At 40.5% G+C, this 72,089-nt stretch overlaps 2 protein-coding genes across 2 annotated transcripts; one reads left to right on the forward strand and one right to left on the reverse strand.

Moving 5' to 3' along the window:
• The first annotated feature begins 18,705 nt into the window (after positions 1 to 18,705).
• On the forward strand, positions 18,706 to 20,715 carry LOC122041662 (purple acid phosphatase 17-like). Its single transcript, XM_042601425.1, has 6 exons — positions 18,706 to 19,024; positions 19,425 to 19,581; positions 19,652 to 19,759; positions 19,833 to 19,960; positions 20,035 to 20,231; positions 20,319 to 20,715. Exons 1-6 carry the CDS (start codon positions 18,827 to 18,829, stop codon positions 20,527 to 20,529), a joined length of 999 nt encoding a protein of 332 aa, XP_042457359.1. The 5' UTR covers positions 18,706 to 18,826; the 3' UTR covers positions 20,530 to 20,715.
• Positions 20,716 to 21,197: 482 nt separating this feature from the next.
• On the reverse strand, positions 21,198 to 24,676 carry LOC122041663 (receptor protein kinase TMK1-like). Its single transcript, XM_042601426.1, has 2 exons — positions 21,959 to 24,676; positions 21,198 to 21,891 (listed from the first exon to the last, which is right to left on the reverse strand). The coding sequence occupies exons 1-2, from the start codon at positions 24,417 to 24,419 to the stop codon at positions 21,362 to 21,364; spliced, it is 2,991 nt and encodes a 996-aa protein (XP_042457360.1). The 5' UTR covers positions 24,420 to 24,676; the 3' UTR covers positions 21,198 to 21,361.
• Positions 24,677 to 72,089: the final 47,413 nt, after the last annotated feature.

The raw sequence follows: 72,089 nt of genomic DNA on the forward strand, positions 1-72,089 counted from the left end.
CGGTCGGTGCGGCTCTCGATCTTTAACGACAGAGCTCGTTGGTCTTCTAAGCCTAATTTGGACAACGTTTACCTGGCCGAACGGCACAAGGTCTTCGGAATTGAGCCTTTGGCTCGTACAGTATACCTCCGGCTGAGCAGCTCGGGGCCTTCGTCCTTGAGCGTTTTGCTCGAATAATTTACCTCCGGCCGAACGGCACGGGGCCTTCGACACTCGAGCCTTTGGCTCGGATAATTTACCACCGGCCAAACGGCACAGGCCCTTCGGATAACCAACCGTTCGGCTATGAACACAGAATGCCTTGGGAATAATTTGTTTCCTGCGATAAAAGAAGTACAGCTATTTTGAATTTACACAAAATAGAGCAAAAGCGCACCTATCACCCAGCTCTATATGGCTGAAGGTGATTTGCACTCCATGGCCGATCCAGTATCCGACCTTCCGCATCCTTGAGGTAATAAGTGTAACAACCCAATTTTCCCTATTTCAAGTTCTAAAAGTCCATAAAAATATTTGGAAATGGTTTTAAAATATTCTAGAGATTTTTAGAAATTTTTAGAGTATTTTTACGTAATTTTTGGAAGTCGTTTAGTATGTTTACAAAAAGAAAAAAATTTTGTCAAAACCGAAGTTCGAACCCACGACCTCGGGTCGGACCGACCCAACCGTACACGGCCCAACCAACTGAGCTATGCTCGTTTTGTTAACCAAGTACGAAGCGAGATGTATATAAGTTGTAGTTAATAACAGAAATGCCCTAAGTATTATAAGATGGGTTATTTCCTTCTCCCGAACCCTAACCTCTCGATCCCTCTCCTCCTCTCTCGCGACAGCGGCGGCGCGATTCTTCCCCTCTCGCGGTGGAAACGAGGAAAGCCGGCTTAGGGCTTAACTCCGGCGGCCGACGAGCTTCTTCCTCCGAGGGTTCGGCACACATCCGAGAGAACTCTCGGCAAGGTGAACGCACGGACGAGAAGGGACCGAGATCTTCAAGCTCCATCCGAACCCCTAAATTTCTCCTTCTCGGTTGTAAGTCCAAGCAATCAAGGGTAAGTACTACTCACCTGCGGTAGGAGTTGCTCCGATCTTTCGGTTTTCGTTTCCTTGTTTTCCTGAGTTTCTTGAATCCGAAACATGCTATAAGGATTTTGGCTTTTGGGTATTCTGCCGTGAGCTTCACAGGGAAATCAAGGTTTCGTTTAGGTTAGTTGAGCATGTAGTATGATTCTAGTGCCAAGTAGAATTGTATGCATTCTATCCTTAATTATTGCTAGGGATTTTGGCCGTGCACAGTGGAGTTTCGGTTGATTCCTTGCTGCCCTGTTTAGGATCATACCGAACAGATCATTATAGTTATCCCATGTCGCTGCCATGAGTTCACTTAAGGATGCATTGTCTTGGCTTGCTGTTGAATGCTTTGAGTTGTATGTTGTACATGAATTTCCTTGCTTTAAGGTCATGTTGTACATAGTTAAAGTTGATTAGAGATTTGTTTTTACAGCATGTTTAAGAAGTTGAGTAGCATTCTATGTCTGTTTGTTTTTACAGCACGATTAGGATCACTAAAGGTAGCATCCTTTGTCTATTTTACAGCATGCTTAAGAAACCCTAAGGTAGTATTCTTTGTCTATGTTTTATAACATGATTAGAATCCCTAAAGTAGCATTTTTGCCCTATTTTACAGCATGTTTAGAAAGTCCAGATTTGCTTTCCTTTGCTATATTTTATAACAAGCTTAGGGAGTTCAGATTTGTTTTCCTTTGTGTTATTTTTATACAGCATGCTTGGTTAGTTGTAATCCTATACTTGTTAGATATATATCTAAAGGATTCTAATAAGCTCTAATAAAGGATTATGAGAAGTATGAGTAAAGAAAAAGACCAAGGTCTAATTAAAAAGAGATAACAAGTAAATTAAAGTAAGAGGCTAGTACCCGACATCCAAGAGCTTGTCGTTAAACAAATCCAGGTGACCATTTCCGAGGTCTTGGCCCTGGTAGACCGAGGTCTGCTCTTTTAGGATTGGTGGCTCGCAACCCCAACCTATTAGGGAACGCGCATGAGTTGGTACTAGGCCTGGGCCCAAGAAAAGAAAACCCAAGAAAAGAAAACCCAAGAAAAGAAAAGAAAAGTTAAGTAAGAAGGAAGAAAGAAAAGAAAAGTTAAGTAAGAAGGAAGAAAGAAAGAAGAAGAAAGTAAAAGATAGAAATTAAAAGATTAATTTCTAACACAAGGATACAAGAAATGAAATAAGTTCCAAGCTTAGAATAAATAAGAATGGTTAGTTTTCTTTGATTCTAAGTTTACATTGTTAGTTTCTTGTTATCCTTCTTGATACTGAGTATGATTTGTATTCTGTTCATTTTCTGTATACCATGAGCACATGCAGATAGCTTTATTATTTCAGTTTCAGCACTTATGCATTTCATTTATGCATTTCGAGTTTTGTGAGATAGATTAGTACTTACTAAGCGTTTTCGCTTATAGATCTTGTCTTCTTTCCTCCTACTGCAGATAATGGAAAAGCTAAGATATGAAGGGAGGCGACAGGGTGGTGGTGATGATGGATGTGTGTGGTGACTGAACTATGGAGAGGTCCAGAGGGGACTAGCAAGACTTATTTATTTAGAGTTTATGTCTAGTTTATTTTCCTTATTTCTATTATGAAATTATGAGTTTATGATTGAGTTTGATGTGCATTGTAGCTTATTATGCTTCATTCTGGGAGCTTGAGTTTAGTTCATGTTGCTAGATTAGTTTTTGATTATGATATGATTTATTACTGCGTGGTTGTGAATAAAATGTGTTCCAGCCGCCTGTGCGTATATATTGTTTGTATTATGGATTTGGTCACCGGTACAGGGGAGATTCTGTCGAAATTTTTCGGTAGGAATTCCTCTGGGCCGTGATAAATCTAAGTGTCGCTAATAATAGCATAAGTGACAATAGTAAGTAGAGTAGTAGTTAGGTAACGGTCGCCCTTAGAGAGTAGTAGTAAGAAGGGTGGTTGTTACAGTTGGTATCAGAGCAGTGTTCCATTCTCCAGCATCACACACATCAGCATCATCCTCGCCATCTCCAAGTAAGAAAGTATTTAAATTCTTTCTTTATTCTGCTTTCTTTATTATTAACTGCAGTATAGAGTACTTGTTTTTTTTAGTACTTAAGTAAGATCAAAGATTTAGTTTCCCTTTTCTTTATTCATATCTATGTATGATTAGAAGGGTTAAAGTAAGATATCAAGCCTTTACCTTGAATAAATAGATGGCAAGAAGAGGACGCCCCCGTACTCACACTGAGGAACCATCTCAGGAGAACGAAGTGCCTAGAGCAACCGAGCCCAACCTTTACGAAGTGGTTGCTCAGCTCCGAGGCAAGTAGCGAGCAACGACAAGTGATTGCCGATCGATGGCAAACCGACAGCGGTTCCTCCCCTCCTCCGCTTGTCACTGCGAGACCCGATGGTGGCGAGACTCCACTACTCGAGGAACCGTCACGGCACCCGAGACCGAGCTTACCTTATCGGTGGCTAAAGGCTGAAACGAGAGCTTCTCGAGCACGGTGAGCCACAGGATGCCGGGCTTGGTTTAAAACACTAGAGAGCACTATGGAGCTTCTTGACTGCGAAGTCGAGAAGGTCAAGTGCGCCTCTTCCTGCTCTGGAGATGCTCGTATATGGTGGGAGAGGATAAAGACCAAGAGAGCGGTGATCGGATGAGGCAGATTTCCAGTCGAGTTCTATGAAGAGTTCTTCCACTGCAGATTACCAACAAGCACTACGAGGAGTTTAGAGTTCAAACAAGGTGACTTGTCGGTGGAAGAAGCGACCAAGAAGTTCAGAGTTAGCTCGTCTCGTCGAGCTAGTGAGTACAGAGAAAGAGCGAGTCGGTGATGCTCGAATCTGAGACCACGATAGCAGATGTGAGCGGTGGAGCTCATCGGCCCCAGTCGAAGAATTGATCAAGAGCATTAATTGCTGAACATTACATGAACAACATCAAAGCACAGCGAACACAACATCAGGAAGACAAACCAGCAAGTAGTTCCTCCCCCTCCGGAAGGGCAAAGGTAAAAGGAAGCAGTGGAACACAGGAGGTGGCGAAGGGAGGACCAGCAAACAAGCAGACCAAGTTCCCTCCCTGTCCCAAATGTGGGAGAACACACCCAGGAGCCTGCCTTTTGGGTAAAATCGATGTTACTCCTGTGGTCGGAGGGACACATGGCTAAAGAGTGTCCTAACAAATTCAAAGCACCTCAACCACGGCCATTGCAATATGGAGGCCAGCCTGCACTGCACCACATGGGAGCGGCATTGGAAGGACCCTACATCGATCAAGGAAGGTTAGAAGCCCCACGGTTCCGGCCTTTGATGGTGCGAGTATTCTCCTCACCAAAGAAGAAGTCGCTAGTGCCTCCACGGTCGTAAGGTCAAGTAGTTATTTTCCAACACATAGCTACTGTGTACTATTTGACACTTGGGCGACCCATTCTTTTGTATCGATACCTTTTGCGGTGGTTTACGGTGCCTACGTAGTATGAACTCCAAGTTCACGACAACCCTATCTTACGGGAAGTCATGGAATCAATCGATTAACCGGTCTTGGTTAGAATGCAGAGAGTTATATGTAAATCTAATAGTCCTCGCCTGCGAGATTTGATATTATTTTTGGTATGGATTTCCTCGGCAAGTACAGTGCCTCAGTGGACTGAAGAAAGTAATTTTTAGTCCAAGGTGAGCCAACTTTTGAGTTCACGGAGTGCCAAGGAGGAAGACCCGAAGCTCCTCTCATCCCTAGCAGCACACCGGATGTTAGCTAAAGGGTGTGCAGGTTTTCTTGCATACATAGTAAAGGCGGAAGAGGAGAAGGGACTCAAGCAGGAGGAGGTCCGGGTAGTATGCGAGTATCCGAGTATTTCCGGAAGAGCTACGGACTACCTCCCAACAGAGAGGTGGAATTTGAGATTGGTTCCTGGAACCGGTCCAATTTAAAGCTCCGTATCGCATGTCTCCAGCAGAGTGAAGGAGTTACAAGAGCAACTACAGGAGTTATTGGACAAAGGCTTCATTCGCCTAGTCACTCACCTTGGGGAGTCCTGTGTTGTTTGTCAAGAAGAAAGATGGGACAATGCGGATGTGCATAGACTACGAGCTTTGAATCAAGTGACAATCAAGAACAAGTACCCCTTCCGGGATCGATGACTTATTTGATCGGTAGAGGAGCGACGGTGTTCTCAAAGATAGACTTGCGCTCTGGGTACCATCGGTGAAAGTGAAAGAAAGAGATATACCGAGCGGCATTCAGACCAGATATGGACACTACGAGTTTGTAGTTATGCCATTTGGGTGACCAATGCACTGCGGTCTTCATGGACCTAATGAACAGTGTTCAGAGAATATCTTGACAAATTTGTCATTGTATTCATCGATGACATTCTCGTCTATTCAAGGACCCGGAGGAGCATGACACGCACTTGAGGATAGTATTGCGGACTCTTGAAAGCGACTTTATGCTAAATTCTCAAAGTGCGAGTTACGGTTAATCGGTGGCGTTTTAGGTCACATTATCTCTAAAGAAGGTATTCAGTGGATCCGCAAAGTGAAGCGGTCAACAACTGGAGTAGACCCAAGAGCGTCAGAGAGATCGAAGCTTCCTTGGTCTAGCGGGGTACACAGGAAGTTCGTGGAGGATTTTTCCAGGATAGCTTCTCGACCCTCACCAGAAAGAACAAGAGATTTGAATGGTCGGATAAATGTGAGCGAGCTCCAAGAGCTAAAGAAGAGATTGATCGGTGCTCCCATTCTGCCACAGAGCGACAAGAGTTTCGACATCTGTGATGCTTCTCACCATGGTTTAGGGTGTGTGCTTATGCAAAATGACAAGGTCATTGCCTATGCTTCTTCAACTGTCTCGAAGCATGAGGTGAATTATCCTACTCATGACTTAGAGCTTGCTGCAGTTGTCTTTGCCTTGAAAATCTGGAGACACTACCCTTATGGGTAAAAGTGTGGAATCCTTACCGATCACAAAAGCCTTAAGTACCTACTCACCCAAAAGGAGCTTAACTTGAGATAGCGAAGGTGGTTGGAGTTGATCAAAGATTATGATTTAGTGATTGACTATCATCCTGGGAAGGCCAATGTTGTGAAAAAAGTGGGCTGTGGTGATGTCAAAAAAAAAGGGCTGGTAGCAGAGTGTTTTTTGTTGGATTTCCTTCGGAACCTCGCTACTCTCTCTTGCTTGCATCCCTTTCTCGATGAAGTTCTGCACGATAAGCAAAGTAAAGATCCGGACATCCGGAAGATCAAGCAAGGGATACAGAAAGAAGACAACTCAGAGTTTAGAGTGACAGATAGCGGAATTCTTTATCAGGGGAGTCGCATTTGCGTGCCCAATGATGAGGAACTGAGGAAGAAGATCTTAGAGGAAGCTCACAGTACACCATATTCCATGCATCCTGGTTCTTCCAAGATGTACCAAGATGTGAAACAGAGGTTTTGGTGGTCAGGACTCAAAAGAGATGTAGCTAAGTATGTCAGTACCTGCTTGACATGCCAGAGAGTCAAAGCAGAACACCAGAGACCAGGAGGAGTTCTTCAGCCTCTTCCAATACCAGAATGGAAATGGGAAGACATTTCCATGGACTTCATAACAGGTCTTCCAAGAACCACCAATGGATATGATGCGATATGGGTAATAGTAGACCGATTGACCAAGTCTGCTCACTTCCTAGCCATCAAGGTGTCCCACTCCATAGAGCAGTTGGCCCAGCTATATGTTAAAGAGGTAATCAGACTTCATGGAGTTCCTAAATCTATCGTTTCTGATAGAGATGGGCGTTCACCTCACACTTTTGGGAGTGCGTTCAGAATGCACTAGGCACCAAACTCAAGTTGATGACTTCCCATCCATGGTGATGGGCGGATAGGCGAGTGAATCGATTTTAGAGGACATACTCGAGCTTGTCGCTAGATTTCAAAGGAAGTTGGTGCAAGTATTTGTGCTTAGCTGAATTAACACAACAATAATTATCAGGCCACCATCAAGATGGCACCATATGAAGCACTATATGGCGGAAATGCAAATCACCCATATCTTTGGCAAGCGGAGAGAGAAAGAGATAGAAGCGAGTTGGGCATTCTGAGAGGTGATAGATGAGACTACTCAAGCAATCCAAAATCGACAGAGATTGAGGCGCGGGCAGACGGAGAAAAGTTATCTTGACACACGCCGAGGCCATTGGAATTCCAAGTAGGAGATTCGGTTTTCCTCAAGGTCGCTCCTATGAAGGGAGTGATGAGATTTGGCAAGAAGGGCAAATTAAGTCCTCGTTATGTAGGACCTTACCTGATCATAGAGAGGATTGGGAAAGTAGCTTATAGGCTGGACTTACCACAAGACATGTCAGCAATACACAATGTGTTTCATGTCTCTATGCTAAAGAAGTGTCTCCATGACCCGAGCCAAGTGATTCAGCCTCAGTCGGTGCAGATCCAAGAGGATCTTAGTTATGAGAGCAGACCTACACAGATAGTGGACAGAGCAGTCAAGAGATTGAGAAATAAAGAAGTACCACTAGTGAAGGTCGTCTGGCAGAACCAGAAGCACGAGGAAATCACTTGGGAGCGGGAGGACAGTATGAGACAGAAGTATCCAGAGCTATTCTAAGTTCGAGGACGAACTTTTATAAGGTATGGGGATTGTAACAACCCAATTTTCCTATTTCAAGTTCTAAAGTCCATAAAATATTTGGAAATGCTTTTAAAATATTCTAGAGATTTTTAGAAATTTTTAGAGTATTTTTACGTAATTTTTGGAAGTCGTTTAGTATGTTTACAAAAAGAAAAAAATTTGTCAAAACCGAAGTTCGAACCCACGACCTCGGGTCGGACCGACCCAACCGGACACGGCCCAACCAACTGAGCTATGCTCGTTTTGTTAACCAAGTACGAAGCGAGATGTATATAAGTTGTAGTTAATAACAGAAATGCCCTAAGTATTATAAGATGGGTTATTTCCTTCTCCCGAACCCTAACCTCTCGATCCCTCTCCTCCTCTCTCGCGACAGCGGCGGCGCGATTCTTCCCCTCTCGCGGTGGAAACGAGGAAAGCCGGCTTAGGGCTTAACTCCGGCGGCCGACGAGCTTCTTCCTCCGAGGGTTCGGCACACATCCGAGAGAACTCTCGGCAAGGTGAACGCACGGACGAGAAGGGACCGATATCTTCAAGCTCCATCCGAACCCCTAAATTTCTCCTTCTCGGTTGTAAGTCCAAGCAATCAAGGGTAAGTACTACTCACCTGCGGTAGGAGTTGCTCCGATCTTTCGGTTTTCGTTTCCTTGTTTTCCTGAGTTTCTTGAATCCGAAACATGCTATAAGGATTTTGGCTTTTGGGTATTCTGCCGTGAGCTTCACAGGGAAATCAAGGTTTCGTTTAGGTTAGTTGAGCATGTAGTATGATTCTAGTGCCAAGTAGAATTGTATGCATTCTATCCTTAATTATTGCTAGGGATTTTGGCCGTGCACAGTGGAGTTTCGATTGATTCCTTGCTGCCCTGTTTAGGATCATACCGAACAGATCATTATAGTTATCCCATGCCGCTGCCATGAGTTCACTTAAGGATGCATTGTCTTGGCTTGTTGTTGAATGCTTTGAGTTGTATGTTGTACATGAATTTCCTTGCTTTAAGGTCATGTTGTACATAGTTAAAGTTGATTAGAGATTTGTTTTCACAGCATGTTTAAGAAGTTGAGTAGCATTCTATGTCTGTTTGTTTTTACAGCACGATTAGGATCACTAAAGGTAGCATCCTTTGTCTATTTTACAGCATGCTTAAGAAACCCTAAAGTAGTATTCTTTGTCTATGTTTTATAACATGATTAGAATCCCTAAAGTAGCATTTTTGCCCTATTTTACAGCATGTTTAGAAAGTCCAGATTTGCTTTCCTTTGCTCTATTTTATAACAGGCTTAGGGAGTTCAGATTTGTTTTCCTTTGTGTTATTTTTATACAGCATGCTTGGTTAGTTGTAATCCTATACTTGTTAGATATATATCTAAAGGATTCTAATAAGCTCTAATAAAGGATTATGAGAAGTATGAGTAAAGAAAAAGACCAAGGTCTAATTAAAAAGAGATAACAAGTAAATTAAAGTAAGAGGCTAGTACCCGACATCCAAGAACTTGTCGTTAAACAAATCCAGGTGACCATTTCCGAGGTCTTGGCCCTGGTAGACCGAGGTCTGCTCTTTTAGGATTGGTGGCTCGCAACCCCAACCTATTAGGGAACACGCATGAGTTGGTACTAGGCCTGGGCCCAAGAAAAGAAAACCCAAGAAAAGAAAACCCAAGAAAAGAAAAGAAAAGTTAAGTAAGAAGGAAGAAAGAAAAGAAAAGTTAAGTAAGAAGGAAGGAAGAAAGAAGAAGAAAGTAAAAGATAGAAATTAAAAGATTAATTTCTAACACAAGGATACAAGAAATGAAATAAGTTCCAAGCTTAGAATAAATAAGAATGGTTAGTTTTCTTTGATTCTAAGTTTACATTGTTAGTTTCTTGTTATCCTGCTTGATACTGAGTATGATTTGTATTCTGTTCATTTTCTGTATACCATGAGCACATGCAGATAGCTTTATTATTTCAGTTTCAGCACTTATGCATTTCATTTATGCATTTCGAGTTTTGTGAGATAGATTAGTACTTACTAAGCGTTTTCGCTTATAGATCTTGTCTTCTTTCCTCCTACTGCAGATAAAGGAAAAGCTAAGATATGAAGGGAGGCGACAGGGTGGTGGTGATGATGGATGTGTGTGGTGACTGAACTATGGAGAGGTCCAGAGGGGACTAGCAAGACTTATTTATTTAGAGTTTATGTCTAGTTTATTTTCCTTATTTCTGTTATGAAATTATGAGTTTATGATTGAGTTTGATGTGCATTGTAGCTTATTATGCTTCATTCTGGGAGCTTGAGTTTAGTTCATGTTGCTAGATTAGTTTTTGATTATGATATGATTTATTACTGCGTGGTTGTGAATAAATTGTGATCCAGCCGCATGTGGCTGTGTATATATCTTGTGTATTATAAATTTGGTCACCGGTACAGGGGAGACTCTGCCGAAATTTTTCGGTAGGAATTTCTCTGAACCGTGATAAATCTAAGTGTCGCTAATAATAGCATAAGTGACACTAGTAAGTAGAGTAGGAGTTAGGTAACGGTCGCCCTTAGAGAGTAGTAGTAAGAAGGGTGGTTGTTACAATAAGCGCCCGAACGGAGCTTCTCGACCACTTCAAAGGGTCCTGCCCAGGGAGCTTCCAACTTGCCGACATCTCCGACCGGCTTGACTTTCTTCCAGACTAGGTCGCCTACTTGAAAGGCTCTGGGGATCACTCGCCGGTTGTAGTTCTGTTTCATACGTTGCCGGTACGCCATCAGCCGGACGGACGCTTTAGCTCTTTCCTCTTCGACCAAGTCTAGCTCCATGCTCCTCCGTTTGGCGTTATATTCATCATAATTTTGTACCCGAACGGACTCCACCCCAACTTCAATCGGGATGACTGCTTCGCCTCCATATACCAAGTGAAATGGAGTGATGCCCGTTCCCTCCTTTGGTGTCATGCGGAGAGCCCACAGGACGCCCGGCAGCTCGTCTACTCAGCTGCCTCCTTCATGGTCGAGTCGAGCCCGTAAAATTCTGAGAATCTCTCGGTTGGTTACCTCGGCCTGACCGTTACTCTGGGGGTATGCCACCGATGTGAAGTGCTGCTCGATGCCATAACTTTCGCACCACTTCCGAGTGAATTGACGTCCGTTGTCGGGGACGAGTCGTCTTGGGATGCCAAAGCGGCAGATGATATTTTGCCATATGAACTTTTTAACCATTTGCTCGGATATTTTTGCAAGTGGCTCGGCTTCTACCCATTTTGAGAAGTAGTCGACCGCCACCAATAAGAACTTCCGCTGCCCGGTAGCCATGGGGAAGGGTCCCACGATATCCATCCCCCATTGGTCGAACGGGCAGGCCACAGTTGATGCTTTCATCTCATCTGCCGGTCGGTGGGACATGTTGTGATACTTCTGACAGGATAGACAATTTGCAACGGTCCGGGCAGCATCCTTTTGAAGTGTTGGCCAAAAATACCCGGCTAGCAAAATTTTCCTGGTTAACGACCGTCCGCCTGGATGTCTACCGCACGAACCTTGGTGCACTTCTCGAAGGATGTACTCGGCATCTTCCCAGCTGACGCATTTTAGGAGCGGACGGGAGAAGGCCTTCTTGTAGAGTTGATCTCCTACGAGGGTGAACCGACTAGCCCTTCTCTTTAGTAAATGAGCTTCTTCCCGGTCGGAGGGGGAAGCTCCCGAGCACAAAAACTCCACAATAATTGTCCTCCAGTCGCTCGGGTATGTGATGCCCTCCCTCCGATCGACATGTGCTACTAAAGATACTTGCTCGATCGGCTTCTGAGAGCCGACCGGGGACCAATTCATCCGCCACTTGATTCTCCGCCCGGGGAATCTTCTGAATAATCACCTCCCTAAAGTTGAGCTTAAGTTTTTCAATAGCTTCCACGTAGAGCTTGAGCCTTGTACTATTTATCTCGAAAATCCCCGAGATTTGCTGAGCGGCCAACTGGGAATCTGAATAGAGGATGACCCGGACGGCTCCAACGTGCCGAGCGGCCTGCAATCCAGCAATAAGGGCTTCATATTCTGCTTCGTTGTTGGTCGCTCGGTAATCTAGCCGGACGGAGAGCTGCATCCACTCTCCTTGGGGGGACAGCAAAACTATGCCAATACCGCTCCCGTGTCTAGTGGACGATCCATCCACGAACACTTTCCACACAGCTTCGGGTTCCGGGTCCTGCACCTCCGTCACAAAATCGGCTAAGGCTTGTGCCTTGATAGCCGAGCGGGGTTGATATTGGATATCAAATTCGCTTAGCTCGGTTGTCCATTTGATGAGCCGTCCGGAAGCTTATGGATTTAAAAGCACTCGTCCCAACAGGCTATTGGTCTTGACGATAATCGTGTGCACCAGGAAATAAGGACGAAGTCTCCGAGCGGCCAGGATCAGAGCAAAGGCCAACTTCTCGAGTCCGGTGTAGCGGGTTTCAACATCTTTCAAGATATGACTAAGGAAATATACAGGTTCCTGATCCCACAGTCTGCTCGGTTGAGGATAAGTAAATGTGCAACGGTTCGCCGACAGCTGGCTTGGCCAGCACAGGTAGGGAATTTAAGTACGTCTTCAGTTCTTCAAAGGCCCGATCGCAGTCTTCATTCCATTGGAACTTTGTAGCTTTGCGGAGGACTTTGAAGAACGGAAGGCTCCGGTCGGCAGTCTTGGAGATGAAGCGTGATAGCGCTGTAATCCGACCGGTCAGCCTCTGTACTTCCCTCATTTTCCTGGGCGGTGGCATGTCCTGAAGAGCCTTCACCTTGCTAGGATTAGCTTCAATACCCCGTTCGGTCACAATATAGCCCAAGAAACGTCCTCCTTTGGCGCCGAACAAACACTTATGAGGATTTAGCTTGACCCCATATTTTCTGAGTGTATGGAAGGTTTCTTCCATATCTTCGCATAAAGTGGCCGCTCGGAAGGACTTGATGAGGATGTCATCTACATAGACCTCCAGGTTGTGTCCGATTTGCTCGCGGAAGACCCTATTCATCAATCTTTGATATGTTGCTCCGACATTCTTGATCCGAGCAGCATCACCGTATATGTCGTCCCGTCCGGTGTATGTAAGCTAACTTTTCACGATCCTCGGGCGGCGACACTTGATGATAGCCTTGGTAGGCGTCCAGAAGATACATATAAGCTCGCATCCGATTGTAGAATCTATGAGCTGGTCGATTCGGGGGGTAGAAATCCTTGAAGCTTTGTTCGGATCTCTAAAGTCGATGCACACCTCCATTTGTTGCGGCTTGGAGAGAGCACCACATTTGCTAACCGACTTGGGAATTGAACCTCCGTATGTGGTGGCCTCTAAGAGCCTTTCTACCTCCAGCGAATGATATTTTGCTCGGCGCTGAAATATCTTCTCCTTTGTTTTACTGGCCGGCCGGACGTGAAGCTTATGTTGGGCTATGCTAGGGGAGACAGGGCAGCTCATGCGTCGACCAGCGAAGACGTCATGGTTCATCCGGAGGCATTTGACCACTTCTTCTTTCTGTTCGTCCTCCAGGTCGGCGGCAATAAAGGTTGTAGCCTCCGATCGGCTCGGATGGATCTGAACCTCCTCCTTTTCATCATAAATTAAAGCAGGAGGTTTCTCGGTTATGGCGTGTACCTCGATCCGTGGAGCCTTTCGCGCGGCGCTGGATTCGGCTCGGACCATTTCCACATAGCATTTCCGAGCGGCTAACTGATCTCCTCGCACTTCACCGATTTTGTCCTCGACCGGGAATTTGATCTTCTGATAAAACTGTTGGGGTTGCAAGGTTGCAAACATAGTCCCATATTGGAAACACATGGGAAAGATCATGGGTTTATAAGAGAAAAGATATCTCCATTGGCTTGAGGCCTTTTGGGGAGAGCCCAAGAGCAAAACCATGAGGGTTTAGGCCCAAAGTGGACAATATCATGCTATTGTGGAGATATCTAAATTCTTTTCGATCCTACAATTGGTATCAGAGCCCGGACTGCTAGAAGGTTTAACCACCGACTATGCAAAAGAGCTATGGTCTGATTGAACTATGTGAGTACAATATTGACCTCGAATAAAGAAAGTGGGGGCTCCTATGTTCGGATCAAGCGGACCAGACACCAGGCAGGAAGTCCTAGTTGCGACTAGGCAAGAAAGTCCTAGTAGGTCGGGTGGACCGAGGGGCAGGAAGTCCTAGTAGGTCGGGTTGACCGAGGGGCAGGAAGTCCTAGTAGGTCGGGTAGACCGAGGGGCAGGAAGACCTGGTGGGTCGAGGATCGGACGTGGGAAGCCTATGGTCCTTTGTTTAAGGGGGGGATTGTTGGGGTTGCAAGGTTGCAAATATAGTCCCATATTGGAAACACATGGGAAAGATCATGGGTTTATAAGAGAAAAGATATCTCCATTGGCTTGAGGCCTTTTGGGGAGAGCCCAAGAGCAAAACCATGAGGGCTTAGGCCCAAAGTGGACAATATCATGTTATTGTGGAGATATCTAAATTCTTTTCGATCCTACAAAAACGTCGACACAACAGCTCGGAATTCGCTTAACGCTGGTCGCCCCCGTATCACGTTGTAGGATGAAGGGGAGTCGACCACCACAAAGTTTGTTGTCCTCGTTCTCCGGAGCGGTTCTTCCCCTAAGGAGATAGCCAGTCTTACCTGTCCGACCGGAAGAACCTCATTGCCCGTAAACCCGTAGAGGGGGGTTGTCATGGGCAGCAGCTCGGCTTGATCGATTTGTAGTTGATCAAAAGCCTTTCTGAAGATGATGTTGACCGAGCTGCCAGTGTCAATGAAGATACGGTGGATGGTGTAGTTGGCTATCACCGCTTTGATGATAAGGGCATCATCATGCGGCACTTCAACTCCCTCCAGATCCTTGGGCCCGAAACTGATCTCGGGTCCGCTCGCCTTTTCTTGGCTGCAACCCACCTCATGGATTCTGAGCTGCCGGGCGCTTGCCTTTCTCGCCCTGTGTGAATCTCCTCCGGTCGGCCCACCCGCAATAATATTGATTTCTCCCCGGGAGGTGTTGTTTCTGTTCTCCTCCTCCCGAGCGGACTGCCTAGGTCGCTCATTGGACCTTCGAGAGCGATCTTCATGCCTTGGAGGGAAACACTGTTCGGGAGATCTTCTATATGTTCGCCGACCGGACTCTTGATGCCGCTGCCGGCGGTCGGGTGAAGGCGATCGACGAGGGCCACCCCGTCGTACGGGATGGGTGATTGAAGGCAGGCCCCGACAGTCGCGGGTGTTGTGGGAGTCAGTATTATGGAAAGAGCAAAACATTGGGGTCCATACCCTCTTTTTCTTCATCTTTGACCGCTCGGCCGCTACCTCTTGGACCACCGGGGACTTCACATGATGTGCCCGGGATGCCTCAACTCTTGGTGGCTGATGGGCAGCGGGCTGCTTCCGTTCGGCATGGGCCGGACGTTCGGCATGAGTTTCCTTCCGTCGGGCAGCCTCCGCCTCTTCCACATTTATATACTCATTCGCCCGGTGTAGCATGTGGTCGTAGTCTCTGGGCGGTTTGCGAATGAGCGCGCGGAAGAAGTCCCCTTCCGCGAGGCCTTGCGTGAAGGCGTTTACCATTGTCTCCGAGGTGGCTGTGGGGATGTCCATCGCTACCTGATTAAATCGCTGTATATACGCCCGGAGAGATTCTCTTGGTTCTTGTTTGATGGTGAACAGGCTGACGCTTGTCCTTTGATAACGTCGGCTGCTCGCAAAGTGATGAAGAAATGCCTTTCGGAACTCCGGGAAACTAGTGATAGAGCCGATCTGCAGATTCCGATAGAGTGGTGAGAAATACCCGGCACTTTACGCCATCGGAGTACTGATGCAAGGTGGCGATGCTGTCGAACTTCCCTAAGTGATCGTCGGGGTTAGTCGTCCCATTGTAAGCTCCGATCGGCGGTGGTGTATAGTACTTTGGTAACGGATCCCGATGTATGGCTTCAGAGAACTGTCGGTGAACCTGCTCGGGTGGTGCGTTCGCTTGGGGAGCTTTGCCCTTCCTATGACTGGGGAAGTACGGAAGAGTGCCTGAGGGAACCCTCCTGTTGAAACATATTCCGGGCGGTCTGCTTGCGCCGCCCGGCCTGCTGAAGCCAAGGTTGTTTGCTGTTGCGCTCGCTCAGCCTGTGCTTTCTCCTTTTGTTGCGCCACTGCCTTGGCTGCCCTCGCCTCGACTATAGCGTCAAACTTTTCTTGTGAGAGTGCCACGGTATGTAGTCTTCCTGCCTCGTCCATTGCCTCTGCTCGGATGCAGGTGCGTTCCCACAGACGACGCCAAATTGATCCTGTCCGAACCAGGCTCAATGGACGCTGGGGATGTGGCGCTCCCTGCTGGATCCTCGAGCGCTCCGGCAAACCTGCAACAAAACCGAGCCGGGGGGATGTCCCGGCGACGACCCTCCGACGCTCAATTTAGGCGAAGGAATAAGAAAGTGGCTGAGAAAATGGAGACTTGTGTACCTTTGGTTGAAGAAATGGAGGCCTTATATAGACCTCTCGAAGGAGCCTGGGCACACCAATCGAAGCGATCACCTGCTTTCGACCATGCCTAGGTGTGGGCCTGTCAGAAGGGCATCCATAAGATCATACTGCTACTGTATCAACCTGTCCGTGACGTGATGATGGGACCTTTAATAGTGTCATCTTGCGTATAGTCTAATCATCATGCCTTTGCTGACATATCATATCCCGAGCCGAGCGAATAGGCCGCTCGGCTAATCACTGTTCCCTCGCCACGATTCCGGCCGAGCGGACACCTCCGCTCGGCCATTCTGTCCTCGGCCGAACGGACACCTCCGCTCGGCCACTCGGCTCCGGTTCTTCTGCTTTGGCGTCGGAAACCCAAACCTTTGGCTGGGTAATCTCTGACTCCGCTCGGACGGGACCCCATCTGTGGATCCCCCATTCTTATCGCCGGATCAATGATATTGTGATATTCAGTTATTTACGTTTCCTTATAAAATTTATAAATTTACCCACGTCTCTTACCTTTCTTCTAATTATTAAAAATAACAATAGAACAAAAGAAAATCATTGATTAATTATTAAATAATTAACTAACGTAATAAAATATTATAGTTGTAGTCCGATCTATTGATCCGATTACGGATCATATCCGATTAGGATCTGATCCGATCCGTGAATAAAATCTGATGAACTAGAAAAATAAATTATAATACATATATATACATGAATATAATTAATATATAAATATAATATTATTAAAATATATATATATATATATATATATATATATATATATATATATATATATATATATATATATATATATGTATGCATATATTATGACCTATTACATTCTTATCATTTAGCACTAATCATTTTAACAGTAAATTTTATTGGTCAAAATATGATGAATTAGAAAATTTTATCATTAAATTATAATATATATAACATTACCTTTATTTTAATTATTCTTCGTCAAGTCAGCTCGGGCATTTGTTTTTTTCCCCTGGAACTGAGGTGACAAATCGATTTCAATTATTCAACGCCACTTCTATCGTTATCCGTGGGTCTGCGCGCGCATTTAAACTCATTACTTGCTTCACCGCTGACCACGCGTACACGCAACGCAATTTCTCTTCGGTGGACATACCGCACTATATAAATAATTTTATATTTTTTTCATTAAAATAATGTTAAAACAAAAATAGAATGATTTTTTAATTTTCGCTCATTATTTTAAGTAGCTAGGTAATGTTTAGCAAAAGACTAGTTTCATATTGATCTTTTATGTACAATTTAGTTAAACTTATTTAAATTTAATTAAAATAATTTAAATTAACATAAAGGTATTTAATATTTAATATTTTTAATTAAATTGAACTACAAAATAATTTATTTTATTTTTTAATTGAGATTGAGACATCTTTTAAAGGTTTTTTTTGTTGGACTAAAATGATAATTAAGAGTAAGCTTCACCTTTTTACCTAAACAAGTAATTATTTATAAATTGATGTATTTCATTGGAAAAGGGCACCGTCCGAAGAATTGAACACACGTTTCTTAACGCACCACATCAATGTATATTCCTCAGATTCCGTTTTAATTTTGCCCATATAAATATTCCAGGAATATCCTCTTCTCTAAACCAATTATAAAACCTCTCATTCCTCCTGTTCTTAACCTGATCCGACGTTACGTTACGAGCCCAGACTAAATTAGTATCAATGTATAGGATTGATAGAATTAGTATGACTGTATGATCCTACGTCTACTTTGTTGATCTTAAATTAGACTATCTTGTAGTTCTTGTTTTTGGTGGTCAGGTCTCCGGGGGCATGGTGTCACGGTAAGATATTCAGGTTGTCTCTCAGATACTCGCGATTCGAACTCCAATTATGACATATTTATAGAAATTTTCCTTCCAAATGGGGAACGTAATCAAAGGATGCTGGACTTCTGGATTGGTCGTCGACACTTCTCGATTTACCCTGGTGGTTGATGAAAAATTTTCATGGGACCAGATCGATCACCTCAGATATAGTTAATGAGATTAATTGAGATTATTATTTATCATTATTATTTTTTATTTTTGGGCGATCAGATTTGATCCGGTTTTGATTTCAAATCGATCATGCCCACGGTAAACACGCTACAACGGTAAATGCCTCGCGGAACATTGTAACGCTTACGTTATCCGAGAGCCCGTCAACAAGAATTAGGAGTTGCACCAATCTTGCTATCCACGTTTCAGAAGTTACTCGGAGCCATTCCCACATTCTGTACCTTTCGCTCAATTCGTGTCTTGGTGTGGGGCCGGTAAGTACAGGTTTGGGTAGGTGATTCTTGCTGGAAAACGGAGTGTTTGTTGCTTCCTAGAGAACCTTAAAGAGTATAAAAGTGGAATTTTTTTTTACTATTTTGCGCTTGAGAACACATACCTTTACTATTTAAGGATAGGTCCCTAGTTAGGTTAGGTGGCCTGCTCCCACTTGTAGACTTTTCAAGTATATTTCGAGTTAGTCCATATAGTTTATTAGATTTTAAGTAAGATCCTTCTCGTCGCAAGCTGTTGGCTGTCCCTCGACGCCTTGATCGACTATAAAGCTTGGTCCTACCCTTCCGAGTTCCGCCTCAATTCCAGCGACCGGTGTCGGATCTTTAGTCGCGCCTTGGAAATCGAAACTTTCTTGAGGCATGGCATTCATCGCGATCCAAAGAGTGGCGCTGACCGTCGTCCTCCTCGCGGCGACGATGGCGCCGGCGCTCGTCCCTTGCTACGCCGAGTTGCAGCGGTTCGAGCGCTCTCCAAAGGCCGACGGGTCGCTCAGTCTATTGGTCGTCGGAGATTGGGGAAGGAATGGGATGTTCAATCAATCGGAAGTGGCGACTCAGGTAGACCTCTCTCCTTCGTTTATCTTCTTCGATCTCTGCAAAAAGGATCGTTCACTTCTTTCAACAAAAAGGATGCAACTTATTTTCTATTTTGTTTTGGTTATGAAGAAATTGAAAGAAAAAAAAAGAATACCTTTTCTCCCATAACTATTCCGAGTGGAATCTTGCAACTGTGTGATTGAGAGATGCTAGTGCGGGTCATCTTTGATTGGTTCTTTTGGATGTTGGAACACGCAGCCTGTTCCAGCGCCCCTTTCATGTCTCGGATGAGAATATGCTTCTGATGCAGTTTTTGAGGATGAAAAAAGAAAGCAAGAAAACTTTTCTTGGATCCCAATTACAGAGAGAGAAGTTTGTATTAATTGCAAGAAAAAAATACTGATTGCTAATAATTTGCTAGATGGGGAGGATCGGAGAGCAGCTGGATATCGATTTTGTGATATCCACCGGAGATAACTTCTACGAGGACGGCCTCACCGGCGTCGACGACAAGCAATTCGAGGAGTCATTCACCAACGTTTACACCGCAAACAGTCTGCAAAAGCAGTGGTACAGTGGTAAGTTCATCAAATCCATCGATAATTTGATCTTCTTTTTGATCTGATTGCCCGACCCCCTTGTTGCTAGTTCTGGGTAACCATGACTACAGAGGCAATGTGTTAGCACAACTGAGTCATGTTCTTCGTAGCATAGACAGCAGATGGCTCTGCTTGAGAAGCTTCGTTCTGAATGCAGGTGAGACTCTTAAACATGCAAATTTGGTCCTCGTTTTGTATAACAAATTGCTAAGAAAAAAAGGTCTTGACAGAGATCGTGGACTTCTTCTTCGTGGACACAACTCCATTTCAGAAATCTTACTGGGCCAACTCAACGAAACATCACTATGACTGGAGAGGAGTTGCACCTCGCGACACTTACATTTCGACTCTACTGAAGGTTTGTGCTACATCTCCATTGCGAGCATTTTCTCTGATGCAGCACTTTGATTGGACCTTTGGTTGTGTCACAAGGACTTGGATGCAGCACTGCAAGAATCCACAGCACCATGGAAGATTGTTATTGGGCACCACACGATGAGGAGTGTCAGTGAACACGGAGACACACCCGAACTTATAGCTCTACTACTCCCTGTTCTTAAGTCCAATGGTGTGGATTGGTACGTCAATGGCCATGACCATTGCCTGGAGCATATCAGCAGCAAGGACAGGTAAAAAGATATTCATGAGCTAATTACTGCTTTGGAAGATAGATATTTAGGTTTCATCATCTATATATGTACTCTTGTTCTTGGCAGTCCAATTCAGTATCTCACTAGTGGAGGTGGCTCCAAGGCATGGAGGGGCGTTTTCACTCCAAACGCAGACAAGCTTCGATTCTTCTACGATGGGCAAGGCTTCATGGCCGTGCAGCTCACCAGGTCAACTGCCGATTTATCATTCTACGATGTGTTTGGCCGAGTTCTTTACAAGTGGAGTGCGCCCAAGTTTCTCCACCGGGCAGTGTAGGGCATGCAGGTAAGCCATGGGTGGATCGTTTGTGAATATACGTCAGTGTGCAAGATTGCACTCCACTGGCGATTACGTGATAATCTAGAATGATGTTGTAAAATTGGAATTGTGATTGGACATGAATTGTGGGGCGTATTCTGTCCTATCAAACAGATAATGATGACTACAAAACTTTGCGTGATTCAGTAAACAAGTACAGTGACAGTGCGCACTGACGCATGCAGTTGAGTTGGTACCTCCACTACTCTACTATACTTAGCTGGCGTTTGTGTAAGGCATAGAATAGGATATTACCTAACGACGTTGTTGGGTGTCAAACTGGATTATCGAATCCTTATCTCGTTGGCAAGTGAATTGTTTCCAGCTAAACAATTATAAATTACCATTGTTGAGTGACTTCGAGGCTGAAAAAGCTAAAGGTGGATGCATTCACGAGAAAAGTTTAAAGGGTACGATGCCCGTTGCATTGTACATCTGCCAGAGCTATTGAGGAACACGCATTGTCATTTTGTTTGATGGGTAACAGAGACATTTTCATCGAACATGTATAGGCCACGTATCCATTCGAGCAGGGAGGAGCAGACTACAGCATTAGGCATGGATCAGGGCGATCGGCCTCTTAAGCAAGTTTGTTTAAACTTATCTATCAAAAATTTTATCCTCAATTGTTCGAACATAGACGAATCTTATATTCTTATCGAATCGAAAACCAACTTCATTTACAGTCGTAAGCAAGCACACATGTTTGATTAAAGCTCAATCCTAACAGTCATAGTTTCAACTTACACGAACCAAATAAGGAGAAAGGATTAAAGCTCAGCGAATGCAATCATCTTCCATCGGCATACGCAAAAGAATCTGCAAATCCTGGCGGCCTCGTCGGAATGCTAGTGCGAGTGTTGTCCAAGCTCGCGAGGAAGGAGCTCGTGGCTCCGTTCAAGTAACTGCGATCCTCAAACGCCTGCCATTTCTTCAGTGCTTGGGGCAGTGTCATGTCGAGGTCGATGCCGTAGCTCTCCTCTGAGTCGGGATCGGAGGGCTTCCAAAGCTCCGCCAGCGAAGAGAGGACATTGACTGCATGCCCCATGTCTGGCCTCTGGTGAGGCTCCCTGGCGCAGCAGTGGCCGGCGAGCTCCGCAACCGTGCTGATACTAGCTGAGGTCTCCTCGTCCAGGTCGATCGTCTGATCAATGGCCTTAGGGAATGCATCCTTGTTGAGCAGTATCCTCCGGAACCATGTCACCAAGTGCATACTCTCCTCCGGCTGTGTCTCATCCAGAGCCTTCCGGCCGGTGATCAGCTCCATCAGAATTACTCCAAAACTAAATACGTCGACTTTTGTGGTCACCCGCCCTGTAACTGCAATAGATTCAGAAGAATAGATGAGAACCATCTAAAGCATCATGCAAATCTAATCTTAGATTACCTGCATATTCTGGTGCTAGATAGCCGAAAGTCCCGGCCAATCTCGTCTCCACAAAGCAGCCTTTCCCCTCCGGAGCAAGTCGAACAAGGCCAAAGTCAGCAACCTTGGCCTTCATGTCATCCCCAAGGAGAATGTTAGAAGGCTTCAGATCCCTGTGGATGAAGCTCTGCTGTGCTAAACTGTGCAAATACTCGACGCCCCGTGCCACATCCAGTGCAATGCCTAACCTCTTCTTCCATTCCATGGGCTTCTTCAACCCTACTTCCTTCCAGTCAAAAAGATGCTGGTTTAGAGTCCCCTGCGGCATGTACTCGTAGACCAAGAGCCTCTCGTTGCCGTCCAAGCAATATCCGAGCAGGGAAACCAAATTCCGATGTCTGACCTTGGTGAGCACTGCAATTTCCGATTGGAATTCATTCAAGCCCTTCGTCCCCATTGCACCCGCCTCCATCCTTTTGACTGCGATCTTTGTTCCATCATGCAACTCGCCCTTGTACACCGTTCCGAATCCCCCGCGACCGAGGACATTCTCCTCGCTGAAATTATCGGTCACGTTCCTAAGGACTTGGATGGAGATCACCATGTTGCCGGACTCGACGACATGGACGTCGCTTGGGCCACTGCTCGTCCGGCTAATGGTCTCGCTTGCAGCTGCGCCGCCGTTCACGCTGGATCCTGCAACGGTGATCTTGATCGTGTCTGGGTCGGATCCCGAATGACGTGGGTGTATCACAGTTGTGTTAGGGCTTTGAACTCTACCGAAATTTTGCTGCTTTCTCTTGGAGTAGCAGATAGCCAACAGCCCAAGGATACAAATTCCCAGCACCACGGCTATCGTTGAACCGGCAATTACGCCCCCTCGGTCATGGGAAGACTTCCTGCTACTTTGGCTATTTGCATCAGTTGATCTGTCAGAACTAGTGCTGCCATCTGCGGCAGAGGCCGAGCTAGAAGCAGGGGAATCATTGATCGTATTCTTCCCTATATTTTGGTTCCCAGCAGTGTTTACCGAGATGTTCTTGCTAAAGGTTGGAACTTGCCCCCATAATGAGTTGTTTGACACATCCAATTCCTTCAAAGATGGCAACTTTGCAAGCGTATCGGGAACTGTCCCGGTGAGATTGTTGTTTGACAAGAACAATTTCTGCAAAGAGGTGATCGATCCAAACTCCGACGATATCGTGCCATTGAGACCCATCTTCTGGAAGCTGATCACAGTAATGTTGCCGTTGTCGTCGCAGTTAATCCCTAACCATCCGCAGGGGTTGTTCCCCTTCCAGTTCTCGGCGAATCGAGCTGGGTAGCCAAATCCTTTGGCAACGGAGAGCAAAGAATTGACGCGGGGATCGCATTCGCCAGGAGTGGAAATGCAAAAGCTCTCACCTTTTGGATCGACATCCACTTCCTTGACGGAGGGAGGGAACTCCGGCACCGGCCCCTGGAGGAGATTGTTGGTGAGGGTTACTTTGCTGAGCGACGGGAGCTGGGTCAAGGATTTGGGGACGATACCGGTGAGGCGGTTGTCGCGGAGTTGGAGGTCGCGGAGTGAAGGGAGATGGGAGAAGTCCGGCAACGGCCCGGAGAAGTCGTTGGAATGAAGCCAGAGCTCCTCGAGAGCGGTCATATTCTCGACGAAGGCAATGTCGCCGGAGAGGCGTGTGTTTCCCTGCTGGTTGTTGAGCCAGAGTGAGCGGATTGGGGCGGAGGCGAAGGCGCCAGGGACAGGGCCGGACAAATGGTTGAAAGCGAGGCTGAGGTGGTCAAGGTCGGGGAAGGCGGTGGCGAAGAAGGCGGGGAGGGACCCGAAAACGCCAGCGTTGTTGGCGGAGAAATTGACGAGAGGTGCAGCGTCGCGAAGCGAGTCAGGGATTTGCCAGTTCGACAGGGGGTTGTCGTCGAGGTAGGCAGACTGCAGTGAGGAGAGGCCGGAGAAGAAGGAGGTGTGGATGGAGGAGAAATTATTGCCGTGGAGAAGGAGGATCTGCAGGGAGGAAAGGCCGGCGAGGGAGGGTAGGGGCCCATCGAGGTGGTTGCTCTGGAGCTCAAGGCGGACGAGAGCGGTGAGGTTCTGAACGGAAGGGGAGAGGAAGCCCGAGAGGCCGCGGTTTCCAGCCTGGACGGCTACAATTCGGCCGTCTCCGGAGCAGGACACGCCCGGCCAAGATGAGCAAGGGTCGGCGGAGGGGGGCCAGGAGAGCGAAGGTGAGCGGTCGACGCCGAGGGCAAGGGAGACGGTGCGCATGGCCACCAGGTCGCCGGAGTCAGTCTCGACGGAAAAGGCGAAGTGGAGGAGGAGGAACGCCGCCACCACCAGCAGGCGGCGGCGAAGAGCGCAGACAACCATACGAAGTGAAGTGAAGAGAAGAGAACTAGAGAAGCTGAGAAAGGAAGAAGGCAATGTAGCAGTAGACACGATGTAACAACGAAGGCAATGTGCACATGGGTACCGCGGCTCGCCCATGTTCGTCTCCAGACAGGCAACACCTTTCTTTTCATAGAAACGTTTGCAGTTTGCTGCATCTAAAAAGGCAGTAAAACGGAGAAGCCTGGTCGGACCAATGCAGGGAAGAGAAGGAAGTCGCGCCAGTGTTTGAGGGGCCGAGACAGTTGGTATACGGCGGCTAGCTCGTTGCTGGATTCGGAGCCACCTTTCTCCCTCCGCATTGGATTCTCAAATCCAGTCAAAAGCTACGTTCCAGATTCAATCCACAGAAACAGCTGTCTTTGGTTTTAAAGAGTCTACAAAGTCTCTGAAGTTCGAAATATATCGCTCATTGTTTAGCTGTCAGTGGAAAGGGGAAGAGGTGGAGACGATGAATTCGTCGACAAGTTTAATATCGTAGCTGTTTTTGATCATCACCTGGTGCATTAATTCATGAAACCGGCCGGCAAACCTCAGTTCCATCGTCGAGCGTTTGTTTCAATGAACTCGAAGCGGCAGGGCAGCGTTGCGCAGAATGAGCTGCAGGTTGCTAATCAATGCGTGTCCCCCCAGTGCCCACGTGCAAGCTCGGCTCGGCAGCGCGTTCAAGATGGCAGTGGAGGTATGCAGCGCCTTTTGGTCCAACAAATTTCGGGGGGTGGACTTTTTTCTTATTCGTTTACCGAATAAATTCGCAAGCGCAGTAGTTTTTTCAGTTAATGTTCCCTGTCCGAGAGCCTCTTATCACTGCACCGTGTCAAGATTAATCTTACTGGAACTTACTTACGGCGCATTTAGTTTTTTGAATCTATCAAGAATTAAAAGACGTATTATACTATATTTGATAATTATGAAAAGATATATTAATTTATTTAATTTTACTATTCTATCTCTCTTACCCAACCTCAATTTCTCTCTTTTTCTCGTCACTCCTCCCTTCTATTAGTGGAAAATTAATCTCTCTCATATGTAATATATGTAATTTATTGTACTCAAATGTTATTTAAAATATCTTCATAAAATGAAAAATAATAATGGATAACATATTTGAACTCTTTATCACTTTAAAAATCTATCAGATCTGAAATGAGTATAATCAGAACTTTCTATATGAATTAATGAGTTTCGATCAAAACCCACTAATTGACCTAGAGAGCTCCGATTGCAACTATTTTAGGTCTATCAATTTCTGAGATTACAAGGAGTTAAAATATACTATCCATTATTTATTTCGGCTTCTCCGGGAGTATTAAAATATTATTAAAAGAATCGGTTGATATCATACAAACATTGGGTCTGATATAAAATCCTACTTTCGGAGAAACCAAAATAAATAATGGAGAGCATATTTGGATCTCCTTGTAATTTCAGGAATTCACATAAACTGAAATGAGTGCAATTAAAGTTCTCTATATCGATTAATGGATATCAACTGAGATTGATCGAAATCGGCCGAAATCTCACGTGGGGCTTGATATGAGTTCATATTAGGCCCAACGTAGGATTTTGGTTAATTTTGGTCGAAATCTATTAATCAACGTAAAGAGTCCCGATTATACTCATTTCAGGTCATGTGTATTCCTGAGGTTGCAAGGAGTCTAAATATATCCTCCATTGTTTATTTTGGTGTTTCCGAAGATGAGATTTTATATGATTTCATATCATGCCCAATATAAGATTTCAGTCGATTTCGGTTGAAATTCATTAATTGATGTAAAGAGCTCTGATTGCACCTATTTTAGGTGTCATGGATTCTTGAGGTTGCAAGGAGTCTAAATATGTACTTCATTATTTATTTCGGTATCTTTGAAGATGAAATTTTATATGATTTCATATCAAGCTCAATGTAGAATTTCATATCATGCTCAATTCGCAAGAGTGGTAACTTTTCAGTTAATGTTGCCATGTCTAAGAGCCTCTTATCACTGCACTGCATGTGTTAAGATTAATCTGACTGTAACTTACTTAGAGCGCATTTAGCTTTTTGAATATATCAAAAATTAAAAGATGTATTATACTATACTTTGATAATTATCAAAAGATATATTAATTTATTTAATATTTATATTCTACTTCTCTCGCCAACTGGACTCAACCTCAATCTCTCTCCCGCTCTCTTCACTCCTCCTCTACTTTCATGGAAAGTTAACTTCTCTCATCTATCCATTTATTCTACTTAAATTTATTTTTCTTTAAAACATCTCCACCAAGAAAAATCAAAAATAATAATAGATAACATATTTTCTTTAAAACATCTCCACCAAGAAAGACCAAAAATAATAATGGATAACATATTTGAACTCCTTATCACCTCAGAAATCCACGGATTTAAAATGAGTACAATCAGAGCTCTCTAGGTCAAGAAGTGAGTTTCGATCAAAACTTACTGATTGACCTAGAGAGCTCTGATTACAACCATTTAAGGTTTGTCGATTTTTGATGTTACAAAAAGTTTAAATATACTGTCCATTATTTATTTCACTTTCTCCAGGGTATTAAAATATTATTAAAAGAATCGGTTAATATCACACAAACATTGAGCCTGATATAAAATCATACTTTCGGAGAAGTCAAAATAAATAACGGAGAGCATATTTGGATCTCCTTGCAACTTCAGGAATCCACATGAATTGAAATGTGTACAATTGGAGCTCTCTAGGTCGATTAATGGATATCAACTGAAATCAACCGAAATCGGTCGAAATCCCACGTTGGGCCTAATATGAGTTCATATTAGGCCCAACGTAGGATTTCAGCCAATTTTGATCGAAATCTATTAATCAACCTAGAGAGCTCCGATTATATTCATTTCAGGTCCTGTGGATTCCTGAGGTTACAAGAAGTCTAAATATGTCCTCCATTGTTTATTTCGGTGTCTCCGAAGATGAGATTTTATATGGTTTCATATCAGACCCAATATAAGATTTCGACCAATTTTGGTTGAAATTCATTAATCGATCTAGAGAGCTTTGATTGCAACAATTTCAGGTCCCGTGGATTTCTGAGGTTGCAAGGAGTCTAAATATGTACTCCATTATTTATTTCGGTATCTCCAAAGATGAGATTTTATATGATTTCATATCAGACACAATGTACGATTTTGGTTGAAATTCATTAATTGATCTAGAGAGCTTCGATTGCACCCATTTCAGGTCTCGTGGATTCCTGAGGTTGCAAGGAGTCCAAATATATACTCTATTGTTTATTTTAACTTCTTCAGAAGTAGGATTTTATATCAGACTCAATGTCAGATTTCAGTCAATTTTTCAAATAACATTTTAACACATCTGGAGAAGCCGAAATAAACAATGGATCACATATTTGAACTCATTGTATCCTCAGAAATCTACAAGATCTGAAATGGATGTAATCGGAGTTCTCTAGGTCAATAAGTATATTTCGGTCAAAATCCACTGATTGACTTAGAGAGCTCCGATTGCACTCATTTCAGATCATATGGATTTCTAAGATTGTAAAGAGTTTAAATATACTATCCATTGTTTATTTCAGCTTCTCCTAAGATATTAAAATATTATTAAAAGAATCGACTGATATCTCATATACGTTGGGACTGATATAAAATCCCACCTTCAGAGAAATTGAAATAAATAATGGAGGGCATATTTGGACTCCTTGCAACCTCAAGAATCCATAAAAAATAAAATGGGTGCAATCAAAGATCTCTAGGTCGATTAAAATTCATTAATCGACCTAGAGAGCTTCGATTGGATCCATTTCAAATTTTATGGATTCCTGAGGTTGCAAGGAGTCTAAATATATTCTCCATTATTTATTTTAGCTTCTCTGGAGGTGAGATTTTATATGATTTCATATCAATCCCATTGTAGAATTTCGGCCAATTTTGATCGAAATCCATTAATTGACCTAGAGAGTTCTAATTGCACTCATTTCAGGTCCTATAGATTCCTGAGGCTGCAAGAAGTCCAAATGTGTACTCCATTATTTATTTTGACTTTTTCGGAAGTGAGATTTTATATTAGGTCCAATGTCAAATTTTAGCCAATTTTTCAAATAATATTTTAACACATCCGAAGAAACCGAAATAAACAATGAATAGTATAATTAAACTCATTGCAACCTCAGAAATCCACAGGACCTAAAATGAGTGTAATCGGAGTTCTCTAGGTCAATTAGTGAATTTCAGTCAAAACCCACTCATTGAGCTAGAGAGCTCCAATTACACTCATTTCAAATTCTGTAGATTTCTTAGGTTGTAAGGAATTTAAATATGTTATCCATTGTTTATTTTGGTTTCTTTATAGGTATTAAAATATTATTGAAAGAATCAGTTGATATCACATAAACGTTGGACTTGATATAAAATCCCACCTTCGGAGAAGTCAAAATAAATAATGGAGATCATATTTAGACTCCTTGCAACCTCGGGAATCCACAGAAACTGAAATGGGTGCGATCAGAGCTCTCTAGGTCGATTAATGGATTTCAACCAAAATAGATCGAAATCCATTAATCGACTTAGAGAGCTCTAATTATACTCATTCCAGGTCTTGTGGAATCTTGAGGTTGCAAGGAGTCTAAATATATACTCCATCGTTTATTTCATCTTCTTCGGAAGTGAGATTTTATATGATTTCATATCAGGCCCAATGTGAGATTTCAGCCGATTTCAATCGAAATCCATTAATCAACCTAGAGAGCTTCGATTGTACCCATTTCAGGTCTTGTAGATTCCTGAGGTTGCAAGGAGTCTAAATATGTACTCCATTATTTATTTAAGCTTTTATGGAAGTAGGATTTTATATCAGGACCAATGTCAGATTTTAGCCAATTTTTCTAATAACATTTTAACATATCTAGAGAAGCCTAAATAAATAATAGATAGCATATTTGAATTCCTTTCAACTTCAGAAATTCACATAACTTGAAATGAGTGCAATCAGAACTCTCTAGGTCAATCAGTGGATTTTGATCGAAACCCACTAATTGACCTAAAGAACTTTGATTACATCCATTTCAGGTCCTATGAATTTCTAAGACTGCAATGAGTTTAAATATGCTATCCATTATTTATTTTGGCTTCTCTAGAGGTATTAAAATATTATTGAAAGAATCGATTGATATCTCACATACGTTGGGCTTGATATAAAATCTCACCTCCGTTGAAGCCGAAATAAATAATAGATTTTAACCGAAATCCACTAATTGACCTAGAGAGTTCCGATTGCATCCATTTCAGTTTCTGTGGATTTTTGAGATTGCAAGGAGTCTAAATATGTCTTTCATTATTTATTTTGAATTCTCTGAAGGTGAGATTTTATATCAGACCCAATATTTGTGAGATATCAGCCAATTCTTTCAATAACATTTTAATACCTCTGGAGAAATCGAAATAAATAATGGATAACATATTTGAACTCCTTGTTATTGGATCGATACACATGTGAGAGGGGGGCTGAATCACATGATTTTCAAAAACTTGTTTTCTCGTTTTTAAAATCATGAGTGTAAACGCAACGGAAAGTAAATAAGAAATCAAAAATAAAAACCACAAGAAAACACAGTCGGTTTACTTGGTTCGGAGCCTTCGACGACTCCTACTCCAAGACCCAGGTCCCGCAGACCTACCGATGGATAATCCACTAAAAACCTCTTTCGGTACCTCTGAAAGAGGGAATCGAGTACAAAAAGGATTAGAACAAGTGCAACACATTGCACTTGTTCTTTTGTAGAAATTAAGTACATAAACAAAATTCATTACTGACACTTAAGGATCAAAATGGGAGCGCTTGTGTGTTGTTGTCGATCTACTGACAGTGATCAGAAGTCCTTGGAATAGTCGTCAGGCATAGTAGCTTTGTAGTAGAGTCGTAGTAGAAGCCTGGAGCAGTCAGAAGCTCAAACGGATGCGCAATGGCTCCTACATCAGTGTTCTGTCAAAGCCTTCTCAAGACTGCCTTAAATAGGGCTTGGAAGGCGCCTTCCATAGCTGTTGAAAGCACCTTCAACCTGGTAAATTTGATCCCAAGCAGCCCAACACTTATCCGCGGCTGTGTCCAAAATTTATCCTGCGGAAGGTGCCTTCCATGGCCATGGAAGACGCCTTCTATGAACCGTATGAAGGCACTTTCACTGCTTGAAGACGCCTTCGGACACTGTTCATCCAAAGGTAAATTTTCTCCTTTGTCCTGCAAAATAATGTTAGTCCAAATAAACTACAACACAAGTATTAGGCCAATAATAATTAATAATAAAGAGTAGTAATTAGTTCCTATCCTCCCAGAACTAGGAACTAGTCAATGTCTTAATTTAGGGATCCCAAATGGACCTAAACTGGACCGACACCTACTGTCCCTCAACAGGGACACGTCCTCACAAGGTCACTTTTCTCTAGTGATTTACCTTAACTTACTAATTTGTCAGACATCTAGACAACCTGTCGACTTGTCTGGACTTCATGCCAGCTATCCGGTCGACCCGTTGACCAGCTGGACTTCTCGCCAGATATCTGGTCAGCCTGTCGACCTATCTAGACTTCGTACCAGCTATCCGGTCGGCCCGTTGACCTAGCTGGATTTCCTGTCATATATCCGGTCAGCCCATCGACCTATCTGGACTTCTCTTGCACACTTAATCAAGTGGCTAGATCACAACAAAACCTAACTTAACTTGTCATTCATCAAAACCTGAGTTAGACCGTTAGTGTAAACTGCACCAATAATCTCCACCTTTTTGATGCAATGACAACCTGAGTTAAGTTTGGAAACAATATAAACATAAATAGACAAATGATATGGTTTAAGTTATTTGGATTTCGGTGTTTGCTAACTTTTCAGTTTAGTGTTTGCTAACTTAATCCCTAAACCTTCCCCTTTGACATTCATCAAAAACATGAATAGACAACCAAGCAAAAAAAAAATGTGTTAAGTAAAGTAATCAGAAAAAAATTTGACAATAGGATAATTTTTAGGATTACTTGGTGAAGTTAAAAAAAATTAATAATCAACATATGTTAAAATACGTTCAAAATAGTTTTGAAAACTCTTATCATTTTAAAATGATAAAATATAGAGAATAAATTAGAATTTATAAATATTTTTAAAATCAATCCTCCCCTAAAATAATTTTAAATCAAATTTACGAAGTAACAATTTCAAAGTTATTTAAAAAAAACTTTTCTACGGGAAATTAGAAAAGAGATTTCTAATGTTTTAATACTTTTGCAGCAAATTATTTGCAGAGTAATTAAAAAAAACTTTTTAATACATATTTATAAGGTAAAAGATAGTCAAAAAAAAAATAATTCTTCAAAGTAATTTTCCTAACATCTTAAGAATAATTTTTACACAATAACTTCACAAAATATTCTAAAAATATTTTTCAAAGAGATTTCCAAATTATTTGCAAGGAACCTTTCAAAAAGTTTCTAAGGCAAATAAAAAATAAAATTTGAAATATGGTTTTGAAAATAGATTTTTTTTTCAAATGATGTATTTTCAACACATTTTTCAAGGTGATTTCTTAAAAAAAATTTTGAGTAATCTGTTTCCAAAATATCTGAGTAATCTTTTTCAAAAATTTCTAAGTAACTATTTTAAAATTTTTAAAATAAGTTTGAAGAAATTTTTTTTTCAAAAAGATTGTTAAAATAATTTTATGATTTTTTAAAAAAAAAATTAAAATTATTTTTTTTAAAAAAAAATTAAAAAATAATGTTTTCAAAAATTATTAAAAACATGTTTGAATGCATAAAAAAAATTTTCAACAGATAAGTTAAAACATTTTTCAAAAATACTCTCTAAGTCATCCATTTTTAAAGTAATTTTATAATTTTTAAAGTTTAATCTCTTCAAATTTTCGAACATATAATTTTGAAACTTTGTAATAAATTTTAAAAACATTTTCAAAGAGTTTAAGTAAATATATTTTGAAATTAATATTTTCAAAACATTTTCAAAATAGTTGAACTTTTTCTCCCCTTTAAGGTAACACTCCCCTTTAATTTGTACTAGAGTCGGGGCATGTTAAATTGTGCAACATATTTTCAAGACTCTTGCTCCCCCTTAACCTAGCATCATCTGATTATCTTTGTTAACTATAAGAAGTTCTACCTGAGAGTTTTAAAGAAAGTAGTGTCAGTAATAATTATCTTCAACAAATATATTATTTACATAAGTATATTCTATATATCTATTATAATTTCTTATATAAGTTTGATAAGTTCAATTATTCAAATAATACCCTTAGATTTAGGTATATTAAGTTAAAATTAAGTTTTAGGTTAAATGAAATAATTTGTTATTAATTCAATAATAGTTAATTATTTTCAATGATTTATCGATTAACTTTTACTTAACTCATTTCAATAATTTAATACGTATTTGATTAAAACAACTTACATTTCATATTAACTGAATGAGTTAATTTTACATTTTGAATAGGTTTAACTTAAACAAATTATTGATTAATGTAAAGTTAGGATTAACTAAGTTGTAAGTTTGAATTAATTCATAGTTAAATTTGTTAAAGTTAGTAAACAAAGTTAAGTAAAATTAATGTGCAATTAGAGTCCATCTTTAATTAATATAAATTATGATTTAGTCAAAGTAATGTAAAGATTTTGATTGACGTTGAAATTAAAGTTTAATTAAGGTTAAGTTTTAATTAACTTTTTAATGTAAAGTCAAATTTAATTTAAAGTAAATTTGAATAAAGTTAATGTTTTAATTTGATTAAATTAGGGTACTAATCAAGTTAAGTTAAATCTTAAATAATATTAGAATAAACAATTAAATTTTAATTATTTAATTATTAATTATATAATTTAGTTTAAAGTTTTAGTTAATTGAATTTTGATCGTTTGTTAATAAAGATTTAAGTTGTAAGTTAAGTTTTTTTAAAAAAGATTTTTTTTAAAGGGGTTTTAAAATATTTTTTAAAGGATTTTAAAATAATTTTGTAAAGGATTTTTAAAATAAATTTTAAAATATTTTAAAAATAAATTTTAAAATATTTTAAAAATAAATTTTAAAATATTTTTTAAAATAATTTTTAAAAGTTTTTTAAAATACTTTTTAAAAGATTTTTAAAGGATTTTAAAAATATTTTTTAAATAATTTTTTTAAAGGATTTTGAAATAATATTTTTTAAAAGATTTTTAAAATAATTTTTAAAGGGTTTTTAAAATAATTTTAAAAGATTTTTAAAATAATTTTTTAAAGGATTTTGAAATAATAATTTTTAAAAATAATTTTTAAAAGATTTTTAAAATATTTTTTAAAATAAATTTTAAAGGATATTTAAAAGAAAGTTTTTAAAAATATTTTTAAAATTTTTTAAAGGATTTTTAAAAGATTTTAAAATAATTTTTTAAAATAATTTATATATGATACATTAATTAAAATATGTTTAATTCAATTTAAATTTTAGTGTTTAATTAAATTAATATTGGTATTTAATTTAATTTAATTTAATCCTTATTAAATTTAATTATTTTTAATTTAATTTAATTTTAATTTTAATTTTAGTTTTAATTTAATTTAATTTAATTTAATTTCACTTTTAATTTAATTTAAATTTTAAATTTTAATTTTAAATTTAATTTTTAATTTTAGGTTTAAGTTTAATTTTTAATTCTAGGTTTAATTTTAGTTTTTAATTTTAGGTTTAATTTAAGTTTAAGTTTAAGTTTAATTTTTGAGTTTAGGTCCTTAGTCATCTCACTTGATCTACGTTTTCAATCAGGGAATCTTATACTTTTGTGAGATTGGTTAAATTTAATTTCAGGGTTTAGTTTAACTTTATGTTAGATTCAAGTTTAGCTTTGGGTTCAACAAACAGACATTCTTTAGATAAACTTTTGGGCTATGGTGAGTCACCTGGACATCATTAGAGTAACCATGTCTTTAAGGTTTTTCAAATAGTCTCATCCACTGAACTTAGTACAAAATCTTGGTTTAATTAGTTAGGATTTGTAAGGGGTAGCTTCAGTTAGTTCCACTAAGCCAAATGTATCAGGTCGAAGTCATATATTCTTAGACATGCATAGACAGAGTTTCCCTAACCTACTATCATCCAAAACTTCACCAGTACATTTGTCAAGTTAAACTGTTGTCCCTATTTTAGCTAGTCCTAATTACCCAGTCGGGTAAGTTATTATTTTGTAAATGCCAACTAATTTGGAGCCTCCCTATGAATTGTTAAGTTTGATTTTTAAGTTTTGGATTTGTGTCAATTACTTTTATAATTATAGTGGACTTAATGGTAATTTTATTTGTTTGATTTTATTTTATCTTTTAGATTTAGGTTTGATTTTGTTTTGTTTTTAAGTTTAGAATTTAGTTTTGAAGATTTATTTTGGTTTGAATTTAAGGTTTTAGTTGGATTTGATTTTATATAATAGATTTCATTCTTAGGTACATAATATTGGTTAATTCCTACTCACGTGGTTAGGCACGCTTTTGGAGCCCAAGCATTAGTTTGGGTCTTATTTTGATTAACTAAGGATATAAAGGATTTGTTGGTTGAGCTGGACTTGTATACGAGTCTGGACTTATTGTACACAACTCTTTGTGACCCAAGTTTCATGTCGAGGTACTTGGATCTAGTTGTGAATTTTTGTAGTAATTCTTTTAGTTTAATTATTTCATTTTTCAGTCTAAAATTATTCTCCTCAAGTTTTGCAACTTGAGTTGGGATTTCAGCTTGAATTGGTTCAATTGTTGAACTTGATTTTAAGTGTTTATTAAGTTTGTTATTTTCTTTTATTAGTTTGTTTATGTAATTTTCAGAGTTAGTTAATTTCTTATTTAAACATGCAATAATTAAAAAAAATCTTTTGCTTAAAGTAAAGTATACTTCATCGAAACCTTCGGAAACGAGTGTGGACTCGTAGCTCGATTCAGGTTCGGACCCGTCTTTCGATTCGTTCTCTGATTCTGATTCATAAGCCATCAATGCGAGGTAGTTGGTGTGCTTCGGTTCTCCGCTGTCTGATTCATCTCCGGATGATTCATCCCACATCGTTGAGGGCCTTCTTTTTATCCAAATTCGGGCAACTATTCTTGTAATGCCCCTTTTTGTTGCACCTGAAACATGTGACGTTTGTTTTGTTTCTATTTGATGTTGAGTTGATCTTCTATAGGTCCCTTTTTGAGAAATTCTTCTTTCTCCTGGTGAACATTTGTCTTACCAAGTTCACCAGGTGTTCTTCATCATCTGAGTCTTGGTCAGTCTCAACTTCTAATTCTTGTTTGGTTCTGGTATTCTCTTTTGACGTTCCTGCAATAAGAGCAATACCTTTCTCAGTTTTGGCGTTGGTATGTTCGTGTAACTCTAATTTGAAAAACAATTCATCTAATTTTAATTTAGACAAATTCCTCGAAATCTTATAGGCATTTACGATGGGTGCCCACAGTACATTTCAAGGAAACACGTTTGGCGCATACCTTATTAAGTCTCGATTCTCCATTTGATGGTCGATTGTATGAAGCCTATGTAGGTTATCTTTTATCCTTGCATGTAGTTAACTCGCAAATTCTCCTTCCTACATTTTTATGTTAAATAATTTATTCAAATAAAAATCCCTTTTTATTACCTTTGCATCATTGGTCCCCTCATGCAATTTGATGAGTTTATCCCACAGCTCCTTCACATTTTCGTGTGGGCCAACGCGGTTCAGTTCTTCCTTCATTAGCCTGCACTTAATTGTGTTGAGAGCCTTGAAATTGATCTGAGCCTTCTTTTTCATTTCCGGATTCCAATGTTTTGACTCCATTGGAATTCCGCTGTTGTTGATGGGAGCCTTGTAGCCTCTGGTGATGCTAAACCATTGGTCAAAATTGATCTTTAAGTATACCTCCATCCGCTTCTTTCAGTACGGGAAGTCATCACCGTTGAAGAGGGGAGGATGGACGGTGTTGTATCCCTCATTTTGGGCCATGAATCTTACAAACAAAGAGAAAAAGAAAAAGGAGGTCCCAAGATTTGTTCTTGGATTAGTAGTGTTTGAGATAAAAAAAATAGAAGAACTCGAGAGGTGTTGCACTAACTTTGAGTTAAAACCAAAAACTGAAAAAAAAATTATCTGAATAGGTAAAGTTTTACTAATTCAGATAGAAAAAAACTGAAAACGTTTTCCCCCGGCTTGATTGGTGGTTGTATCAATTCAGAGCAGAACCTGCTTTTATACTGCTTATTGGATTGATATGCATATAAGGGAGGGTGAATCGCGTGATTTTCAAAAACTTGTGTTCTCATTTTTAAATTCGTGAGTGTGAACACTGCGGAAAGTAAATAAGAAATCGAAAACAAAAACCACAAGAAAACACAATCAGTTTACTTAGTTTGGAGTCTTCAGCGTCTCCTACTCCAAGACTCAGGTCTCGCAGGCCTACCGATGGGTGATCCCACTAAAAACCTCTTCCGGTACCTCCGAAAGAGGGAATCAAGTACAAAAAGGATTAGAACAAGTGCAATACACTGCACTTGTCCTTTTGCAGAAATTAAGTACACAAACAAAATTCATTACCGACACTTAAGGATCGAAATGAGAGCGCTTGTGTGTCATTGTCGGTCTACCGACCACGATCGAAAGTCCTCGGAATAGTCGTCGGGCACAGTAGCTTTACAGCAGAGTCATAGTAGAAGTCTGGAGCAATCAAAAGCTCAAATGGATACGCAGTAGCTTGTATATCAGTGTTCTGTCAAAGTCTTCTCGAGATTGCCTTAAATAGGGCTTAGAAGGCACCTTCCATAGCTGTTGAAGGCGCCTTCAACCTGGTAAATTTAATCTCGAGCAACCCGACACTTATTCGCGACTGTGTCCAAAATTTATCCTATGGAAGGCACCTTCTATAGCTATGGAAGGCGCCTTCTATGAACAGTATGAATGCACTTTCACTGCTTGAAGGCCCCTTCAGACACTGTTCATCTAAAGGCAAATTTTCTCCTTTGTCCTGCAAAATAATGTTAGTCCAAATAACCTACAATATAAGTATTAGGACAATAATAATTAATAATAAAGAGTAGTAATTAGTTCCTGTCCTCTCAAGACCAGGAACTAGTCAAGGTTTTAGTTTAGGGATCCCAAATGGACCTAAACTAGACTGACGCCTACTATCCCTCAACGAGGACGCGTCCTCACAAGGTCACTCTCCTCTAGTGACTTACCTTAACTTACCAATTTGCCAAACATCCTGTCAGCCCATCGACCTGTTTAGACTTCATGCCAGCTATCCAGTCGACCCGTTGACTTAGTTGGACTTCTCGCCAGATATTTGGTCAGCTCATTGACTTATCTGGACTTCATACCAACTATCTGATTGGCCCATTGACATCGACCTATCTGGACTTCTCTTGCACACTTAATCAAGTGGTTAGATCACAATAAAACTTAACTTAACTTACTTGTCATTCATCAAAACCTGAATTAAACCGTTAGTGCAAACTGCACCTGTTGGTCCCTTTGGAGGCTGGCAAGAGGGGAGGGGTGAATTGTCCTGAAAAAATAAATCTAACCTTTCTCAGATTTTCAACTAAATAACAAACACTTGTAATAAAAAAAAGTAGAGACTAACTAAAAGAAAACAGACACAGAGGATTTACTTGGTTTGCAATCAGAAGATTGCTAATCCAAGATGAATATGGCGCACTATCTGATGATCTCCTTCGGGCGGAGTAGCCTCTTTACAACTTTGACAGCACAGACAGAAAAGTAAAGCGTAGAGAAACTGATTACAAGTGAAGTAAATAAACTGTGCAAATCAGTGCTATATTTATAGCACTTTCGGGGCTCCCCGAAGGGTTCCGAACGCCCTGGGGGGATAAAACTTTATCTCCCAACGTTCAGATCGAGTCAAACCTCGATCTGATCAAAATCCACTTCTGGGTGCCCGGAATGGTTTCGGGCGCCCGGAATGGATCCCGGCGCCCGGACCACTTAAGTCAACCCAGTTGACTTTTTGTGGTTCGATTCCACTGCTCCGGTTCAGCTCGTCTCGGTCCGGGTCTTCTGCTTCGGCTCCACTAGTTTGGGTGATCTCGGCCATCCGGAATAGGGCTCACCCGAACCCAAGTTCCGGCCTTCTCCTCGAGCAGCCTTCCTTCCTGGTTTCTCGTCCCTCGAACGTCGTGTGTGTTCTTCTCTCCACCGGTGTACTCTTCCGTGGTCACCTCGTCCCTCGGACACACCGAGCCCGTCGGCTCTCTCCTCGTGCCGTCCTTCTCATTAGCCGCGTCTTCTGCTCGACTTCCTGTGTTCCTAAGCTCCTTCACACTTAGACACAAGGGTTAGACAAAACAGGACCTAACTTAACTTATTTGATCACATCAAAGCTCTTTGGGGTTCCAACAATCTCTCCCTTTTTGATGTGAGCAACCCAAGTTAAGCTAGGGTAAACATATGCAATAAAAACAATTAATTTGCAAATAAGTCCAAAAGATTTTTCAATTTAAAGAATGTGTACCTCCCCCTAGACCATCTTTGATCACATAAAAATGGGGTTCCTTTTAACAAGTTTAAGGTAAATTCTAACTTAAAAGAAATTTCATAATAAAAAAATTAAGGTAAATTGCAAAAAAAAAAAAAAAATCTAACTTAAAAGAAATTTCGAAGTGTTTGACAAACATAATTTTTAAGTTTCAAATTAAAAAATTAAGTTTCAAACATAATTCAGAATTTAGAAGAAATTTTCATAAGTAAAAAAATATTTTTGAATATGTTTTCTAGAACAAATTAAATAACTCTTTTAAAGCATTAAGTGATTTAAATTAATACTTTTTCAGTCAGTCAATTAAACTTTGCATTTCGATACTTGGCTTCCAGGCAGTGACGAGGCACTAGGCCTTCTTGGTTATTGGAGCAACAACCACTTTCTAGACAAAGCCGCATAAAGAAATTACATGTTTAATTCTTTTGCTAAAAATGTTAAGTCTAATTTTGATTTTTAAATTAAGCAAGTTTTTGGAACCCAATAGAGGTTTCTTCCTACAGGGTTAATCAAGTATTTTCTAGGCGCATAGGCTTTTGCTATTTTTCTGATTTGACTTTGGTGAAACCTATAGTACCAGTTTAGTCCTCTATAATTTTTAAAACCAGAAATATTTGAACAAGTAGAGTTTTTCAATCTTTCTATTTCATCTTTTAATTTTTCATTTTCAAATTTAATCTTATCAAAATCCTCTAATAGACATATTTTGCTAAAGTTCTTTTTATTTCTAAGTTTTCATTTTTGAATTCAGTATTTTTACCTTTAAATTTGTACATAGACTTAGCCATAGCTTTAATACCAAAATAAAGCTGATCAGGAGGTAAGAGATATACCTCACTTACCATATCAGACTTGAAGTCTGACTCTCCCCCTGCTTCGCTGCATTTATCCGACGTCCCTCCCCCTTCATCGATGTTGGGTTCTGATGTACTTTGCCCTTCATAGCTTGCCATCAGTGCTATCCTAGCATATTCTTGAATCTCGAACTCAGACGATGAACTATCGCCCCAAGTTGCTTTTAGATTCTTGTGCTTCTAGGGTATCTTGACTTTGTCCTTCTTTAGTTCTGGGCAGTCTTCTTTTAAGTGTCCTTCCTTTTGACACTGGTAGCAATGTATCCTTCTTCTATTTCTTGGATTCTTTTTATTCTGCATTTCTTTAAATTTATTAGATCTAAAAACCTTTTTAAAATTTCTTACCATATATGCTTCCTGATCCTCTTCTGAATCTGACTCGGGTTCATCCTTCTTGGTTGCGTTTAGTGCGATCATCTGGCTTGATTCCTTTGTTGTCCCTGCACACCTAGTTTCATGTAATTCAAGAGTAGAGAACAATTCTTCTAAAGTACTTACCTCCAGGTCTTTTGAAATATAGTAGGCGTCGACGATTGATGTCCATTCTGGAGTTCTAGGAAACACATTGAGTGTGTAGCGTATGGTGTCCCGGTTTGTTACCGTTTCACCGAGGTTCTCGAGACCAGTAATCAATTCCTTTACCTTCGCATGTAGATCGACTACCTTCTCACTTTTTTCCAGACAGATGTTTGTCAGTCTGTTCCGGAGGATGTCTCTTCTTGCTAGCTTGGCTTCGGATGTTCCTTCGTGGAGCTCCTAGAACTTCTCCCAGAGTTCTTTGGCCGACGAGTAGCTTCCGATGCGGTTGACTTCTTGAGGCGGCAACACGCTCAGCAGGTGATATTCCGCACGGTTGTTCGCTACGGAATCATTCTGCTCATTCTTTGTCCACTGGCTCTCTTCTTTTTCTTCTCCATTCTGATCGTCGGAGCTACAAAGTCATACTTTATAATTAACCAAATTTCGAAATTAGTTTTCAGGAATACCTCCATACGACGCTTCCAGTGTGCGAAGCCCCCTCGAATTTTGGTGGAACAATGCTTGGTCCGGCCATCTCATTGCTTCGATCGGCAATTAGTCCTCCTGAAGCGCCTTGCTCTGATACCACTTGTTGGTCCCTTTGGAGGCTGACAAGAGGGGAGGAGTGAATTGCCCTGAAAAAATAAATCTAACTTTTCTCAGATTTTCAACTAAATAACAAACACTTGTAATAAAAAAAAACATAGACTAATTAAAAGAAAACAGACACAGCGGATTTACTTGGTTTGCAATCAGAAGATTGCTAATCCAAGACGAATACGATGCACTATTTGATGATCTCCTTCGGGCGGAGTAGCCTCTTTACAACATTGACAGCACAAACAGAAAAGTAAAGCATAGAGAAACTGATTACAAGTGAAGTAAATAAACTGTGCAAATCAGTGCTATATTTATAGCACTGTTCGGGGCACCCCGAAGGGTTCCGAGCGCCCTGGGGGGGGGGATAAAACTTTATCCCCTAACGTTCAGATCGAGTCAAACCTCGATCTGGTCAAAATCCACTTCCGGGCACCCGGAATGGTTTCGAGCGCCCGGACCACTTAAGTCAACCCAGTTGACTTTTTGTGGTCCGGTTCCACTGCTCCGGTTCAGCTCGTCTCGGTCTGGGTCTTCTGTTCCAGCTCCGCTAGCTTGGGTGATCTCAGCCATCCAGAATAGGGCTCACCCGAACCCAAGTTCCGGCCTTCTCCTCGGGCAGCCTTCCTTCCCAGTTTCTCGTCCCTCAAACGTCGCGTACGCTCTTCTCGTCCACCGATGTACTCTTCCGCGGTTACCTTGTCCCTCGGACGCACTGAGCCCGTCGGCTCTCTCCCCGTGCCGCCCTTCTCGTTAGCCGCGTCTTCCGCTCGACTTCCTGTGTTCATAAGCTCCTGCACACTTAGACACAAGGGTTAGACAAAACAAGACCTAACTTAACTTATTTGATCACATTAAAACTCTTTCGGGTTCCAACAGCACCAACACTTGCAACCTTAGAAATCCATGACCTGAAATGAGTGCAATCAGAGCTCTCTAGGTCAATTAGTGGGCTTTGACGGAAACCCACTATTTGACCTAGAGAACTTCGATTACGCTCATTTTTGGTCCTGTGGATTTACAAGGTTACACTGAGTTTAAATATATTATCCATTGTTTATTTTGGCTTCTCCAAATGTGTTAAAATATTATTTAAAAAATTATCTAAAATATGACATTGAGCCTGATATAAAATTCTACTTTCAAAGAAGTCAAAATAAACAATGGAATACATATTTAGACTCATTGCAACCTCAAGAATTCACAGGACCTAAAATTGATAAAATCAAAGTTCTTTAGGTCGATTATTGTATTTCGATCAAAATCGGCCAAAATCCCATGTTGGACTTGATATGAAATCATATAAAGTCTCACCTCTGGAGAAGCCAAAATTAAACAATGGAGAACATATTTAGAATCCTTGCAACCTCAGGAATCCACAGGACTTGAAATGGGTGTAATCGGAGCTATCTTGGTTGATTAATGGATTTTGACCGAAATCGGCTAAAATCCTACATTGGGCCTGATATGAGTTCATATCAGGCCCACATTGAGCCTGATATGAGTTCATATCAGACTCACGTTAAGCTTGATATGAACTTATATCAGGCCTATATTGGGCCTGATATGAACTCATATTACACCCACGTTGGGCCTGATATGAACTTATATCAAGCCCACGTTGGGCCTGATATGAACTTATATTAGGCCCATGTTGGGCCTAATATGAACTCATATTATGGCCACGTTGGACCTGATATGAAGACCCAACGTGGGATTTTGGCCGATTTCAGTTGATATTCATTAATCAATGTAAAGAGTTTCAATTGCACTACTCATTTCAGTTCCTATAAATTCTTGAGGTTGCAAGGAGTTCAAATATGCTCTTCATTATTTATTTCGTCTTCTCTGAAGGTGGGGTTTTATATGAGGCTTAACGTTTGTGTGATATCAATCCATTCTTTCAATAACATTTAATTTAATACCTCTGGAGAAGCCTAAATAAGCAATGGATAACATATTTGAACTCCTTGTAACCTCAGAAATCTACAAAACCTGAAATCGGTGCAATCGGAACTCTCTAGGTTAATCAATGAGTTTCGATCAAAACCCACTGATTGACCTAGAGAGCTCCGATTACACTCATTTCAGGTCCTGTAAATTTCTGAGGTGGTAGGAAGTTTAAATATGTTATCTATTATATGTTTTGGTCTTCCTTGGTCGAGGTGTTTTGAAGAAAAATAAATTTGAATAGAATAAATTGATAGATGAGAGAGAGATTAGCTTTCCACGAGTAGAGAGGTTAGAGAGAGGAGAAAGATTGAAGTTGCATATAGTTGATAGGAGAGGTGAAATAAGAAAATCAAATAAATTAGTACGTCCTTTATAATTAACAAAGTATAATAAGTCTTTTCTTAAATTAGTAATTAACAAAGTATAATACGTCTTTTCTTAAATTAAAAAAAAAGCTGAATGCAGTTTTTTTATAAATTGCCGTTAATTTTGGGTATTTTTTTATTTTTATTTTTATTTTTATTTTTGAAACTGTTATAGTAAATATGCAGGATTCCTAATGGCTGCAAATATGAATAATTTAATTCGTATTGCAGCATAATTTTAATTTTATAGTAGTTATAATTCATAACTATTATAATATAAATACTCCTGGTTAATACTGATCTATCAACGTTAGAAATGGTAACAAGTCCGAAATTATAATTACTATAATTATTTAGTAGTTACTGGATCATAAGGGTTATAATTGCATAATAATTATCCTTACCATTAATATATTTTAACATTGAATTTTTTTAATGACTTTTAACTTTTACCCTATTAATAGTTATCATATGATTGTTATTTTAAATTAATAAAATATATTGAGACATCTATAATATTGATCTTATTTGAAAGCTGAAGAGATGACGTGCTAGATAGGTAGTTTTATTTTTTTATTAGGAGAAGACTTCGAGCTGAAGAAGAGACGACACCGAACCTTCCTTTCTGTGCACACCAGAGAACTCAAACAAAATGTTAAAGCAAGAATCAAAGAAGAGGTCTCTGGCATAGGTACTCCGACATTCAAGTCAATAAGGTGGTCAAGCGAAAAGTGAAAAAGATGAACAGTAGATGTGTATGCCCAAAAAAATATTATGTAACTCAACGGAGAGAACCCCCTTTTTATATCACCTATCATAACCTCCGCAATAATGAAGCGACAAGGAATATTCGATATCAGAAGATATTGGATAATGGAAGGTGTACATTTTTCCTCCGAGTAATCTTCCGTTACATGTAAATGAACAGTCTTTTGTAACTGTCGCAATAATGATGAAAATTGTTTAACCACTCTCAGAAGAAGGTTCTGTTGCAGGTATATGTCAAATATCAGAATATTTTCTGGTGAATAGTCATTATTTTTTGACAAGTTGTTGCGATTCTATGACAATATTGTCCCCTGGATCTAGCACGACCGTATCTTTTCTCGACCGAGGTATCCTAGCCTGATCTATAGCCAACCTACTATATATTGTGATGTCTATTTTTGGAGAGCGGGGATCCAAGTCCCGAAAGATCCGATTGGGAAACTACTGAAAGATAGGGAGCTGAACCCCGTATGTCTGGTTGCGTTAGGGCCATTCGGGGTTATTCTATATATCTTGGCACTGAGTAGAGTGATGAGTCGTAATTCCAACCAGCCCTTTGGATCGACTGCTCGTATGCTAAGAGACTTGTGCTCAAGGAAAGGGGAACTAAGTCTGTTAAGTTTGACCGACTGTATGGTCCACCGATTATATCCTAGGTACCTTGGTACTAAAGTAGAACATGTTAGATTTTGAGAGATGTTCTAAGACAATCGCCTTATGATTTTTACTAAATATAGATTCACTATTTGAGTGCATATTATATATTTGATTATCTTAAACTCATTTACTGAATATCCACAATACAATTCATAGCATGAGAGAAATTGTAATTGGATCACAACTACTAATTATCTCTATATGTGTAATTATGAACGTATTAAAATTTCCCTAGTCGTCAAATTAAAGCATTCGGATATCATCAATTCTATAAGACTAGCACGAGTTATACTCCTTAGTTAGCCAAGTAGTTATTTTCTCACTGGCTGGAGACATTAGGATGTCGAGAGTTAAATATGGATACTAGTTATGGTAACTAGTTCATTGGAGTGACTCGCTATAAGACTTCATATAGTTATCTACATATATGGATGTGTCTGTGAAACTCTTACTATAGCTTGAGTGCAAGTTTCCTTAGACTTGAGGTATATAAGTCATTTTGGTTATGGAGACTTATACTTTAACATCTAAAGCAAGCACCTCATTGAGATGTGGACCCGAGATAATTGAGTATAAGTCAAAATGCTCGAAGATGTTTGGATAGCACATAGAGGATTCACCACTCCTTGCGAGGAGACGTATACCCTATGCCCACTCGTTAGGATTATTACTCAAAGTCTTTGGCCAAAGCATTACATGTTAAGAGTGCGAGACTCTTAGACACATGTATGAGTAATTTGAATCCATAGAAAGTGAAAGTATTACTTAGGCTAAGTGTGATGTAGTCAGTCTAGTGGGGGCAGACACATAGATCATGTCCTGAACTAAGTGGGTATAAGATGAGTGAAAGAAATAAGGCACGACTCACTGTAGCTGCTGAAGGATTTAGAATTAGTTCTAAGATTAACTATGATTTTCTGACTAATTGGGGATCATGATGTACTACTAGGCATCACTCATGATCGTTCTATAATTAAGCAGTTAATTATGGACGATCAAGATAAACCGAGAACCTATTGGGTCACACACACTAACAAGTCTTTAAAAGACTTAAAACAAGTTAAAGAATAGGATCCTTAGATCAAAAGATAAATATTTAGTTGGACTATACATAAGATAAATATGGAAATATTTGTCATAATAGAAGCACGGATGAGCTATATCTCTTATGGTAGAGTTGAACCATATTTTTTTAATTATGAATTAGTCATGGACCAACTTGGTTCAGTTGTGAACCAAACCAAGGGGTTAATAGGTTAATTTTTGGTTAGGGGATAATGGGTTGGATTTGAGCTTTCTAATCCAACTCATTAAAGATGATTATATATAGATGTAATTGAGAGATAATTAGATAGAAATTTCATTATTTGGTTGAATAGATTTTGGAAACCCAATCCTCTTCTCTCTCTCCTCTTTCTCTCGCCACCAACAAGAGGGTTCTCCCTCTTGTTGTTGTGACCACCATAAGGGAGAAAAACTCTCCCTTGTGTGCTTCTCTTCTTCTTCCTCTTGATCCCTCTTCTTCGATCGTGGCTAGTAACTTCTGAAGGAGAGACTTGTACTTAAGGAGTTGTCTTGAGGAGTTCAGCGCAGATACGAATAGAGGCGAGGTTCGATAATGTCATTACGATTGATGTCTTTCTCATTATAGTCATCCGTAAGGTATATCTAGTGTAAATTTACTTCCCGTAAAATTTTAATTATGCGATCATGTTTGACATGTTGTATCATTGTATGTGTGTGGTGTGTGTGATATAATAATTAGGAATTACTATTGTTTTATTTTCCATTGCGAATGTTTATGAAATATGTTCTAGCACGCACCCGCATCGAGCATATCCCAACAGAGTAATCCTTAAGTCCGACCAACTCCTAAGGTTGGCCAGCTTCATGTTGAGGGTTGTAGTACCGAGTGAGGAGTCGAGCCCTGGTACATATATTTTGACTATGACTATCATCTCACCATGACTTTGACTGTCACATCACCTTGACTTTGATTGTCACATTACCTCTGAGTCTACTCGTGACACATCGCATCACTAGCCTCCCTTTCAAATATAGTTGAAGAAGATTTGTGGCTGACTGATTAGACCTGAGTCTTATTTCCACTTGATCGGCTGATTCGCTAGTCTGAGCGGACAACCATGTTTCTGCCCACTCATTAATGAAGCAGTCAACTTTATTTTTCTTGGAAAAAGCACGTCAAACACTTGATATGTCTGATAATGCGCTTATGATACACGGGAGAGTGTTTTTCATCATAATAATTCGATTGTCCATCATAAATGCTCATTTATTGGCAAGTGCCATGTGCCCCACTACCTCATTCTCTGAAGCGACAATTGATGCACGCCTTTTCATACGGACCAGCTACCTCCCTCTCCTCCGATCCAACGGTTACCAATGACTAAGCCATTTTGATCGACCGATTGAGATTGAAAAATCTCTTATGGCTTACATTTAAAAACCCTAAGCATAACAGATATGCATTACTTACGCTTTGTCTTCTTCGGCCTTCTCTTCCAACGATTGTCTTCAACGACCTTCCCCCTCTTGTGACTTATAGTAGTAAGTTCCTCCTCTGGCCTTCCTTTGTTTTCCCTTCATCCATCCATGGCTCAAGAAACATTTGCTCCCTGGTACACCTTTACCTGTTCTAACTTTAACAACTGTGATCTAAAAATGCTTTGCCTTGCTTTAGAGATCCCTAAAAACTTTTGTATTTGCATTCTAACCTCCCAAGACCGTCCTCATCGTCCCCCTCCTGGGTATGTTGCCTTCTTTAAAGACTAGTTTCTCGCGGGCTTACATTTTCTGATTCCCCATTTCTTATCTGAGATAAGGAGTTATTTTAACCTTCCACTCTAACAACTCACTCCCAATGTCTTCCGTACCATATGTGGAATATACATTTTGTTTCACCTATATGACATTCCTCTAACTCCCTGTATCTTCCACTATTTTTCTTACCCTAAGAAGTTGGAAACAGAGGTTTTCCTGTTCTAGTCTTGCCCCAAGGCAATATTCTTTAAGGACCTGCCTTCCTCGAATAAGGAATGGAAATTCCATTTCTTTTTTATTCAAATACCTGAGTCTGTCTCCTTGTCGACTTAATCGCGGCCCGACCTTCCTCCCATTGCTGACCTTGGCAACTACAAACACGACCATGCCTTCATTTTTTTCACAGGGATGTTGGATGGTTTAAAATTCAAAACTCTGAAATTGTTACATACAGGCTTGTTGTATTTGTTCGAATTGAGCCTAGTCCGACTGGCACTTCCTTGTTCTTTTGGTGAGAATCGATAACTCAGCCTTCAAGGTTCTCTTTATTTTATGCAGTAGATATTTTTTACACGACTCTAGCTTCCGAGTCTCTTCAATTGGAGGAACCTGAAATGGATCAACAACAACAAACACTTTTAGCTGAACGAGCAAATTAGCCAGTCATCTCTTCTGGAGAGGCTTCTAGCAGCCGAGTGGATGATACCAATACGACGCTCACTAAGGAAGATGAGTTGTTTGTCGACCCTATCTTAATACCCAAAGATCCTTCTTCTGACCTAGAAGTGCCCCTGAAAAGGAGACGTAAGAGGTGTCGCCTCGTCTCCACACAACCTTCTAAGGGAAGGACATCTCTAACCACGACACACTCCCCCGTCTTACACCCGTCTGGGAAGAACCCCCCATCTGAGAATAAATCTCAGCCTCATCTTTAGAGTGGGCACTGCCTCCTGCTCACCCTCCTAGCAGTCTGACCTTAGAGGAAGTCACATAGTATTAAGGCGGTGTTAGATTTTGAGGGATGTCCTGAGACAATTACATTATGATTTTTTACTAAATATAGATTCACTATATTTGAGTACATATTATATGTTTGATTGTCTTAAACTCAGTTACTGAATGCTCATAATACCATAGAGATACAATCTCATGATTAACGGGTCAGTTTTAAAGTTGAAGCATTGATTTTTGTACCAAAGCCATGATCAATGTGGATAGAGGTGAAGTTGGGCGATATGCATTTGATGTATACTTGTTAATATGTTAACAACCCAATGTTTATACGAAGATCAATCAGTTGCTAGCATAATGTGATAGTTGCATATAAGTGATATGCAATCAATAAACTTGTTACCTACCTCTATAGCTAAGAATAGCTTGTTGGCCAAAGTCAAGGTTATTCTTATCTGTAGAGGATATCAACCCCACTTGGAGAAAACCTATCATCTTCCGAATTCAAAAATAAGGGGATTTGAATTTGATAAATAAGCAGGTTTTTATATAAATTATTTACATAAATAATATCATGTCTCTCATACATTCTCATTTTTGTATTTCTAGGTTAATCATTTAATTATGACTTCTGTTAATCTGCGTTCGATTTTAGATTGGAATAAACTGACTGGGTTGAACTTCTTGGACTGGTTTTGAAATTTGAGAATTGTTCTCAAAGCTGAGAAACTAGCTTATGTCCTTGATCAACCTCTTCTCACAAGTTTTAATGCAGATGCAACTGCGGACCAATTGTTGGCCCTTCAGAAACATAAGGATGATTCTGTACTTGTAAGTTATATCATGCTAGCTGCTGTGACTCCTGAACTACAGAAAAAACATGAGTATTTGGATGCTTATGATATTGTCTATCATTTTCATGAGCTATTTGATGAATAAGCTAGATCCAAAAGGTTCTAGGTCTCTAAGCTTCTCTTTTACTCAAAGATACAGGAGGGTTTGTCTACAGTACAATATGTACTAAAGATGAATGGCTACATAGAGCATTTAGCATAACTCAATTTTACAATGGATCATGAATTAAGTATTGACTTAATTTTACATAATTTACTGAAAAGTTATTCATAATTTGTGATGAATTATCAGATGAACAATTTGGAATCGACCATTTCTGAGATGATTAATATGCTCAAGACATTAAAACCTTCTGTTAAAGGTGAACAGAAAATTGTGATGTTAATAGACTCCTCCAAGAAAGGTTTTAAGAGGAAACCAAAATATCAAGATAAGGGGAAGAGCAAAAAGGCCAAGACAGTAGAACTAGCACAAAAGAGCCCATGCCATCATCGTGGCAAAATGAGACACTAGCGAAGAAACTGCAAGATCTATTTTGAGTCTGTGAAGAAGAATAAGGCATCTGATACCCCATCCTCTTTAGGTACTTTCATTATTGATTGTCATGCTATTTTCTAAGACACTTGGATATTGGATACTAAGTGTAGCTCACATATATGTAATGACATACAGGAGCTAAGGAATAGCAAGAGACTTGTCAAGGGAGAAATATGTCTGCGAGTTGGAAATGGAGCAAAGGTTGTTGTAGTCATCATCAGAACATACTTGTTACAGCTTCCTAGTGGACTTGTCTTAGAACTAAATAACTATCTTAGAATAATGATTTGTCTGTCCTATTTGATATAAATGTGTCTTTCCTGTTCTTAACACGTATATAACAACTTCAGTATCCCTAACATGATAGCTAGCACATAATTTCTCATACATGAGATGGTTCACCTTTCTTCTAATCCGATGGTTATAGTAAGTAGCTCGCTTTTTTCACCCCCTAATCCAACAATCCTTCTTAAAAGGGGCTCGTAGGGTTCCTTTAAAAAACCCTAATGTCTTCGTCTTCTTATCTTCTTCCTTATCTATGAGGCTAACCAATCCCCTGCTATTGCATGTTCTAGTGAACTCTTCTTTTCTAGGTTTCCCTTCAACCGTACCCTTCGAATCTCGCCATGGATGTTTCGGGCATGTGGTACACTTGGCTTACCTCAAGCTTTAACGAGGTAGATTTGGATAACCTTTGATTTACTTACGAGGTCCCCAACTCTATGCACATGATCATACCTACCGACTGAGATCATCCCCATCTTCCTCCTAATGGTTATGTGACTTCTTTTCAGGAACAAGTCTTGGCAGGCCGACATTTCCCTATGCCACCTTTTTTTTACCAAAGTGAGTAGGCATTTTCACCTTCCTCTTCAGCAACTGGTCCACAACTCTATTCGCCTTCTATGCAGGGTTACGATCTTGTTTCGCCTGTTTGGAGTTCCTTTGACTCCCTGAGCGTTCCATTATTTCTTCTACCCTCAACAGATAACTGACAGCCTTTTTCACTTCTGCTCCCATCCAAAGACCAACCTTTTCAACAAAATCCCTTCTCAAGGCACTGAGCAGAGGAATAAATACTTCTTTATTCAACTTCCCACACCTAGACCTTGGCCAACCAAGTGCCAATCTTCTCTCCTTCTTATACCTAGCTAGGTGACTTTCATATGAAGTTGACCTTTAACAAAGCCACCAAGATATTAGGTAGCTTTAAATTTGATGTTACAAGATTGTTGTAGGAGGGGATGCTATATATCTTTGAGCTGAGCCCTACCCAGATTGGGTTGGACTCCTCCTTCAGTAAGAAACTTCAATTCCCTTTTCTTCTTACCTCCAACTAAAACCTTCTTTCTCTTCTTACAATGGAGAATGTATCTAAGGCTTTCCTTTCCAGGACTGTCCAGAATGATACAACTAAATTGAATCGATTAGGAAAGGCAATCTTGGATGTCTAGGAGGTCACGTAGGAAACTCAGCAACCAGGTCATCCCCTTATACTAGCTACATCTTTTGAGTCTCATGATTTAGATGTGTCACTCAGATTTAGGTGTAAAAGATGTCGATCTAATGCCCCTACTTCGTTTGTACAAGCAGGGAGCTGAATGGACCACAATGGCTCTTGCTACCTTTGCTCAAGGAAAAGCCTTGATTGAGACCATAGGCCTTACTTCAGCAAGGCCCTTACCTTCAGAGCTGACTAGGCCCATTTCTTCATGGTTGATCGGACATACTTTTGTGCCATCTACATCCATACGACCACCCCGGCCATCAGAACCAACTCCTGGATCATCATGGTTGGTCGAACCTACTTTCACACCATCTACGTCCACATGCCAGCCCCTGTCCTCAAAGCCATCTCATGGACCTTCATTGTCCCGGCATTCTTCGCGACCAACGGAACCCACTCACACACCCTCATCTTCCGCACGTCCTCCATGATTGGCGAACCCAACTCTGAGTGCCTCTTCTTCGAGACCTGACACATTCTTTGAATCTGAGCAACAGTTTTCCATCTCCTTCCATGTGTTATCTAAGCAGGGGATGGATTCTAATCCCCCCCACCACCCTTCAAAGTGATAAAATTACAGGGGTCACTAACTAAAGTTTGGACGGGCATAAGAATGTGACCGAGGGACTTTTCTATCTCTGAACATGCGAATGAGCACTTTAGTAAATTTCTGGCTTTGCTTTTTTAAACGAGTAAAACTTCCTAACACTATTTTTCTTAGTTTTTTCTGCTAGGCTAAGCCTAAGTCGCTTGGTGGTGGATTTAGAGGGGGACAATAAAATTTTAAAAGAGCGTGTGACGGAGTTAAAATCCCCTTCTGAGCTTTCCTCGACCGTTGAGGTGATTAGCTTGCGGAAAGAGGTGAAAACCCAAGTCGGACTGCTATTAGAGCTGGAAAAAGTTGTACAAGATTCTTGACACACAATAGATATCCAAAGTCGGAAAAGACGAAGCTGGAAGTCCTGTTGTAGAGTAGTGAAATTAAACTCTGGGCAAAAGCTACAATAAAGGCTAGAGCGGTATCTGATTTAACACAAAAGACCACTAAGCTAGAAAAATTGAAGACCGATCAGGCTGCAGAGTTAGTTCAAAGGGAAGAAGAGTTGTCAACTAAGGACCTGTTGACACTAGAGCAACAGAGGAAGTTGGATACTCAAGACAACAGAATAGACTCTCTGCAATCTGAACTGGAGTCTGCCCATTTAGAGTTGATGGCTTCTAAGTCCGAACTGACAACCTAAAAGACAGGCGAAGACGAGCATTTTGAAACTAGATGGCAAGATTATTTTCAATTTCGCGAGTTCAACCTAAAATTTGCATAACGCACTATAAGAATGCTATCACATTGAGTTGAAGGAGCCACCACATAATTATGCGAAGATGGGTACCAATCCTCTAAGCCCCAAAACTATTTATAAATCACCATTGAATTTTGAAGTCTCTGAAAAGATATTTTTAGCAAACTTGACTAAGTTTATGATCTAGTTAATCTTATGTATCTAGCCCTCTGAATGGAGGGCATGGAACCAAACTGTAAACATGTATTAAATCATACATGATCTTTTGTATATTCTAATATTTTCTTTTGTCAAAATATTTGGCCTTGCAAGTGTTAGAATGTATACTAAAAGTCTAGCTTTTTGTATGAACATTTATATTTTGAAATGAGAATCACTCTAGTCAAAAGTTGCATGTTAATGCAGTTGTCCATTTAATTTATATTGTAGATAACATGGTGTGTGGTGCCACACAGAAGATTATGTTATCAATTCCTTATAAAGTATAAATAGTAGCTCACGACCGAGATGGATAGGGACAAACCATTGGAAAGGTTGTAGTGTAATTTGGAATTAGTTTGTCTTGACTATATAATTACACTAGTACACTATGTGCGTATTGAGCAAGACCATTTGAGGTTGTTCTTTTTATACTGACTACATAAAAGAATAAAATCTCTATTATTATGGATATGTGTACTCTTAATCTCGATATAATAACAAACACATATACTTAGTATTTATTTCTTTAATTTATCAAAGGGTGAGATTTATTCAGTTAAATAATAGGCCCGATAAGTTGGGAAATAATATTATTTATATGGTGTGTTATAGATTATAAAAGGGAACCGTGTCCTAGTAATCTAGGTTGATGATGTCCCCTTAAGGAGCTCATAAGGATTATCATGTAAACCCTGCAGGTAGACTTAGTCCGACATGATAATAAGGTTGAGTGGTCCTACTTTTGGAGCTAGATGTTAATTAAGTGAGTTGTCAGTAACTCATTTAATTAACGGGCATACGATATATTAAACACAGGGAGACTAACACACTCATGATAAGTAGGAGCCCATATTGTAATATGAGATTGGTGTGGTAATTCAATAATAACTCTTTAGTGATATGAGTCATTATTGATGAACTTGAGTTGGGTGTTCGGGTCGAACACAGGAAGCTCAAGTCCATCAGGAGGCCAAAACCAATTCCTCCTCTCGGTCCCTGTTGTAGCCTCTATAAAGCCTCGCATTCACCCATTTTGATTTTACTTCCTACCTAAGAAAGGGGTCGGCCACATCCTTGCTTGGTGCCCAAGCAAGGGGCCGACCAAGCCTTGCTTCCTACCCAAGAAAGGGATCGGCCAAGCCTTGCTTGGTGCCCAAGCAAGGGGCCGGCCAAACCAAAAGAAAAGAAAAGAAAAAGAAAAGAAAAAAGCGGGAGATTTTTTCTCAACAGAATTAGAGATTTTTCTAAAAAGAATTACGTTGGTTCTTTCTTAGAAATTTTCTAAAAAGAATTATATTAATTCTTTCCTAAGAAATTTTTCTAAAAAGAATTATGTTAATTCTTTCCTAGAGATTTTTCTAAAAAGAATTATGTTGATTCTTTCTTAGAAATTTTCTAAAAAGAATTAATCTAATTCTTTCTTAAGAAATTTTTCTAAAAAGAATTATGTTAATTCTTTTTCTAGAGATTTTTTCTAAACAAAAATTTATTACTTTTCTCCTTTTTTATCTGGGGCAAAGGGTTATAACAAGAGAGGAGGTTATGCCACAAAAATCAACAATTCAATTAAAAATTGATAAGTTTTTCCCCACAACTAAAAACCCTCTCCTTTCCCTTAAGGTCGACGCCCAATTTTTCTTTTCTTTCCTCTAGGGCCGGCGCCCCACTTCTTTTCTTCTTCCCTTTTCTACCCTCTAGGGCCGGCGCCCCATCTTCTCTTGGTGGTTGGAGCTTGGAGGAAAAGAAAACTAAGAGACGAAGCACCTTGGTGGCTGGCGGTTTGGAGGAGAAGAAGAAGGAGGAGGCATTCATTACTTTGCATCTTTTGGTGGTAGGCGGCTTGGAAACAAAAGGGGTTCGGGTGTTTTTGTCTTGGTAGATCGTCACCCACACGACGTCCAAGAAGAGGAGAGGAATACAACAGAAGATTAAGAGGTCTTTGTCTACGAAGAAAGGTACAACTAGTTATTTTTCCACAGCACAACTAGGTTTGTTTTCTTTGTATGGATCCTGAAATACCAACACAAGAGGCTAGCGATTTCGTGTTTCCATTTTTGTGCTTCGATTTTGTGTTTTGATCTTGTGCTTTGATTAAGATCTCTGTAGTTAAACCTAAGGTTATTATGAGAAGTTTAAATATTCAATTTCTTTGAAAGGCTTTGTGTAACGACCCGACCCTTTGGCTTCTTGGGCGGCCCTTGTGGCGGCCCAACTGGCGGCCCTTATGTCGTCGGCCCATTTGGTGACCTCTTATGTCGTCGACCTCACTTGGCTATCAGGATTCATAAACTCCACTACTTAGCCTAGAGGTCTAGAGTTCGAATCCTGGGGAAGGCAAAAATCCACTGCCAGGGGTGGAAAGTCCTAGTTGTTGGAACCCCAAGGTTGTTTTGGTGTGATCAACAAGTTAAGTTAGGTCCTGCGTTGTTTCTAACCTTGTGTCTAAGTGTGCAGGAGCTTAGGAGCACAGGTACTCGAGCGGAAGACGCAGCTAGCGAGAAGGACGGCACGCTGTGCGTCCGAGGGATGAGGTGCTGCGGAAGAGTACACCGGCGGACGAGAAGGAAGTGCGCGCGGTGGTTCCGAGGTACGAAAGCCGGAGCGGAAGATTGCTCGGGGAGTAAGAGACGCAGCTAGCGCGAAGGTCGGCACGGGGTGCGACCGAGGGACGAAGTCTGCGGATGAGTACGCTGGTGGACGAGAAGGGACACGCAGTAATTCCGAGGGACGAGAAGCCGGAGGGAAGCACGCTCGAGAAGACCGGAAGATGGGTTCGGGTGAGCCCTATTCCGGATGTTAGAGATCACCCAAGTAAGCGGAGCCGGTGCAGAAAGACCCGGACCAGAGGCGAGCTGAACCAGAGAAGAGAGCACGGACCAAAAGTCAACTAGGTTGACTTTTGGCTCCGGGGCGCTCGGAACTATCCGGGGCGCCCGGAGCTGTCCGGGGCGCCCGGAACCATCCGGGGCGCCCTGAATGGACTTTTCAACAGGATCGAGTTTTGACTCGATCCGACCGTTGGGGGATAAAATTTATCCCCCCAGGGCGCCCGGAACCCTTCCAGGCGCCCAGACCAAGACTATAAATATAGCCTTGGTCCAGAAGCTTAAAACGAACTTACTGATTGTAAATCCAGTGCTTGCACACTCTCTTTTAGTCTAAGCTTCTGTTTTCTGTACTTCAACGCTGTACGAGGCTTCTCCGCCAGAAGGAGTTTTATTGAGCTTAATCTTCCTTGGATTAACAACCACATCGGTTGTAACCAAGTAAATCTTTTGTGCCTCGCTTTTCTTTATGCTTTTAATTTACTGCTTAGTTTATTTATGCAAGTGTTAGCCTAAAGAGTTCGAGGAGGGTTTGTTTTCCTTTTTGTGTTAGCAGGATATCCAACAACCCTCCTAGCCGGCCCAACGGTCCTACACTAAGTTATCCCTTGAGCTAGGATTTCTTGCAAAGATAAATTTTCCGCCCGAAGCTAACAAATGAGATCCACCAGCATTCAAGGGGGAGTTTTCTTCATGGAAGAAACAAATGGAGGTATATCTTAATTCTGATGTTGGTATTTCTTTCATATTAAAATCTGGCTATGAAGCACCAAAGACAACGAATGGAGAAGAACGCGATCTACGCCTCTGGAACAAGAAGCAATGCAACGAGTTTGTGGCAAACGGGCGAGCTGAATTCCATCTTCTAACCGTAATACGAAAAGAAGATCTCGACAGAGTCGGAGAGTACAAAAATGCAAAAGAACTGTGGGAAAAGTTCTTGAAGATCTACGAAGAACCAGCCAATGTCGAGGATGAATCCAACACCTATTCAACGCCAGAACAGTCCGAGAATGAGGAAACTGTCGAGATAGTCGATCTCCATCCCGAGGACACAGAAAGCTCATCCCAAGTGAGCATCAATGAAGGGGGAGAGATATTGAAAGAAAGCAACTCAACAGGGGGAGAATCAACGACCGACGAGGTAAGTAAGGTATGGTCTCTACCTTCTGAACAACCGGTTAATTCAATAGAAAAATTGCCTGAAGATTTTTGTGATTTAAAAATAGAATTATCGAAAAAGTTGTTTGAATTAGAAAATCAATTGTCAAATTTTTCTTACAAATTAGAAATATTATCAAAAAAAATTTGCAAATTTAAAAATATTTTGACAAAAGAATTATGCAAATCAGAAGAATTTTTCGAATTACAAATTTCTCTCTTGAAAGAATTTTACGATTTAGAAATTGAGTCACCGAAAAGGTGTTTCGGATTAAGAAATCTGTTAATAGATTCCTGTAAATTAGAATTTTTGTTGTTAAAAAATTCTTGCAAATTACAAAATATTCTTTCGAACGAATTTTGCACATTGCCGAAAGAATTTTTTATATTGTCGAAAAATTTTATCAAGTTAGAATCTATGCTATCGAAATATTTTTGTGAACTTGAAATTCAAAAAATAATAGAAATTAACATGATACAAATTGTTGCATGTTTAATATTTTTTGCTTTAAATCTGAAAAAGTGTGACTTAAGAATTTCTGATAAATTAAAATGGAAATTTAAACCTTATGATTAAAGCATAAAATATATAAATAAATAAATGCATAGAAAATTTCTCTTTATGTTATTAATTCTCTGAAATTTTCTTGCATAAAGTTTTATGTTTAGAAACTTCTTAATCTTGATGTCGAATGACTTAGAAATTTGTCTTGACTTAGAAATATTTCCCTGAAAATTATTGAAATATAGTTTCAAAATTTTTTTTTAATGTCAACCCTTAGATTTCGTTAGTACCCCATTTTTATTGTGATCAAAGGGGGATAAGGGAAAGTATAAGTCTAGGGGGAGGTAGAAAACATTGAAAATTAAAATTTGTAATGTTTGAAATTTAATTTTTTCTATCATGTTGCATGTTATTGCAATAAACTGTTTAATTTCATATCTATTGTTGACCCTAGCTTAACTTGGGTTGATCACACCAAAAAGGGAGAGATTGTTGGAACCCCAAGGTTGTTTTGGTGTGATCAACAAGTTAAGTTAGGTCCTGCGTTGTTTCTAACCTTGTGTCTAAGTGTGCAGGAGCTTAGGAGCACAGGTACTCGAGCGGAAGACGCAGCTAGCGAGAAGGACGGCACGCTGTGCGTCTGAGGGACGAGGTGCTGCGGAAGAGTACACCGGCGGACGAGAAGGAAGTGCGCGCGGTGGTTCCGAGGTACGAAAGCCGGAGCGGAAGATTGCTCGGGGAGCAAGAGACGCAGCTAGCGCGAAGGTCGGCACGGGGTGCGACCGAGGGACGAAGTCTGCGGATGAGTACGCTGGTGGACGAGAAGGGACACGCGGCAATTCCGAGGGACGAGAAGCCGGAGGGAAGCACGCTCGAGAAGACCGGAAGATGGGTTCGGGTGAGCCCTATTCCGGATGTCAGAGATCACCCAAGCAAGCGGAGCCGGAGCAGAAAGACCCGGACCAGAGGCGAGCTGAACCAGAGAAGAGAGCACGGACCAAAAGTCAACTGGGTTGACTTTTGGCTCCGGGGCGCCCGGAGCTGTCCGGGGCGCCCGGAACCATCCGGGGCGCCCGGAATGGACTTTTCAACAGGATCGAGTTTTGACTCGATCCGACCGTTGGGGGATAAAATTTATCCCCCCCAGGGCGCCCGGAACCCTTCCAGGCGCCCAGACCAAGACTATAAATATAGCCTTGGTCCAGAAGCTTAAACAGAACTCACTGATTGTAAATCCAGTGCTTGCACACTCTCTTTTAGTCTAAGCTTCTGTTTTCTGCACTTCAACGTTATACGAGGCTTCTCCGCCAGAAGGAGTTTTATTGAGCTTAATCTTCCTTGGATTAACAACCACATCGGTTGTAACCAAGTAAATCTTTTGTGCCTCGCTTTTCTTTATGCTTTTAATTTACTGCTTAGTTTATTTATGCAAGTGTTAGCCTAAAGAGTTCGAGGAGGGTTTGTTTTCCTTTTTGTGTTAGCAGGATATCCAACAACCCCCTCCTAGCCGGCCCAACGGTCCTACACTAGTGAGTAACGACACGGCCAAAGAGTTGTCGGTCGATGACATAAGAGGTCGCCAAATGGGCCGACGACATAAGGGCCGCCAGTTGGGCCGCCACAAGGGCTGCCCAAGAGGTCAAAGGGTTGGGTCGTTACACTTTGTCTAGGAAGTGGTGGATGATCCCATAACCAAAAAAGCCTAGTGCCTCGCCAATGACCTAGAAGTCAATCCTTGAAATAAATATTTAATCAACTTCTGTAATATGATTTAACTTCTGAAGAACACAAGGGTTGAACTTGGAGTAAAAATGTTAAGATTCGTTTCCAATCCAAGTTTAACTTTGAAGAACGAACTTGGAGTAAAAATGTTAAGTTCCGTTTCCAATCCAAGTTTAACTTCTGAAGAGCACATGGGTTGCTAGGAAACGTTCTGTTATTGTACAAATTTTTTGTACAGGGGAAACAGAATGATATTCCAAGTAGCGCCCATCAAGTGGTATCAGAGCTAGTTTTCTGCCTCTGTGTGTTTGGTTTTCGGTTAAATTATGCACTGCTCATACATAAGTTTAGGCTGGATAATAGTAGGATGTACTAGATAGATTAACTCTGTGGTTGCAGGCATCCTAGATCCAACTATTATGACTTTTTGTGTGCTTGTGTGTGATTTGGACCCTCGGCATGTCGAGGGAATTTTATATGTGTGCATGATTGTAATTATTAAATACAGCAGGAGTTGTATTAGTTTTAGGATTTTACATTCTGTTCGATCTAGATTACATGTACATTCCCTTGTGTAATATAGGATCGATAAATGTAAAATTTTATTTTTATCGCGGATCATATCCTTGCAAGGCGTGATGTTATTTAAGGACTAGAGGCGCAGCGAAAAAGGAAGCAAGATAAACGCGATGACATGACCTGTTGGTGGCAACTAGGGTCAGCGACATACGGAGGATAACTATGGATGAGGCCATAATAGTTGAAAAATTATTTTTTCATATTTATTGTCTTTATGTGCTGTGATGTGTATGCTTTTGTGTGCATGTGTGTTATGTGTGCATGTTAAAATTCCTCGTTTAAATAACTAAGTGGGAGAGGTTTTATTTAAATAAATTTCACGATCTCCATTACTGGTTTATAAGTGATGCATTCAAACTTGCGTGTTGGCTTTAAGTACCTTCCTCCACATCAGATGAGTTTTTTTTGCAGATCACTAGATCAAACTTCCTCTATGGATGATTATAGGAAATTATTTAGTTTTGTGTGATCTTCTCTATCTGAAGGGGCACAATCCTAATTAATGGACTAAGTATCAAGTAATGGTATACACTTAGACGCATTTAATAGTATCCTCCCCAACGGAGTCACTGGTATTATTTTGTATGACCAAAGATAAACTAACTATTAATTTTATTTGTCATAAAGTTAGGTTGACAAGATAATAAAATTAATGGGTAAAACCTCCTCTTACAAATGTTTGAATTAGTATACGTCCACACTATTGTGGCATACTAAATTCATGGTGTTTTGAGGTGTTGGTTAATTTAAATTATATTGTTTGAGGGATCAATATTATTTTAAATTCTTAAGTTTTGACCAAATATCTTATTTTGTGATTCTTAGGATTTCAAAATGGTTTTCAATCCTCTCGCTGTTATTTTAAAAGAAAACAAACTTACTGGTCCCAATTATATTGATTGGAAACGAAACTTGGGCATTGTCTTAACTGCTGAGGGATATAAGTTTGTACTTTTTGAGGTCTGTCCTAACGAACCTAATAGCAATTCTAGTGAAGAGGAGATTGCCAGGAATATGAAATGGGTTAAAGCAGATGAGATGACGTGGTGTTACATTTTGACATCTATGTCAAATGTGCTGCAACATCAGCATCAGACCTTACCTACTGTTAGGACCAAAAGTAGCTAGAGGGGGGGGGGTGAATAGCTCGTCGCGTTCGCTCGTTGCTCGGCGTTGCTTGTTTCTTCAAGAATATGCAGCGGAAAATACAGAAACAAATGCAACAACGCTAACACGGTTGGTTTACTTGGTATCCACCTCACAAGAGGTGACTAGTCCAAGGATCCACACCACGCACGCACCCTCCACTATGAAAACACTCCTTTTCGGTAACTACCGAGGGCGGAGAAGCCCTACAAGACTCTCAGTACAAGAAGAAAGGAAAGAGAAACAAAATACAAGCGCAAAGCTTACAATGAGTACAGAAAACCCTAACCCTAGCTTCTCTTCTTGCCTTTGATCCGCCTCTTGACTTGGAAAGCTTCCAAGATCCTTCAAGAACCGGCGATCTGATCTTTGAGAGCGCCGTGGAGGTGGCAAGAGAACTGGAGTGAATCGGAGAAGCGGTTGCCGCAGCCATCACACGCCTGCAGCTATAAACGACGCTAACGGTCGGATCCCGATCGATTGAATATCCTCGATCGGAGGCTTGATCGATCCACGGATCGATCCGGAGCGCCTGCTCGAACGCACCGGATCGATCCACGGATCGATCCGGCGCTTATCGCGCGAAGGGCCCCCAATCGATCCATCGATCGATTGGACCTCTGATCGATCCACGGATCGATCCGACTCTGCTCTGGGACAGGTGCGGATCGATCCAGCGATCGATCCAAGACTTGATTTTGTCCAAAACCAAGTCCCAAACCTCCCAAACCAACATCCGGTCAACCTTGACTGTTGGTATGTCATGCCTAGCATCTAGTCACTCCCTTGACCTGCTAGGACTCCCTTACCAAGTGTCCGGTCAATCCTTTGACCCACTTGGACTTTTCTCGTGCCAAGTATCCGGTCAATCCTTTGACCTACTTGGACTTTTCTTTCATGCCAAGTATCCATCAATCCTTTGACCTACTTGGACTTCTCAACACGGATGTCCGATCATCCTTGATCCATCTGGATTTTCCTGCCCGGCTTCACTCACGGGACTTTCACCTAGCTTCACTCACTAGGGTTTTCCATCCGCCTAGCTTCACTCACTAGGACTTTCACCGGCTTCACTCACCAGGATTTCCATCCGCCTAGCTTCACCACTAGGACTTTCACCGGCTTCACTCACCAGATTTCCATCCGCCTAGCTTCACCACTAGGACTTCCTTCCGCCTGGCTTCACTCACGGGTTTTTCATTTGCCTAACATCCCAGTTAGGACTTCCATCAAGTATCCACTCCACCTTGCCCTACTTGACTCTTCTTCAATCAATATCTTATTGTCAAACATCTAAACCCAAACCAAGACTCAGCTTGGTTACCCAGGTCAACCTTGACCTGAGGGATATTGCACCAACAATCTCCCCTTTTTTGATGTTTGACAATACCACAATAACACTTACAATCCCATATGTAAGTTAGGCTAATCCCATAGCCTCCTTCTTCATGCCACTAGGTAATGAAAGCATAAATTAAGCTCTTCATTCTCCCCCTAAGAGGGCAAACTCCCTCTAGGTAATGAAAGCCTAACTTACTCCCTTTCATGAGTCCTTTCATTCTCCCCCTATGACCTTCCCATAGGTAATGAAGGCCTAAGCTTAACCATACATTCTCCCCCTATTGGCACACATCAACCCATCGTTGGACACACATCAACCTATGCTCCAATTCTGGGCACACTTCAACAAATCCATTTGTTGAAGACTCTCCCCCTGAAGAGTTGCTCATCGTTGTTCACAACATCACTCGTTGTGATCAACACGATAATGAAGGTCCCATACCCTTCATTTATCCTTAACTTCTCCCTCAATGTAGACAACTACCTAACCTTGAGCCTTATCTAACACTTGAGTGTCCACTTGAAATAATGAGGATATCCACTCCCCATTTCTCCCCATTTCAAGTTTAAATGCTCAACCTTGAGCAAGTTCACAACAGAAGGTTAACCACCTTCCAAGGTTCATGAAAAAATAATTTTCATGTCTTTAAAGAGTCCCTCCCCCTAAAGACATGGTGGTAACTTCTGTCATTGCACCAACAATGACTTGGAATCCCTAAAACATTAGGAAACCCAAATTTAGAAGTTTTGAGGTTCAAATATTCAAAATTTGAAACAACCTCAACCTAAACTTCTACTTAGTCTTCGTTAACCAATCCATCCTTGTTTTCAACATGAAAACACCCTTTGTATGTATACAAATGTATTTAAGGGGTTTGGAATGATTACCTAGACTCAAAGAGGTTCAAAGATGCTGAAATCAAGCCTTCCCAGCCAAAATCAGCAACTTGGATCGATTGGAGTTGGGTTCCAATCGATTGAACCTTTCGAATCGATCCATCGATCGATTCAGACTCCTGGATCGATCGGCTGATCGATCCAGCGAGCTTCGGCGGGAATTGCCGCTTGAATCGATCCATGGATCGATTCAGAACTCAATCGATCCATGGATCGATCGGAGCTCGATAGTTGCTGAAATTCCATTTCGGTCAACTTGAAACCCCTAGAAAATTCTACAAAAATCCAAAAATTATGAAATTTCGTGTAGACATTATTTAGGGCATAATTAATCATGGAAAAATATCTTTCTATGAAAATACATCATATTTTCAAAGATTGACACAAACTTGAAAACTTGCAAAAACTTTAGTGTTTTTCTTCAAGTTTGTGTCTAACTATTCAATGGTGATTACTATCAAAAGATAGCCTTCACCAAGGTTTTCCAAAAACATTTTAAAAACATTTTCAAAACCAATATCCCATCATGTTCCTTGGGCATAATGCACATGACTTGTACATTAGCTTTCCCAATGATGGGAAAACACATAACTATGTGTTTTGATGAACCTAAAAACTCAAAAGAATGCACTAAATCAACATCTTGAGTTTTGTTCATCTTCCTAACATCTCACTTGTATCTATTGTGGACAAAACACATACAAGTCATCTTAGAGGTCTTTGTGAGATGTAAAATTTGGTTTTGCCCTATTCTAGGGATCATGCATATCTATCTAGGCATTTTTAGAAATATTAGACATCCACCTAGGATGTCACTTGTCAATAAGTGTCGTTAAATGCCATTTGTCCTTAATTACAAGGAATTAAACTTAATGCATGATTATGTTATGGCATACATCAAAAGAAAATAATTTTCAAAAGAAAATATCCTATTACTACATGATGTATGAATGTCATGACATGATTTTTTTTTTTTTTGGATTTTTCATAATAAAACATGAATGCAAAACTAGACATGATGTCATGGCATATTATGGGCAAACACTCATGGCAAGATTTAGCATAAATAAAATATACCTAGATTAACTATCTAAGTATCCTTAAAGTCTTAGCTAAACTTACAACTTAAACCTAGATTGCCCTAAAGTGCTACAAGAGAATGCCAAAGCCTAAATTTGGCATTTCTAATTTCTTTGATTTAATGTATGCCAATTGAAAATAAACATGTCCTCAAATGTTGGCATATTCCATTTTTCCTCAAGAGTAGCACTTTTAAATTTAAGGCCCGGATTGCCTTAAATTGCCTAAGAACATACCAAAATCCCAACTTGATAGTTCTTATGAATTTCCCAATATGTGCCATTTAAGATTAAAATCAATTCTTCCACCATTAGGCACATTTTACTCTTTCAAGGAGTAATCAATAGGTCCATTTCATTTTCAAAAGTTAACTAAAACCTTGAAAATGCTCCTTGAGTGTCAATTTCCTCAAAGTTGGGTTAACTACCCTTCTAATCGGAGTTGACACTCTCTAACCCATCTATGGGGTAGAGAAAATGCTCCTAGGAACCCAACACCTATTGGTGCTCCTTGGATGCTCTAGGTACTCACTAGGGATAACTTCCCTAGATACCTTCCTAGTGACCTTGTTGGGCTTCTTAGAAGCCTTGGTCACATTTTCTAGGTCAACTCTAGGGATAGCCTCCCTTGTGACCTTGTTAGTGACTTTCTTAGACTTCTTAGAAGTCTTAGTCACATTTATTGCAAAAATACTCTTAGGGATGACTTCCCTAGTATTTTTGGCTTGACCACTAGACCTAGGGTTTGTTCCATAACTATATGGAACTCTATGGTAAGAGGGCACATCCTTCTTAGCCTTTGGTTTGTATCCCAAACCTCTATGGCCATTGGATGGCTTTTGTACCCCTAAACCTAGGTTATGCTCATTTTGCCCTAATAGGATATTTTCCATCCTTTTTAGGGTCTTTTCCATTTTATCAAGTTTTGACCTCAAGACTTGATTTTCTATCACTAAGTCCTTAGTTTTAGATTTTTCATTTGATTCATGAGCATATTTGTTTTTGGGCTTGTATCTAAAATCTTTAGAGTTATTGCCCAAGTGTCTATCTACCTTCCTAACCTTAGGTTGGGTAGTTTTGGCATGTAGGGCCACATGTTTTTCCTTAAAGCCCTCATGCTTTCTATTCTTATGGTAAATTGCATTAAAATGATAAAAGTTAGAACTATCATGTTTTTACCATAATGTAAAGAGGTAGGCTCAATAAATGTTACCTTCTTCTTTACCTTGGAGGCTCCCCCTTGACTAATGCCTCCTTGAGCCTTGACCATCTTCTTCCCCTTGGGGCAATGACTTCGGTAATGCCCTTTTTGGTTGCAAGAAAAACACACAATGTGCTCCTTGCTCCTTTTTATTCCGGGGATGGTCTCCTTGGGCTTCTCCTTGCCTTTTTGTGCCACTTGGCCCTTCTTCTTGGCCAAGTTGGGACACTTGCTCTTATAGTGCCCATGTTCCCTACACTCAAAACATATTATATGATTTTTATTTTTAATTGAAACATTTATACCTTCTTGTATAGGGATGGCACTTGCTCCTCCATTTGATATTTCTTGAATTTCGGAGGTGGCACCATCTTCTTCTTCTTCACTTGACCCGGATGTAGAAGCTTCTCCTTCTTCTTGATCCAGCGTCACCAAAAATTGCTCCCCCTCAATCCTAGAGGAGGAGGCTTCATCATCTTGAATATGAAACAAGGAGTATGCTCCCTCCTTGTTCCCTTCGTTGCATTCCCTTGAGGATGAAGCTTCTTCTTCGGAGGTTGAGCATCTCTCAACCTCGGAGTCCTCCTCTTGGTCTTGATCCAATGAGTCGCCCTCTTTGGATTCTCCTTGATCTGGTACAGTGGAGGGGATCTCATGAATTCTTGCCAATTTGCTCCAAAGCTCCTTGGCATCTTCAAACTCTCCAATTTGTTCCAGGATGTTGCTTGGCAATAAATTGACCAAAAGCTTGGTCACTTTGTCATTGGCCTCACATCTTTGGATTTGGTCTTTGCTCCACTTGCTCCTTTTGAGTACTTTGCCCTTGGAATTTGTGGGAGCTTCAAAACCTTCCATGAGAGCAAACCATTGCTCTGTCTCCATCATAAGAAAATTTTCGATTCTTGATTTCCAAGAATCGAAGCTTGTAGATGAATATGGTGGAGCCACCCTTGTGTCAAATCCAAGTCCATCTTGGAATTGCATCTTGAAGTTGAGCTTGATAAAATCTTGAACTTGAAGAATTTGCTCCAACTTCTTCACCCTCTAGCTTTTGTTGTTATGCTTGACCCTTCCGGCGATGATTCCGGTGAAGAGCGGCCTTGCTCTGATACCACTTGTTAGGACCAAAAGTAGCTAGAGGGGTGAATAGCGTTGCTCGGCGTTGCTCGGCGTTGCTTGTTTCTTCAAGAATATGCAGCGGAAAATACAGAAACAAATGCAACAACGCTAACACGGTTGGTTTACTTGGTATCCACCTCACAAGAGGTGACTAGTCCAAGGATCCACACCACGCACGCACCCTCCACTATGAAAACACTCCTTTTCGGTAACTACCGAGGGCGGAGAAGCCCTACAAGACTCTCCGTACAAGAAGAAAGGAAAGGGAAACAAAATACAAGCGCAAAGCTTACAATGAGTACAGAAAACCCTAACCCTAGCTTCTCTTCTTGCCTTTGATCCGCCTCTTGACTTGGAAAGCTTCCAAGATCCTTCAAGAACTGGCGATCTGATCTTTGAGAGCGCTGTGGAGGAGCTGGCGAGTAATCTGGAGTGAATCGGAGAAGCGATGCCGCAGCCATCACACGCCTGCAGCTATAAACGACGCCAACGGTCGGATCCCGATCGATTCGAATGTTCCCAATCGATCGGGGAGGCTTTGGATCGATCCACGGATCGATCCAGAGCGCCTCTGTGCTCTGGAAACGCGCCTGGATCGATCCACGGATCGATCCAGCGCTTATCGCGCGGGAACCCCCAATCGATCCATCGATCGATTGGGACCTCTGATCGATCCACGGATCGATCCAGGCTCTGGATCGATCCAGAGGCTCTCGATCGCTGGGACAGGTCTGGATCGATCCACGATCGATCCAAAGACTTGATTTTGTCCAAAACCAAGTCCCAAACCTCCCAAACCAACATCCGGTCAACCTTGACCTGTTGGTATGTCATGCCTAGCATCTAGTCACTCCCTTGACCTGCTAGGACTCCCTTACCAAGTGTCCGGTCAATCCCTTTGACCCACTTGGACTTTTCTCTGTGCCAAGTATCCGGTCAATCCCTTTGACCTACTTGGACTTTTCTTTCATGCCAAGTATCCAGTCAATCCTTTGACCTACTTGGACTTCTCAGCACCAAATGTCCGATCATCCTTGATCCATCTGGATTTTCCCTTGCCTGGCTTCACTCACCAGGACTTTCACCTAGCTTCACTCACTAGGGTTTTCCATCTGCCTAGCTTCACTCACTAGGACTTTCACCTGGCTTCATTCACCAGGATTTCCATCTGCCTAGCTTCACTCACTAGGACTTTCACCTGGCTTCACTCACCAGGATTTCCATCTGCCTAGCTTCACTCACTAGGACTTCCTTCTGCCTGGCTTCACTCACCAGGTCTTTCATTTTACCTAACATCCCAGTTAGGACTTCCCAGTCAAGTATCCAGTCAACCTTGACCTACTTGACTCTTCTTCAATCAATATCTTATTGTCAAACATCTAAACCCAAACCAAGACTCAGCTTGGTTACCCAGGTCAACCTTGACCTGAGGGATATTGCACCAACACCTACTACCTATGACATGATGTACAATCTCAAAGAACTCTTCAGACACTAGAATCGGGCTGCTAGGTAGGAAGCTATGAGAAACTTGATGATGACCACCATGACTGAAGCGACACCCATAAAGGTGTTGGTTGGTCCTAGGAAGATCATACCGGTTACACTATACAAAAATTTTGTACAAGTGTCGAACCTTTCCTAAACAACCTATTGTGTTCTTTAGAAGTTAAATTAGGAATTGCAAACGGAACTTAACATTATTGATTCCAAATTTAACTTATCTGTTCTTAATGGTTTAGATTTGGATCGCAAACGGAACTTAACACCATTGATCCAAATCAAACTATGTTATAAATTCAATTAAATATTAATTTCCAAAATTGGCTTCCAGGACTACATGGTGAGGTACATGGCCTTCTTGGGCATGGGAGCATCCACCACCGCCTAGATAAAGCCTTTTAAGGAAAGCTAATATTTAATTTCCTTATATAACTCTAGGTTTAACCAAAAAGAATAATCGAAATACAAATTCGAAAAACAAAAAGAAAACACAAACTCGAATTACAATTCGAAAAACTAGAATCTAATGCCTCTTGTGTTTGGAATTCATACAAAGAAAAATAACTAGCATGATGCGGAAGAAAATTACTAGTTATACCTTCTCTTTGTATGCTAATGACCTCAAGATCTTCTGCCATATTCCTCGCCTTGCCTTGGACGTTGTGTGGGCAACGATCCTCCAAGATGAACACCACCCATAGAACTCCTCCTCCTTCTCTAAGTTTCGGCCACCACCACCACCAAGGAGCAAAAGAGAGCAAAGGGAAAAGAGAGGGAGAGAGGGTCGGCCACAATGAGGAGCTCCACCAAGAGAATAAGAATTCTTGTCATGAGGCCTCTCCTCCCATTCTTTTATATTACTTGCCCAAGGCAAATAAGGAAAGACTTTTTACAAAAATTAAAATCTTCCTCTTGTTTTTCCTTTTTCCTTTTTATTTTTCCTTTTTATTTTTCCTTTTCTTTCCTCTTGATTGATTCAATCACCAAATCAATGATTGGATGATCTATTGATTGGCCGGCCCCTTGCTTGGCCACCAAGCAAGGGTGGCCGACCACTTAAAAGGAAGGAAATACTTTTGTAAAAATTTTATAAGCAAAGAAGAAAAGCTCTTATAAAATTTTATAAGCTCTCTTTTTAATTTCCCAATGTGGATATTAAAAAAGGAAAGTTTTAAAAATTAAAACCAAGTTTTAAAATTTAAAATATCTCTTTTAAAATTTCTTTTTTTAACATGGTTACAAAAGTTAAAAAGATTTAAAATTTAAAACTTCTCTTCCTTTTTTCTAAAACCATGGGATGGTTAAAAAAGAAAAGTTTTAAACTTTTAAACTTTCTTTTAAACCATGTGGCCTAATTCAAATAAGGAAAGTTTTATATTTTAAAAACTCTCTTTTAAAACTTGTAGTTTTCTACAAAGAGAAGATTTTAAAAATTTAAAACACCCCTCCTAATTTGACATATCATGGTCACCAAGCAAAGGGCCGACCCCTTTGTGAAGGAGATTGGCCAACCCTTTGGCTTGGTCACCAAGCCATGGGTCGGCCTCTTCTTGGACACCAAGAAGGGCTTTATATGGGTAGACTTGAGGCTTTAATGAGGCTACGACAGGGACCTAGAGGAGAAATTGGTTTTGGCCTTCCGATGAGCTTGAGTATCCCATGTTCGCCCTGAGCACACAACTCAAGTTCATCAATAATAACTCATTCCACTAGAGAGTTATTATTGCACTACTGCACCAATCCCAAATTACATTATGGGCTCCTTCATATATGAGTGTGTTAGTCTCCCTGTGTTTAAGATAACGAATGTCCACTAATTAAGTAAGTTACTGACAACTCACTTAATTAATATCTAGCTCCAAGAGTAGTATCACTCAACTTCATTATCATGTTGGACTAAATCCACCTGCAGGGTTTAACATGACAATCCTTATGAGCTCCTCTTGGGGACATTCTCAACCTAGATAACTAGGACATAGATTCCTTCTATAATCAACAACACACACTATAAGTAATATCATTTCCCAACTTATCGGGCCTATTGATTTATCGAACTAAATCTCACCCTTTGATAAGTTAAAGAAATAAATACTAAATATATGTGCTTGTTATTTATTATATTAGGATTAAGAGCACACACTTCCATAATAACTAAGGTCTAGTTCTTTTATTAAGTCAACATAAAAAAAATTTACCTAAAATGGTCCTACTCAATACACTTAGAGTGTACTAGTATAATTTATTAGTCAAGATAAACTAATACCTAATTATACTACGACTATTCCAATGGTTTGTTCCTTTCCATCTTAGTCGTGAGCAACTGTTTATAATTTATAAAGAACTGATAACATGATCTTCTATGTGTGACACCACACACCATGTTATCTACAATATAAATTAATTGAACAACTACACTTAACAAATAAAATGTAGACATTTGACCAATGTGATTTTTTTTATTTCATAAATAAATATTTACAAAAGATAGGCTTTTAGTATACACTCTAACAAAGGGAGCATATCCTTAGGATGATGGCTCATTTGAACGAAATACAAATCCTTGGAGCTGAAATTGATGGGGAAATTCAGGTCGATATCATTCTCCAAACGCTACCCAAGAGTTTTGAGCAGTTCCACCTGAACTATAATATGAACAAAAGGACATATTCATTAGCGGAACTTCTGACAGAACTTCAAGCAAAAGAAAGGATATTTCGTCAAAGTTCTCAAATTCACATTGCTGAAAACGTTTTTGCTTCTAAGCTGAAAGGCAAGAAGAAGAAAAAGAAACAAGTTGGTTTAGCAAAGAAGGTGATTCAACCTCAAGGGACTGGACCGCAAGCAGAGGTGAAGAAGCCGAAGGGCAAGTGCTTCACATGCATGTAGTTTGGGCATTGGAAGGTGGACTGTCCTCACAGAAACAAGAACAATGAAGGTGTATCTTATTCATTAGTTGTCGAAACATGTTTAGTGGTGTTATCTACCAGTACCTGGTGTGTAGATACGGGAGCCACTGATTATGTCTGCAATTCATTGCAGGGGTTCCAGGAAACTCGACAACTACATGAAGGGGAGATCACCGTCTACATGGGCAATGCTATGAGAGTGGTGGTTGTTGTAGTGGGAGATGTTTATTTATCTTTTGATAGCAATAAAATATTGATTTTGAGAAATTGTCTTTATGTACCAAGTTTTAGAAAGAACTTTATTTCAGTTTCTAAACTATTTATGGATGGATATTGTATTTCTTTTGATGACAAAGTAGTTGTCAAGAAAAATAGGATAGTTGTCTGTTCTGGTATGTTAGTTGATAATTTGTATACTCTAAATCTAATAACTCCCACGATACAATAATAAGAAATTTAAAAGAGAGAGATTTTAATCTTTCCCTTTTAGAATTACCAAATTCATTTTGGGATATGCTCTGGAAATGATAGAGAAAATTCTGAACCTGGTACCTTTTAAGTCAGTACCCTCTACTCCCACAGAATTGTGGAATGAGCGTAAGCTTAGTTTGAAACACATTCAGATTTGGGGTAGCCCATCACATGTGCTAAAGGGAGATGCTAATAAGTTGGAATCATGTACAGAAGTTTGCTTGTTTGTAGGATATCCTAAAGGAATGAAAGGTGATTTATTTTATAGACCTAAAGATCAGAAGGTCATTGTTAGCACCAATGCCCAATTTTTAGAAGAGGACTACGTGATGAACCACAAGCCCATGAGTAAAATTGTTCTTGAGGATATAAGAGAGGACATGTCTAATTTAGTACCAATGGTACAATATGAGATACCACAAGAAACTGCAACGCATGTTACAAATGATGCATAATTACAGGTAGTGCCTCGTCATAGTGGGAGGGTTGTTCGACAACCTGATAGATTCATATTTTTGGGAGAATCTTCAGACTTGATCCCTGGTGAACATGAAGCTTATTCCTGGACATATGATGAAGCACTCCAAGATAAAGATGCAGCATCTTGGCAAAATGCAATGAACTCTAAAATATAATCTATGCATTCTAATCAGGTTTAGGAGTTTGTAGAATCACCAAATGGTGTAAAAGCCATTAGATGTAAATGGGTCTACAAAAGAAAAAGGAGGGATAGACGGGAAGGTGGAAATCTTCAAAGCAAGGCTTGTTGCAAAAGGGTATACTCAGAAAGAGAGAATCGATTATGAGGAAACTTTTTCGCCGGTAGCCAATGCTCAAGTCTATCCGGATTCTTTTATCTATTGCTGCTCATATGGATTATGAGGTTTGACAAATGGATGTCAAGACAGCTTTCCTTAACGAAAGTCTTGAAGAAAACATCCAT

The sequence above is a fragment of the Zingiber officinale genome, chromosome 2A, assembly GCF_018446385.1.
Source record: "Zingiber officinale cultivar Zhangliang chromosome 2A, Zo_v1.1, whole genome shotgun sequence".
NCBI classification, from domain to species: Eukaryota; Viridiplantae; Streptophyta; class Magnoliopsida; order Zingiberales; family Zingiberaceae; genus Zingiber; species Zingiber officinale.

Excerpts from the sequence above, each read along its gene's own strand:
- LOC122041662 (XM_042601425.1), top strand. The coding sequence starts at position 18,827 with ATGGCATTCATCGCGATCCAAAGAGTGGCGCTGACCGTCGTCCTCCTC. Across the intron at positions 19,582-19,651 it reads GCAAAAGCAGTGGTACAGTG|TTCTGGGTAACCATGACTAC; the intron begins GTAAGTTCATCA and ends CCTTGTTGCTAG. Across the intron at positions 19,961-20,034 it reads ACATTTCGACTCTACTGAAG|GACTTGGATGCAGCACTGCA; the intron begins GTTTGTGCTACA and ends TTGTGTCACAAG.
- LOC122041663 (XM_042601426.1), bottom strand. The coding sequence starts at position 24,419 with ATGGGCGAGCCGCGGTACCCATGTGCACATTGCCTTCGTTGTTACATC. Across the intron at positions 21,892-21,958 it reads TCTAGCACCAGAATATGCAG|TTACAGGGCGGGTGACCACA; the intron begins GTAATCTAAGAT and ends AATCTATTGCAG.